At 36.4% G+C, this 72,089-nt stretch overlaps 2 protein-coding genes and 1 long non-coding RNA gene across 5 annotated transcripts; 1 reads left to right on the top strand and 2 right to left on the bottom strand.

Annotated features, from left to right (window-relative positions):
- Nucleotides 1-13,123: 13,123 nt before the first annotated feature.
- LOC110780663 (uncharacterized) lies at nt 13,124-13,763 on the bottom strand. Its single transcript, XR_002531525.2, has 3 exons — nt 13,641-13,763; nt 13,490-13,553; nt 13,124-13,393 (listed from the first exon to the last, which is right to left on the bottom strand). It is a non-coding gene; the product is annotated as an uncharacterized lncRNA (long non-coding RNA).
- Nucleotides 13,764-26,800: 13,037 nt separating this feature from the next.
- Nucleotides 26,801-62,804, top strand: LOC110804224 (uncharacterized). 3 transcript variants are annotated; one of them, XM_022009782.2, is made up of 18 exons: nt 26,801-27,020; nt 29,568-30,054; nt 30,767-30,858; nt 38,537-38,698; nt 38,801-39,194; nt 44,254-44,372; nt 44,477-44,549; nt 44,628-44,848; nt 44,957-45,001; nt 45,589-45,685; nt 45,919-46,110; nt 52,887-52,972; nt 53,105-53,186; nt 57,442-57,594; nt 58,743-58,847; nt 61,003-61,173; nt 61,968-62,027; nt 62,131-62,804. In XM_022009782.2, the coding sequence occupies exons 1-18, from the start codon at nt 27,001-27,003 to the stop codon at nt 62,242-62,244; spliced, it is 2,673 nt and encodes an 890-aa protein (XP_021865474.1). In that variant the 5' UTR covers nt 26,801-27,000; the 3' UTR covers nt 62,245-62,804. The 3 variants fall into 3 exon arrangements, with proteins under 3 accessions (XP_021865474.1, XP_021865475.1, XP_021865473.1); XM_022009781.2 differs by having other exon boundaries at nt 26,802-27,020; nt 53,102-53,186; XM_022009783.2 differs by lacking the exons at nt 52,887-52,972; nt 53,105-53,186.
- On the bottom strand, nt 62,289-64,090 carry LOC110804225 (protein trichome birefringence-like 9). The gene is made up of 4 exons (XM_056836171.1): nt 63,735-64,090; nt 63,266-63,655; nt 62,722-62,907; nt 62,289-62,691 (listed from the first exon to the last, which is right to left on the bottom strand). The coding sequence occupies exons 1-4, from the start codon at nt 64,073-64,075 to the stop codon at nt 62,313-62,315; spliced, it is 1,296 nt and encodes a 431-aa protein (XP_056692149.1). The 5' UTR covers nt 64,076-64,090; the 3' UTR covers nt 62,289-62,312.
- Nucleotides 64,091-72,089: the final 7,999 nt, after the last annotated feature.

The raw sequence follows: 72,089 nt of genomic DNA, 5'->3' as shown, positions 1-72,089 counted from the left end.
GCTCATATAAATTTATAATTGAATCCAAAAAGTTTAATTTAATTTCAGTCGTATTTAAATTAATTCATGATTTTAATTTTAGTAAAATAATTAGAATAAATAAAATTTATTATAATTACAATATTCAAAATTAAAATCCAAGAAAATAATTTAAATTATTAATTTTAAAATTAATTAAAATTACGTAAACTGAAAAATTTCAAATTAAACATTCAAAACGATCTAATCGCAACGCAAACACCCTACGCATTGCACGGCCGCACGCACACAGCCATTGCTGGCCATGTGCGCGCAGCCCATGCGCTCGTCGCATAGCTGCTGCAGCTTCCATCGCAAGCCATCGCACGCTGTGGTGCTCGCTGCGCGCGCGCCAGCGCTCGACGCACGCGAGCCATCGCTCGCTGTGCGCGCTCGCCAGCGCTCGCTGCGCGCGCTCCATCGCTCGCTGTGCGCGCGAGCCATCGCTCGCTGTGCGCGAGCAATTCCGCGCGATCAACGCTGGGCGCAGAGCTCGTGGCACGCGAGCTTGCGCTCGCTGCGCACGAGGCTGCGCGCCCTTGCGCGAGGCAGTGCGCGTTGTGGCGCAGCTCGCTTGCTGCCCACACGCGACTGCCATGGCTTGCCTTTCGCCCATGCCCATTCGTCCATAGCTCGTGGCCCACGACACAAGGCAGGGCTGCTGCCTTGTGCTCGTGCACCATGCCTTGCTCATTGCATTCGTGCCGCACGGGCGACGAGCTCCCTTGCTCGTCGTCGCATGCCCGCACTATACAACACCCCTTAAGGGTAACACGAAGCGTCCATTGCTTTGTGCGTGCAAGTTATATGAACGAATCGCATAAAAATTTAAAATTTATATTTAAAATTAATGACAAATTAATAAAAATATTAATTTCATAATTTTAGGGCGAAAAATCGAAAATTTATTATTCAATTGATTTCCGATTATCATGGATTCAAGCCTAGGTCATAAAAATTTAAAATTTATCATAAATTTACAATTTTTATGGTGGTTTTTAATCATAGGTTTCTAATTAAATTATAATTAATTATGAAAATCAAATTAATTCTAAATTATTCTAATTTTCAACAAATTAATCATAATTACAAATTAGATTGCATAATTAACAAGGCTAGGCATTCAAACTTGTTAAACATATACAGTAGGTCAATCAAAAATTCAAGATTTATCAACAAGAATCGCAAATATTTAATTTAACATCTTAAATTTACGAAATTTTGCATTCGAAAAACTAAAACCTTCGAAAAGTCATAGTTAGGCTTCGAATTTGAGAATTCTGGGTTCGGCAGAAAAATACTGTTTTTGTCAAAATTTTAGAATGCCTTTTACATGCGGAATTGACACAAAAATCACTCGATTTGGATGAGTAACGAAGAAACTGCCGAAAAACTGCGTACGTATAATTAAATAAACGCAATTTGCAATTAATTAACAATTACGAAAATTAATCACCCCTTTTAATTCTTGCAAATTTGTAATATTTAACCATGTTCATGCAATTTAGATTATGAAAATAATAAGGGGCTCGTGATACCACTGTTAGGTTATGATACATATGACAATACATAAATCATGCGGAAACAACCATTAAGCCAGGAATACATATTATTTACACATAATCATATAGCATAATTTAGATGCATACTCTTTGTTGCGTGCCTTCCCTAGCTGCGCCCGAACCGAACAAGAACAAGTCTTTAGGACTCCAAGTGTCGTCCCTCCGTAGATAGTCCACAGCACGTCCGGATCCGCCTTAAGATTGACCAACTAGAATCGCCCTTAAGGTACTAGAATTTTCGGCACTCTTAGGTAAGAAATATGGCTGAATTTTTCTCTCAAAACTCACTTTGAATACTTGAATTAATCTCTAAAAATATGTGACCCTAGGCACGTATTTATAGAGTTATGGAAAGGGAATTGGAATCCTAGTAGGATACGAATTAATTAAACTTAGAATCCTACAAGAACTCTAATTAATTAATTTATCCTTTTAGGAATAGGAATTTAATCATATACTAATTCTAATAGTTTTAGGAATCATGCATGAACACAAACTCACACACACACGGCAGCCACGAGGGCCGCCCATGCGTGTGCGTGCGAGCAGCAGCCCACGCAGCGAGGCCATGGCCTTGGCGCACGCTGGGCCTGCCTTGCGGTGGGCCTGGGCGCTGCCTTGGCTGGGCGCGCGTTTGGCTTGCTGGGCGATGGCCCGACTTCGTGCTGGGCCTTCGTCCGGCAGCCCTCGTCCGATGCTAATTCGTACGATACGCTTCTGATTAAATTCCCGGTTCCGGAATTCATTTCCGATACGAATAATATTTAATATTTCCGATTCCGGAATCAATTTCCGTTTCGAACAAATATTTAATATTTCCGTTTCCGGAATTATTTTCCGATTCCGATAATATTTCCGATTCTGACAATATTTCCGTTTCCGGCAATGTTTCCGATTCTGGCAATATTTCCATTTCCGATAATATTTTCCGATACGTACCATGTTTCCGTTTCCGGCAACATCTACGACTTGGATAATATTTATATTTCCGATACGATCCATATTTCCGTTTCCGGCAATATCATCGTTTCCGGAGTATTCATTTCTTGCCTGTGACGATCTCAGCTCCCACTGAAACCAAGATCCGTCGATTCCGAATATCCATAGATGGAGTATCTAATGCCATTAAATACTTGATCCGTTTACGTACTATTTGTGTGACCCTACGGGTTCAGTCAAGAGTAAGCTGTGGATTAATATCATTAATTCCACTTGAACTGAAGCGGCCTCTAGCTAGGCATTCAGTTCACTTGATCTCACTGAATTATTAACTTGTTAATTAATACTGAACCGCATTTATTAGACTTAACATAGAATGCATACTTGGACCAAGGGCATTATTTCCTTCAGTTCTTATGCAGGAAGAAAAGGAGTATGTCCTAGAAGAGGCGACAGGGTCACTCAGGCAGCCCTCAATCGTTGGATTGATGCCAACAAGGATGTGAAATGTCTAATGCTCGCCACCATGAGTGCGGATCTGCAGAAAACGCTTATCAACTCAGATGCTTTCACAATCATCAGTGAGTTGAAGAACATGTTCCAAGATCTGGCTCGAGTCGAAAGATTCGAGACTCATAGGCAAATTCTTGAGACCAAGCTTAAGAAAGGCGAGCCCGTAAGTCCACATGTTCTCAAAATGATTGGACTCATTGAGAATATGAGTCGGCTGGATCAGCAATTTTCTCAGGAAATGGCTATAGACACCATCCTCCATTCTCTTCATAGCGGGTATGATCAGTTCAAACTGAACTACAGTATGAATAGTCTGGACAAAACGCTCACTGAGCTTCACGGTATGCTGAAGACCGCTGAAAAGACGCTCAAAAGTGATAAGCAGGATGTGCTTATGGTGCGTGGGGGCAAGTTCAAGAAATCTGGAAAGAAGAGGAATGCTAAGAAAGGTGGCAACAAGGCCATCCCAACTAAGCAAACTGGCGCCAAATCTATAAAGAGGAAGGTCAGTCAACCCACTTCTGAATCCGAATGCTTCTACTGCAAGAAGAAGGGGAATTGGAAGAGAGATTGCTTGAAGCTAAAGGAAGATCAGAAGAACGGAACAGTCGTTCCATCTTCAGGTATTTTCGTTATAGACTGTATACTTGCTAATTCAACTTCTTGGGTATTAGATACAGGTTGTGGCTCACACTTATGTTCCAATCCACAGGGACTAAGAAGAAGTAGAAAGTTAAGCAAGGGTGAAGTCGACCTACGAGTGGGAAATGGAGCACGGATTGCTGCATTAGCTGTAGGAACTTACTATTTGTCGTTGCCCTCCGGGCTAGTTTTGGAACTGGAAGAATGTTTCCATGTTCCAAGTCTTACTAAAAACATCATTTCAGTTTCTTGCTTAGATGCTAAGGGATTTTCCTTTTTAATAAAAGACAATAGTTGTTCGTTTTATTTTAAAGAGATGTTTTATGGATCTGCTAGATTAGTCAATGGACTTTATTTATTAGATCACGACAAACAAGTATATAACATAAATACCAAAAGGGCCAAAAAGGATGATTCAGATCTCACCTATCTGTGGCATTGTCGATTAGGCCATATAAACTTGAAACGCTTAGAAAGACTTCAAAAGGAAGGAATTCTAGAACCATTTGACTTAGAGGATTATGGTAAATGCGAATCATGTTTACTTGGCAAAATGACAAAGCAACCTTTCTCTAAAGTTGGAGAAAGAGCAAATGAACTATTGGGTTTAATCCATACAGATGTATGTGGACCAATGAGTACAAATGCTAGAGGTGGTTTCAGCTACTTTATCACTTTCACTGATGACTTCAGTAGATATGGTTATGTCTACCTAATGAAGCATAAGTCTGAATCCTTTGACAAATTCAAGGAATTTCAGAGTGAAGTAGAGAATCAATTAGGCAAGAAGATTAAGGCACTGCGGTCTGATAGAGGCAGTGAATATCTGAGCTATGAATTTGATGACCATCTGAAAGAATGTGGAATCCTATCAGAATTGACTCCTCCTGGAACACCACAATGGAACGGTGTGTCGGAACGGAGGAACAGAACCTTGCTAGACATGGTCAGGTCAATGATGGGTCAGGCCAAACTTCCATTAGAATTTTGGGGACATGCACTAAATACAGCTGCACTCACTATAAATAGAGCTCCGTCTAAAGCTGTCGAAAAGACTCCATATGAATTATGGTTTGGAAAGCCTCCAAATGTGTCTTTTCTGAAGATTTGGGGATGTGAAGTATACGTCAAACGATTGATTTCAGACAAACTTCATCCAAAATCTGACAAATGTATCCTTGTGGGCTATCCAAAGGAAACAAAGGGGTATTACTTCTACAATACATCTGAGAACAAGGTGTTTGTTGCTCGAGATGGTGTCTTTTTGGAGAAAGATCACATTTCCAAAATGACAAGTGGGAGAAAAGTAGACCTCGAAGAAATTCGAGTCGAACAACAAACTCTAGAGAATGCTCAAGATGACATTCAGGATGAAACTCGGAGATCTTTAGAAGAATCTGGTGAGAATCATGGTCAAACTAGAAATGTTACCCCGCGTAGATCGCAAAGATATAGATCTCAACCGGAAAGGTACTTAGGTATTTTGACGAACGAGAGCTATGACGTTCTATTACTTGAAAGTGATGAACCTGCGACTTACAAACAAGCTATGACGAGCCCTAGTTCCAAGCAATGGCAAGAAGCCATGCAATCTGAATTAGACTCCATGTCTGAAAACCAAGTATGGGATTTGGTCGATTTGCCAGATGGCTACCAAGCCATTGGAAGCAAATGGGTTTTCAAACTGAAAAAGGACAAAGATGGGAAACTTGAAGTTTTCAAAGCTAGATTGGTTGCAAAAGGTTACAGGCAAGTCCACGGTGCGGATTACGATGAAACCTTTTCACCAGTTGCAATGCTAAAGTCTATTCGGATAATGTTAGCAATCGCTGCATATTACGATTACGAAATATGGCAGATGGATGTCAAAACTGCTTTCTTAAACGGCGTTTTAACAGAAACTGTGTTTATGACACAGCCTGAAGGTTTTGAGGATCCAAAGAATGCTAAAAAGGTATGCAAGCTAAAGAAGTCAATCTACGGATTGAAGCAGGCATCCAGGAGCTGGAATATACGTTTTGATGAAGCAGTCAATGACTTTGGTTTCATCAAGAACGCAGACGAATCTTGTGTATACAAGAAGGTCAGTGGGAGCAAAATTGCTTTCCTAGTATTATATGTCGACAACATATTACTTATCGGAAATGACATTCCTATGTTGAACTCTGTCAAGATTTGGCTTGGGAAATGTTTTTCGATGAAAGATCTAGGAGAAGCACAGTACATATTGGGCATCAAGATTTACAGAGATAGATCTAAAAGGATGATTGGACTTAGTCAAAGCACTTATGTCAATAAGGTGCTTGATAGGTTCAAGATGGCGGACTCCAAGCGAGGCTACCTACCCATGTCTCATGGAATGACTCTAAGCAAGAATCAGTGCCCAAAAACACTTGATGAGCGTAGACGAATGAATGGGATTCCATATGCATCATTGATTGGTTCAATAATGTATGCTATGATATGTACACGCCCGGATGTTGCGTACGCACTCAGTGCTACGAGAAGATACCAGTCAGACCCAGGAGAGGCGCATTGGACTGCTGCCAAGAATATTCTGAAGTACCTGAAAAGGCACAAAGATGACTTCCTGGTCTATGGTGGAGATGATGAATTAATTGTTAAAGGCTATACGGACGCAAGTTTCCAAACCGACAAAGATGATTTCAGATCACAGTCTGGGTTTGTCTTCTGCCTCAACGGAGGAGCAGTAAGCTGGAAAAGTGCTAAGCAAAGCACCATTGCGGATTCTACAACTGAAGCGGAGTACATTGCTGCACATGAAGCAGCAAAGGAAGCTATATGGCTAAGGAAGTTCATAGGTGAACTTGGTGTAGTCCCCTCCACTAAAGGACCAATAGCCCTGTATTGTGATAATAACGGAGCTATTGCACAGGCAAAGGAGCCTAGACACCACCAGAGAGTCAAGCATGTACTTCGTAGATTTCACCTTCTACGAGAGTTCGTTGAAAGAAAAGAAGTCGAGATAAACAAGATTGGAACTGATGACAACATATCAGATCCATTGACTAAACCTCTGCCGCAGGCGAAGCACAACTCGCACACTGCAGCTATGGGAATCAAGCATATTGGAGAATGGCTTTGATGACCCTGTTTAATGTTTTAAAGTTTTAGAGTTTAAATCTTTGTAAAACATTATTGGTTAATCATTCACAATAAATGAAAAGAATTCATTTTTCCATTTAATTTGTGGTTTATTAAATGATGAGTCCCTTCAATTTGACGATATATTCGAGATAGACTGTCAGGACCAGTCCTGTGACTAAGAAATGTCTATCAAGTGAACTTGAATGTCAAAGGTTGAAAATGGTCCCTAGTCGGAGTTTCCTATAAAATTGGACGCATAGAAAACGTTAGACGACTAGAATGCAAGATGACTAGTAGTTATGTTTCTTGAACTATGTGGACATGGCAATGTCATAATCATTTAAATAGATACTTACTTTGGGAAGACTAGTATCGGACAAGACCTATGAAACTTTACTGTAAGAGATGAAAATCTGTCATAAGTAAATTTCATTAAAATTATTAGACATTAAATCCTCAATACCTGAGTGATTTGAGATTACTTGTTTGACAACTGGTTGCTTTGACGTTGACCAACCGTCGCACCGTAAAAGGAGGCTATAAAGGCAACGCTCAGGTAATCACCTATCAAACGAAGTCTAATCTCAAGATCGCAAGATTGGGATTGTCCTCCCATAAATCGGGATGAGATGCTTAAAATTTGTACAAGGCCACTCGGAGAGCTAGAAACTGTGAAATGCATGGCCGTGCTCGGATGAATCATAGGCTATGATTATCTGTTTATTTGATCAGTTGAACTCTGAAACCGAGAAACACCTCTGGACATAATAAGGATGACAACTCTTACCTTATGTTCAAGAGAAAGCATCGAGCGACAAAGGAATTAGGAAATGCACACTTGTCCCCTAAGGACAAGTGGGAGACTGAAGGAAATAATGCCCTTGGTCCAAGTATGCATTCAATGTTAAGTCTAATAAATGCGGTTCAGTATTAATTAACAAGTTAATAATTCAGTGAGATCAAGTGAGCTGAATGCCTAGCTAGAGGCCGCTTCAGTTCAAGTGGAATTAATGATATTAATCCACAGCTTACTCTTGACTGAACCCGTAGGGTCACACAAATAGTACGTAAACGGATCAAGTATTTAATGGCATTAAATACTCCATCTATGGATATTCGGAATCGACGGATCTTGGTTTCAGTGGGAGCTGAGATCGTCACATGCAAGAAATGAATACTCCGGAAACGATGATATTGCCGGAAACGGAAATATGGATCGTATCGGAAATATAAATATTATCCAAGTCGTAGATGTTGCCGGAAACGAAAACATGGTACGTATCGGAAAATATTATCGGAAATGAAAATATTGCCGGAATCGGAAATATTGCCGGAAACGGAAATATTGTCAGAATCGGAAATATTATCGGAATCGGAAAATAATTCCGGAAACGGAAATATTAAATATTTGTTCGAAACGGAAATTGATTCCGGAATCGGAAATATTGAATATTGTTCGTATCGGAAATGAATTCCGGAATCGGGAAATTAATCGGAAGCGTATCGTACGAATTAGCATCGGACGAGGCCTGCCAGACGAAGGCCCAGCACGAAGCCGGGCCATCGCCCAGCAAGCCAGCGCGCCACAAACGCACCAGCCAAGGCTGCGCCAGGCCCACCGCAAGGCAGGCCCAGCGCGCGCCAAGGCTACGGCAGCGTGTGGGCTTGCGGCAGTGGGCTGCGAGCTCGCGGGCTGCGCGCGCGCGCATGGCGCCCCTCGTGGGCTGCTGTGCGTGCGTGTGTGTTTGTGTGCTACTCGAATCCTAAAGCTACCGGGATTTGTCATATGATTAAATCTAATCCTAAAAGATTTAGTTTATTTAATTAGAGTCCTAGTAAGATTATAATTAAATAAATTAGTATCCTAATAGGATTCCAAATCCTTTTCCATAACTCTATAAATAGGTGCCTAGGGTCACATATTTACATCGAGCATTCAAGTATTCAAAGTGAGTTTTTGAGAGCAAAATTCAGTCACACAATTGCCTATAAAGTGCCGAAAATTCTAAGTACCTTAAGGGCGATTCTAGTTGGTCAATCTTAAGGCGGATCCGGACGTGTTGTGGACTATCTACGGAGGGACGACACTTGGAGTCCTAAAGACTTGTTCTTGTTCGGTTCGGGCGCAGCTAGGGAGGGCACGCAACAAAGAGTATGCATCTAAACTATGCTAAATGATTATGTGTAAATAATATGTTTTCCTGGCTTTATGGTTTTTCCGCATGATTTATGAATTGTCATATGTATCATAACCTAACATTAAGCCTAGCAAGTCTTTCAAACATTTCCCCTGCAGAATTGGGGCGCTCAGTTCTTTCCTGAGTCAGCTTTTCCGCCAAGAGGCGAATAGCAACGGCTAGATCATTGTTGTTGGCCATTCTAGAACGCGACCTGCAATTAGTATATTCTACTTTAGGTTTGAAACATCACTTATACGTTATCCCACACAATTTAATACTTGAATTGACCATAAAGATCGCCTCAACCAACAATGTTCACATTAATACACATCATTTACGAAGGCACGACAATCGTTTACGAAGGTGCAACGATCGTCTACAAGATGCAATAATCATTGAAAAATAATCATCCTCAATAATTCACGAAAGACATTTACACACTGCACATAAGGCATAACATTTTGAATCATATTGGTCATGATGGTCTAGATTGGCCCTCACTTCCTTTATGTACTCAAATCATTTAATATTTTTGTGGCAATTAAATTGATCCACAATTCACACTGAGTATGCAACCAATAGGAAGATTAATCCACGATGTACTACCTAGAGGTTGGGTATTATGGAATCCTCAAAATAGAATAAAGAACAATTCCTTGAAAACTTTAACTTTTATTGCTAACTCCATAGAGGTTTATTACGTCCTTGAAAATAATAAAGAATATTTCAAACTTCAATAAACTTAAACCTTAAACAGTTGTAGCTTTGCTACTTATTCTTTAAAACAAAAAAAAGAGCTAATTAATTATTTATGACTTCAAAATATCTGTGGCCTCTTGCCTATCCATTACTCCTGAAACTCGCGGAGTGAAATTTAGATCTCAAGATCATCGAACTCTTCTTCAGGGTCTTCATCGGGGTCTTCCTCAGGGTTTGCATCTTCACCCATGTCTTCATCTTGATTAGGCTCACTTGCCATCTCATGTTCACTTTCGAGCTCTGCATCTGAATCACTAGAGATCTCAATGGTTGGCTCATGAGCCGCTGGGTTAGGATTCTCTGCCTCAACACCTACATTCTCATTCTCCACAGCTACATCATTTTCCTTTAGGTCATTATTTACACTTATTCCCATAGGTTCTTCTGTAACTGAATCCCCAACATGACTCCCTACGATTTTACCGTCTCTAAACCCATTTTCTGCCGCTTCAATAATGGTGGTCAGAATTTCTGAATCATATTTCCATCTACCATCCCAAGTTCCATACTTAGCCAAGTTTGGAGTTCCATTATCAGAATGCATGTCTTTAAACTTTTCCTTGAGTTCTAGGTATGGAAATTTGTTGGGTAAGCAATTAATGATAGTGGCTGCTATGGTATCCTTTCTCATTAAGATAGGTTTCCCTTGAACTTTAGCATGATATTCACACCCAAACACAATTTTCTTCACGTAAATGTCAGGGGTTTCTATATCAAGTTTCTCGAAAGATCCTATGTTGGTATACTTGGAAAGAAACATTTTATTCCTGAAATAAACAATTCCATGTCTCACTAACGATTTTCCAGCCAAATCATAAACAAAGTTCAATAATGCAATAAGTTTGGTGGAAGCAAACAATTCTTTATGCACATTTAAATGTAACATTAAACAATTAGCACACGCACGTACATAACAATCAATTTCTTATGCTAGCATTGACTAGCTACTAATGCACATATAATTCTATCTTATATGCCCTTCTTATACTACCCATCTCTCATAAACTAAAGCATTGAAATAGTTAAATAACAAAGTAAAAGGACGATAATATAATAAAATTATAACATAGAATAAAAATATAAAATAAATAAAGTAAAATAAATTAAGGAAATGCGTAGCGAATAAATTCGAAAATAAGGTTATTAATTCGAAGAAGATTTATATATTTCTTTTTTTTTTTTTTTTAAATAACGAATTCTAACCCTTGAAACCATTTTAAAAAAAATTGAACTTCTAAAAAAAATTGTACTCATTTTTTAATAATAAATAATAAGAAAAAGAATAAAAATTTCGAAAGTCACTTTAATTCGAATAAATAATTTGATTTCGAACTTAAATAAGAAATATTATATACTTTCAAACAAGATAAAAGGAAATCTGCCCCCCCAAAAAAAAGTACCAATTTTTTAACACTATAATACGTAGAAGCTCGATTTTTAAGAAATTTATTTTAAATAACTAGATAGTTAGGCGCCTAAAAATTTATTAAAGTAAAACCTTAGCTTCTAGATACCACTTTGTAACACCCTGACAATTCCCATTTTCTAAAATAACCCTTTTTAAATATAACTGTAGGGAATTATCAAAGTATTATCGCCCGTGTGAAAACGTAACGGCTTATTCAGAATTTTGCAGCGGAAAACATAAAACTAACTTTAGGTTCATAAATAATCTTATTACATATTAGGTCCAAAACCAATTAACTGGAATAAGGAAATACGAATAGTACGACAAATTTCAAATTAAGTTGACAACCCAAATCATTTAAATAAGCAAATATAACTACAAGCTCTCTAATCCCGATCCCAATGATGCATCATCTTCAAACCTGTAGATGGGCAACGCTTATTGATCCTTAGAGACTGCTCACCAAAGATGGGTCATCACAGGATCAATAAGGCATAACCATGATCAACACACACAAACAAAGCACGTAATCAGCAAAGCTGAGTACTACATACTAAAACAATAATATTCCTAACATGATACTATTAAAGGAACCCTAACATGATACTAGTGAACATAAGTAAGGGCAGACAAAACATGATAATTTGACGACCATACTTGACTAGACTAGGCTAGACTTATGACAATAATATTATTTTGGTTGAAATAGACAATGGACCGAGTTGTCCATCCAGAAGTCTTCACTAAGGAAGACGAGGTACGGGCGCGACTCCGTAACCTCAGTGACCTGCGATATCGAGGAACGTTTAAATAAAAATAGGACACGGTGATCAATCCGGTCCCAGAAAAGGCCATGGGCTACCACCATGAACCCCAACTCCTGTTTGTCCGTCACTTTAGACGTGCACAGTCTAAAGCTATTGCTACTCAGTTTCACTTTACATGATTTACAAATTGATACTCTGTTATGACTCAACAATCACATAAGGCATATAATCCACATTCGTTCACAACTGTTTTTATCTTGGAATTAAGTACGTGATCATAAAGGCATCAATCAAGACTCATTCCAATTTACCCAACCTTTCCTTTAACCATGATCAACCCTGTATATGGGTATAAAGTTTCAACTTACTAAACAAGGTCCTCGGCCCTCATAAAGTAGTGAAAAGCTAAAAAGGGGAACAACAACCAATCGATCCAAACCAATCATATAGAATAATCTAGTGTTCCCAACCAACATGTTTGTACCAATAATCCATACCAACATGTTACAGTTCTCTTAGTGCAAAACAAGTTCAATAAGTTTGTCCAACAGTATTAAACATGCACATTCCATATAACCAAGTTTGTCTATAATATCAACATCACCAAGTTCAACAATAATATCAACATGATTTCAACAATTAGCACACATTCCAAGCACGCAGGTATGTACGTACCTTGTATAAACAAATTGATAGGCCACTTTAACACTTTCAAAAGTCGCCTAAAGAGAATTCTCCGCCTAAAACAACCAACAAATATTCCCAATCAATTCCTAATCATTGATAACCATAAGAGAGCATTCTAAATGCATCCTAAACATATTTAGAACTTTCCCCAATATCAAAACTTAAACATTTGATTTCCTAGAATCATAATTATTGAATTAGTGATTGAAATTCGTTGAAAACTTTTGCAAACATCGTACTTTAAATTTTCAGCAATATAAATTCATTTAAAAGCTTCACCATGGTCAATCTACGTTCCTAGTATCTCAAAACAACCAATTCAATAATCCACACTCAACTCATCATGATTAATAATCATAAAACCTTGAATTTCATACTTTAAACCATCAAAACCAATATTTCACTGTAATTACATAATCTGAAAATTAATAACTTTATTATAAAATTCATATAATCTTAAATTCATACTTTAAATCATAAAAAACATAACTTTAATTCAAGGAAGCATAATTCGAATTAACAAAGCATGACTAAGCCCTAACTTAATTTTTAATTAATCAAAACTGAAAATAATTGGTTTATAATAACAACACCCAAATCTGAAAACCATATTTAACAATAAAAATTATAAATTTAATTCAAGAACATCATTTAAGTTAACAAACTTTAATTAAAATAATTAGTTACTTAGGGTTTAAGAAATAACCAAGAATTAAGGAGGAGAGAGGAGAGCTGGCCGGCGGATATGCGGTGGTTCGCGGCGAGGCTGAGCAAGGGGTTGCGTGCGGTGGCGTCACGCGGTGGTGGTGGCTGCGCGGATGAACAGAAGTCAGCCACTAAAAGGAGGAGGACAAGTAATGAAAAAGAACGAAAATAAGAGAAACAGGAGGGAGAAAGGGTGACTACCGGGACGGTGGACAGGGCTGTACTCGCGGCGGCGGAGTATCGACGGCGGCGAGCTCACGGTGGGCTGGTTCGCACAGACACACGAGTAAGGGGTTTGCAAGAACCGAAAAAAAAAACAAAGAACAATATGAAGGAGGAACGAAGGAGTTACCACGAGGGTCGACGGTGGTCGTCGGTGAAGGTGGTGGTCCGGCAGTGGGCGTGGTGCGGCGGCTGGACAGTGGCAAGGGAAGCAGTGACGTGAAGAGTGAGGGAGGAGGGTTGAGGGTTCCTGGTTTACGTGAATAGTGAAGGAGAGGAAAGGGGTTTGTGTTGGGTTTTAATACATTGGGCTTCACCCAATTGGGCTAGAAATATGATTGAAGTTGTTTGGATCCACAAATGTTTAGGATTGTTTTTCCGAATTCAACGAGTTTTCCTAATTTAAATTCTTTTCAATATAAAATTCTAAAATTATTTTTGATTGCCCAAACCGTTAAAATATTTGGAATATATTTAAATAGAATTAAATATGCATTAAATATATAAATATAATAACGTTCAAAAATCGTTTAATATTTAGAACGTACTTAAAATAAAATAAATATACGTTAATTATATATTTATTACTAAAATTCATAAATTCTATTTAATTATAGATAATATACGTTAAAATATATTAATAAAATTTATAAATTTACGGGGGATTACAGAACCGGTGATCAATCCGGCCCCAGAAAAAGACATAGGCTACCCATGACCCCAACTCCTGATTGTCCGTCACTTTAGACGTGCACAGTCTAAAGCTATTGCTACTCATCTTCACTTTACATGACTTAACTTTTAATACTTGGTTATGACTCATCAAACATAAATATTATATTCAACAAGTAAACACAACTTCTTTTATCTTTGAATTAAACCAGTGATCACAACATTCAACCAAGAGCCAATTCCAACTATTTTAATCCTTCCTTTATCCATATTTAAAAACCTTTATTAGATATAAGTTTCAACTACCAAACAAGGTCCTCGGCCCTTATAAAGTAGTGAAAATCTAAAGAGGAACAACGATCAATAAAGATCTAAACCAATATTAAATAATATAAAGTTCCACAAAACCAACATGCTTGCATCAATATTCCATGCTAACATGATTCAATTCTTATAAATAAAGTTCTATGCTCAACGCATTAATTCAACGACATTGAACATGAAATTCCAACATAAACAAGTTCATAAATATATTCATCATATTTTCAATACAACACACATCCAAGCACACAGGCATGTACGTACCTTGTGTAAACAAACTGATAGGCCACTTTAACGAATTCAAAAGTCGCCCACAAAGAATTCTCCGCCTAAAAACAACCAATAAAATTCCCCTATCAATTTCCAACAATTTACAGCAATACTAAAGTATTCCAAATACATCCTAAACATATTTTGAACCATCCCCAATATCGAAACTTAACTAAATAACCTCCAAGCATAATAACTATTAAACTAATGATCCCAAATCGTTCTAAACTCCAATAAAACATCCCTTTTAAAATTTCCAGCAATATAAAATTATTTCAAACGTCCACAAAACATAATCAACGTTCTTAAAATCATAAAAATAATAGCTTTAATAATATATAATCATTCTATTATGATTTTAGAATATTAAAACCTTAAAAATCCATGCTTTAATAATTAAATTCCTTATTTCAATTCAATTACATAATCTGAAAATTAAATTTATTATTTAAACATAATATATAATATGAAAATATAATTTAATCATGATAACTTATAATTTACATTCAAGGAGCATGAATTAAATTAATAAACTTCATTAAGACCCTAAATTAAACGTAGTTAATAAATCTGAAAATAATTAAATTAATTTCAACAACATATAATCTGAAATTTCATAACTTAATCATAAAAATCATAAATTTAATTCAAGAGACATAAATTAAATTAATAAACTTAATTAAACATTTAAATAACTTAGGGTTTAAGAAAAACAACCAAACTAAAGAGAAGAGAGTGGGCGGCCGGCGGTCCGGGGCACGGCGGCGCGGCAGCTGCTGGGTTGGTGGTTGCGACTGGTGGGCGGCGGTTGCTGTCGGCATAAACAGGGCACGGATGAGTGCCACGAACGAAATAGAAAAAGAAAGAGAACGAAAGACAAAAAGAGAAGGGAGGATGGGCGAACTACCGTGCAACGACGACGACCTTTCGCGGCGAAGACGGCTGGCGGCGAGGGAGGCTCACGACTTGGCTGCGCGAAACTTAAACAAGAGGGAAGCAATGGTGAGGGAGGACGAAAAATCCAGAAAAAAGAAAAGAAGGAGAACGAAGAGAGAGAGAAGGAGAAGGGGGATTACCGGCGGCTGGCGAGGGACGACGGTGGTCCGGCGTGACTGGCTGGACGGCGGCGACAAGGAGAGGGCAGGGTTTGTGCGTCGTGGATGTTGAAGCAAGGAGAGAGAGAAACGGTTGAGGGCTTGCTTGTGGTTTGTTTGTACGTGAAACAGAGAGGAGGAAGGGCTTTGGTGTTTTACGTGAAAATAGTTTGGGTGGGGTTTTGAGGTTTGGGTTTTAATGTTGGGCTTTCCCAAGTGGGCTTGAATTAGGATTTAGCTTTTATGATTCGAATCCAAAACTGAATAGGATATTTCTAAATTCAATCAATTTTCGTAATTCAAATTCTTTTCAACTTAAAATTCTAAAATTATTCTTGATTGCACAAATCCTTAAAATATTTATAATATATTTACATAAAATTAAATATACATTAAATATATAATAAAATTCAAAAATCGTTAAATATTTAGAACGTACTTAAAATAAAATAAATATACGTTAATTATATATTTATTACTTAAAATTCATAAATTCTATTTAAATATAAATAATATACGTTAAAATATATTAATAAAATTTATAAATTTATGGGGGATTACAATCTACCCCTCTTAAAAGAAGTTTCGTCCCGAAACTTGACACGAAATTTCCCACATTTTCCCCAAAAGTTTTTAACTTATTCTTACTAGAGAAGTACTTGTGCCACCTATGTGCACTCTTTTGCCAACTCAAAGCTATTTGTGTTACTCATGAACACCTTTTCTTATCCGGAGAGTCTATTTGCTTTGCCTAAACTTGTAAAATTTGCTAAAATAAGCATAAAAATGCATAAAAATGCAATAAAATAGGTAAAAAAAACGTGAATTTCTATCGCATTCTACCCCCCTTAAAGAAAACGAGTTATGCCCTCGTAACTCACCTCAGGGAATAACTAACCAAAATTTCTTTCGACGAATTCTATCCTCAAAATTCTTGTTTCACTAAAACTACTAATTTTAGACTTTTCACAACAGATGACGAAACAAAAGAACAAGTCACCACGAATTAAATAATGCTTAACTTGCGCGAAGTTAATAGAAAAGTACCAGAATCTATATCGGCAGATCGTTCATTTTCATTCTGATTCATCATGTACAACTTTCCTGGAGCCTTATTCGCGTTGTTGTGATCATTTGCAGACTTATTATAGTTCTCTTGATTGTTTTGTGCCCCTCCAAGCTTTGAATTTTGACCAATTACCAAAGTTTTCTTGTCCCTTCTAGACTGCAGACCATAAATATGAGCAGCTCTCCCATACACTATGTCTAAGGATGTAAAAGTTTCCCCACCTAATCCTAGTTGAATTTCATCAGTCAGCCCTTGCTCGAACCTTTGACCTTTCAGCTCCTCAGTAGCTACAACCTCAGGTGCAAACCTCGATAAAGCTATAAACTTGCTATAGTATTCAGCAATAGTCATATTCCCCATCCTAAGGTTGATGAACTCCTGCGCTTTCTGCTTTCTCATAAAAGGAGGATAAAACTTCCCCCTCAAGGCAACTATGAATGAATCCCAATTGAATCCCGCAACAGCACTTAGTCTATTTCCATTTTCCTTCCACCAAAGGTCGGCCTCATCTTTCAGATAAAGGACAGTTTGACTTACTCTCATACTCCCAGGGCAACTCACAGCCTCAAATAGTTTCTCAAACTCCCTAATCCAGTTTTCCAGGAAGGTTGGGTCGGCTTGCCCCTTGAAATACGGTGGCTTAACCTTAGAAAGTCTTTCAAACATTTCCCCTGCAGAGTCGGGGCGCTCAGTTCTCTCTTGGGTTAGCTTTTCCGCCAAGAGGCGAATCGCAGCAGCTAGATCATTGTTGTTGGCCATTCTAGAACGCGACCTGCAATTAGTATATTCTACTTTAGGTTTGAAACATCACTTATACGTTATCCCATACAATTTAATACTTGAATTGACCATAAAGATCGCCTCAACCAACAATGTTCACATTAATACACATCATTTACGAAGGCGCGACAATCGTTTACGAAGGTGCAACGATCGTCTACAAGATGCAATAATCATTGAAAAATAATCATCCTCAATAATTCACGAAAGACATTTACACACTACACATAAGGCATAACATTTTGAATCATATTGGTCATGAGGGTCTAGATTGGCCCTCACTTCCTTTATGTACTCAAATCATTTAATATTTTTGTGGCAATTGAATTGATCCACAATTCACACTGATTATGCAACCAATAGGAAGATTAATCCATAATACCCCAACCTCTAGGTAGTACGTCGTGGATTAATCTTCCTATTGGTTGCATACTCAGTGTGAATTGTGGATCAATTCAATTGCCACAAAAATATTAAATGATTTGAGTACATAAAGGAAGTGAAGGCCAATCTAGACCCTCATGACCAATATGATTCAAAATGTTATGCCTTATGTGTAGTGTGTAAATGTCTTTCGTGAATTATTGAGGATGATTATTTTTCAATGATTATTGCATCTTGTAGACGATCGTTGCACCTTCGTAAACGATTGTCGCGCCTTCGTAAATGATGTGTATTAATGTGAACATTGTTGGTTGAGGCGATCTTTATGGTCAATTCAAGTATTAAATTGTATGGGATAACGTATAAGTGATGTTTCAAACCTAAAGTAGAATATACTAATTGCAGGTCGCGTTCTAGAATGGCCAACAACAATGATCTAGCTGCTGCGATTCGCCTCTTGGCGGAAAAGCTAACCCAAGAGAGAACTGAGCGCCCCGACTCTGCAGGGGAAATGTTTGAAAGACTTTCTAAGGTTAAGCCATCGTATTTCAAGGGGCAAGTCGACCCAACCTTCCTGGAAAACTGGATTAGGGAGTTTGAGAAACTATTTGAGGCTGTGAGTTGCCCTGGGAGTATGAGAGTAAGTCAAGCTGTCCTTTATCTGAAAGATGAGGCCGACCTTTGGTGGAAGGAAAATGGAAATAGACTAAGTGCTGTTGAGGGATTCAATTGGGATTCATTCATAGTTGCCTTGAGGGGGAAGTTTTATCCTCCTTTTATGAGAAAGCAGAAAGCGCAGGAGTTCATCAACCTTAGGATGGGGAATATGACTATTGTTGAATACTATAGCAAGTTTATAGCTTTATCGAGGTTTGCACCTGAGGTGGTAGCTACTGAGGAGCTAAAGGCTCAAAGGTTTGAGCAAGGGCTGACTGATAAAATTCAACTGGGGTTAGGTGGAGAAACTTTTACTTCCTTAGACATAGTGTATGGGAGAGCTGCTCATATTTATGGGCTACAGTCTAGAAGGGACAAGAAAACTTTGGTAATTGCGGAAAAGAGGAAAGATTTTAATACTGGGGGTAACCAAGAAAACTTTAAAAGGAATAGAAACGGAAATGGGAATGGACATCCCCAAGGAGGAAACAATCAGGGGCACCACAACAACTCGAACCCATCTGAGAGAGTGCATCATTGCAAGATGTGCAGTAACAATCACCCTGGTAAGAACTGCAAAGGAGAATTAGTGACCTGCAACTATTGTCAGAAAAGGGGCCATAGGGAATATGAGTGCTTCACTAAGCACAGAAAGGAACAAAATAGTAATGGAGGTGGAAACCAAGTGAAGTTTAACCAGTCTGGAGGTCAAAATTCAAAGCCTGGAGGGGCACAAAACAATCAAGGGAACCATAATAAGCCTGCAAATGATAACAACCCGAATAAGGCTCCAGGAAAGTTGTACATGATGAATCAGAATGAGGATGAACGATCTGCCGATATAGATTCTGGTACTTTTCTATTAACTCCGCGCAAGTTAAGCATTATTAATTCGTGGTGACTTGTTCTTTTGTTTCGTCATCTGTTGTGAAAAGTCTAAAATTAGTAGTTTTAGTGAAACAAGAATTTCGAGGATAGAATTCGTCGAAAGAAATTTTGGTTAGTTATTCCCTGAGGTGAGTTACGAGGGCGTAACTCGTTTTCTTTAAGGGGGGTAGAATGCGATAGAAATTCGCGTTTTTTTTTACCTATTTTATGGCATTTTTATGCATTTTTATGCTTATTTTAGCAAATTTTACAAGTTTAGGCAAAGCAAATAGACTCTCCGCATAAGAAAAGGTGTTCATGAGTAACACAAACAGCTTTGAGTTGGCAAAAGAGTGCACATAGGTGGCACAAGTACTTCTCTAGTGAGAATAAGTTAAAATCTTTTGGGGAAAATGTGGGAAATTTCGTGTCAAGTTTCGGGACGAAACTTCTTTTAAGAGGGGTAGATTGTAATCCCCCGTGAATTTATAAATTTTATTAATATAATTTAACGTATATTATTTATATTTAAATAGAATTTATGAATTTTAAGTAATAAACATATAATTAACGTATATTTATTTTATTTTAAGTACGTTCTAAATATTTAGCGATTTTTGGAACTTTATTATATTTATATATTTAATGTATATTTAATTTCATTTAAATATATTCTAAAGATTTTAACGGTTTGTGCAATCAAAAATAATTTTAGAATTTATGTTGAAATGAATTTGAATTAGGAAAACTCGTTGAATTCGAAAAAAAAAAAAAAAAACAATCCTATTCGGTTTGACTCAAACACTAAAACCCAAATCCTAATCCTAGCCCACATGGAAAAAGCCCAAAGAAAATTGCCAAAACTCTCACCCTTTCACTTCACGTGAAATAGAAGAAAGAAAAAAAAAAAAAAAAACCAAACTCTCAAACTCTCTCTCCCTTTCACATGAATTACTCAACCCTCAACCTCCATTGCTTGCTTGTTGCCCAGCCGCCGCCACCGGCCACCGGACCACCATCATCCTCCCTGCTGCCGGTAACCCTCTCGCTCTCCCCTCGTGTTCCTTGTCTCTTTCGTAGTCTTGTTTCCCTCACTCACTGCTCTCTGTTTTGTTTCTTGCGACGCACCGCCGGCACGCAGCAGCACGACCACCGTGCTTGCCGCCAGCACAGCCGCCACGAGAAGCTTTCCGTCGCCTGACTTCCCTTGCACGGTAGTCCTCTCTCCTTCTCCTCCGTCGTTCTTTTCCTTCTCTTTTCGTCCTTCCCTAACTGCTTTCCTCCCCTTGTGGCGTCGGTTTTGCGCGCAGCCACAACAGCAGCCTCGAGCTCCGTCGCCGCCGCTGCGCCCAGCCACGTGTACAACCTCCGCAAGCCGCCGCTGTCCCCGCCGTGCTCTGTCCGCCGGCCAACACTCCTTGTTCTCTCTTTTGGTTATTTCTTAAACCCTAAGTAATTAAATGTTTTAATTATACTTTATCAATTTAATTTATGTTTTGATTGAATAAATTTATGATTTTTATGATTTAATTACTAATTTTCAGATTATATGTTGTCGAAATTAATTTAATTATTTTCAGATTTGTTAATTACGTTTAAATTAGGGTTTTAATGAAGTTTTATTAATTTAATTCATGTTTCGTGAATATAAATTATAAGTTTTTATGATTAAGTTGAATTTCCAGATTATACATTATGCTTAATTGATAATTTAATTTTCAGATTACATAGTTGAATTGAAATAAGGAATTTAATTATTAAAGCATGGATTTTTAAGGTTTTAATATTCTAAAATCATAATAGAATGATTATACATTATTAAAGCTATTATTTTTATGATTTTAAGAATGTTAATTATGTTTTGGAGTAGTTTGAAATTAGTTATATTTCTGAAAATTTAAAGTACGATGTTTGCAAAGAGTTTTCAACGAATTTCAATCACTAATTCAATAATTATGATGCTAGGAAATCAAAGGTTTAAGTTTTGATATTGGGGAATGTTCTAAATATGTTTAGGATGCATTTAGAACGCTTTGTTATGGTTGCCAATGATTAGGAATTGATTTGGGTACGTTTCTTGATTGTTTTAGGCGGATAATTCTTTGTGGGCGACTTTTGAATTCGTTAAAGTGGCCTATCAGTTTGTTTACACAAGGTACGTACATACCATGTGCTTGGATGTGTGTTGTATTGAGAATATGATGAATATATTTATGAACTTGTCTATGTTGGAATTTCATGTTCAATGTCGTTGAATTAATGCGTTGAGCATAGAACTTTATTTATAAGAATTGAATCATGTTAGCATGGAATATTGATGCAAGCATGTTGGTTTTGTGGAACTTTATATTATTTAATATTGGTTTAGATCTTTATTGATCGTTGTTCCTCTTTAGATTTTCACTACTTTATAAGGGCCGAGGACCTTCTTTGGTAGTTGAACCTTATACCTAATAAAGGTTTTTAAATATGGATAAAGGAAGGATTAAAATAGTTGGAATTGACTTTTGGTTGAATGTTGTGATCACTGGTTTAATTCAAAGATAAAAGAAGTTGTGTTTACTTGTTGAATATAATATTTATGTTTGATGAGTCATAACCAAGTATTAAAAGTTAAGTCATGTAAAGTGAAAATGAGTAGCAATATCTTTAGACTGTGCACGTCTAAAGTGACGGACAATCAGAAGTTGGGGCCATGGGTAGCCTATGGCTTTTTCTGGGGCCGGATTGATCACCGGTTCTATTTTTATTTAAAAGTCCCTCGATATCGCAGGTCATTGGGGTTTACGGAGTCGCGCCCGTACCTCGTCTTCCTTAGTGAAGAAGAAGAAGTTTCTAGTAGACAACTCAGTCCATTGTCTATTTCAACTAAAATAATATTATTGTTGTAAGTCTAGCCTAGTCTAGTCAAGTATGGTCGTCAAATTATCATGTTTTGTCTGCCCTTGTTTATGTTCATTAGTATCATGTTAGGGTTGTTCGTTAATAGTATCATGTTAGGATTATTATTGTTTTAGTATGTAGTACTCAGCTTTGCTGATTACGTGCTTTTGCTTGTGCATGTTGATCATGTCTATGCCTTATTGATCCTGTGATGACCCAATCTTTGGTGAGCAGTCTCTAAGGATCAATAAACATTGTCCATCTGCAGGTTTGAAGATGTTGCATCATTGGGATCGGGAATAGAGAGCTTGTATTTATTTTTGATTTGCTAAGTTGACTTGGGTTTGTTTAATTGGACTTTAAACTTGTCGTACTATTTATATTTCCTTATTTTCGTTGGTTGATTTTTGGGACTAAACCTGTAATCTATTATTTATAAACCTAAAGTTAGTTTTATGTTTTCCGCTGCAAAATTCTGAATAAGCCGTTACGTTTTCACACGGGCGATAATGCCTTGATAATTCTCTATGTTTTATATTAAAAGAGTACTTTAGAAAAGGGAGAATTGTCGGGGTGTTACATAGGTGTTTGATTATTCCTAGAATTCTAATAAATAAAATTAACTAGAATCCTAATGGGTTTAGTTATTTGATTCCTAGTAGGATTATATTTCTCTATTTCCACCCTATAAATATGTGGTTCATGATCACAATTTATAAGACACACAATACATTAAATTCAAGGGATAGTTTAATATTTTCCTATCACCTTTGTGAGTTTTTCGAGTGCACAAAACCTTAGAGAATATTCTAGTTGGTTGAATCTAAGGTGGAGCCGGACGTACTATGGACTTTCTACGGAGGGGCGACATTTGAAGTCATTTACTTGTTTTTGTTCGGTTCGGGAGCAGCTAGGGTAGGCACACATCACATAGTATGTATACTAAATTATGCTAATTGACTATGTGGTAGTTGATTTGGATTTCTGCCTTTATGGTATTTCCGCATGAATATATTGTTCACAACCTAATATAGGAAACATTGAAAATTAAGAATACCGTGTAATCCTTATATAGCACTATATTATACCCGTAATAACAAAGAGAGGCAAGAACATCATTGTATGGCTTATTTACATTTGGAGCCAGGCTAGTGATTTGGTTTCTAGAGCACTTGTTCAGTGATAAAATAAAATAAAAATTAAAAAACGTATTATGCAGCTTCTAGCAACTTAACATTATAAACTTCTCTGTTAGTTTTGACTGAATATTAGTGGTAAATGAGTTAACTTAAGCATCTTGGACCACTAATGTAATACCTCGTATTTTTCTAAATTTATAAATATATTTTAATGTATTTATAAAGTATGTTTATGAATTTTAGAATTTAAATTGCATTTAATATGCATTTAAGTGTGGTTTTAATTAAATAAAATATTTATTGTTTTTATTTAATTCCGAAATAAAATTAAACAAACTTATTATTTTATTATTTAAGTTGGGAATTTATTGGGTCGTATTTCAAAACTATTTAAATTCAATTCCGAGCCCAATCCAATTCAGTTGGTGAACCCAACAAAGCTTTTAAGTATTTAATTTTAACTTAAACCCAATTGCAAAGCCCAATTCAAAACCCTAACCTAAGCCCACTAGGACTAGAAACCTGTAAATATGATCCTCCCTTCACTTGATCCCCTCACAATTTCATAACCCTCTCTCTCTCCTCATTTGCTCTCCCTCGTCCGGCTCTCCCTTTTCTCGCCCCTCACCCGCGCACGAGCAGCCGAGCACATGTCTAGGGTGACTACTAATTACATGAGGGCTATGTGATGATTTTTATTTGTGAATCATGTGACTTGAAGTATTATTGAATTCATGTTTGATGTTGTGAATAAGCATGTTATGGTTTATTGATGAATTATGAAGCCTATGTGAACAGTCATGTTGTGACCATTTATAATCGGTGAATTATGTCAAGAATGTTGTTCAAGTTTATATGTATGTATGAGTATTTCACATGCAAGGATTATGTTTATGCTATTGTACGGGATATCTAGCATACTTTAAGCCAAGTAGTAGTGCCGCTGTGCAGTAGGTATTCTACCGCCGAGTAGAATATGTTTGAGAAGTCTATGTGAATTGAACTAAGGACTATTCGTGCCTTGTGCACACCCCGCTTGTTAACTGGAAATGTCGGGTTATCTCAATAGCATATTGAGAAGGAACAATGGGAGTAATATCACTTGAGTCCTATGTTTGATCACAAGTCCTAAAGGATTAAAATGAAGTGTTATTGTTTGCTTGCTTGTATTTTATGGCTTGTTGATGTGTCTTGAGTTCACCTTGTGCATAAAATATTAATTAACGTAAAGTGCAACCCGAATGAGCTTCAAACTCTTGGAATGTATATACCTTGAGTATGAACAGTGGGGGGAATCTTGGCGGAAAACTTGTGCACCTTGAATAATACAAGACGTTGTTTCATTCTTTCTTTTAAGCGCGGGAATTCCGTCGGAATGGTCCGACAGTCGGTATGGCCCGACATTTACTTATTTTAGTGTGTGGTTGGCTTCCAACACCTTTTTCTTTCCTTTTACGGATATTTTCTTTTACCAGCTCGAAGCTAATTCTTATTAATATGTGAGTCAAGAGTCGAGTCTTGTCTCCATGATTACTTGTTATTAAATGGCTTTTGCATGTGGATTATTATATTGTTGAGTGAAGCATGTTAGACTATGATTTCATTCTAGCTTGTTCGTACTCAGCTTTCGCTGACTTCGTGCTTCATGTCTTTCGGTCATGACCTTTGCCTTAATGACCCTATGATGATCCATCATTGCATTTGCGTTGTTGGAGAGTAGATTTTAATAAACAGGTTTGTAGAGGTAACTTGCGGGATAAGTTATCATAGGATTGTGTTTGAAAGACTATTTTCTCTTCCATATTTATAAACTCTACATTTATTTTCCAGTCATGACTACAGTATTTACTTAAACTTTAGTTAATGGATTTCTAAACTATTTAATGTTTGGTTTTTGGGCCTTAATGGTTCCAAGTTGTTAAACGACCATTAACTATTTATTACATTTTGAAGTTAGTAAAATTCCGCTGTGTAATTCTGGTAAATAGCCTTAGCCGTTATCACGGTGGCGGTAATATCTTGGTAATTCCTTTGTTTTAAGTTGGAAAATGTTTTGTAAAAATCAAGGATTTATTAGGGTGTTACAACTAACTTCCATGTTCTCAGCTTGTGCTTACTATAATCATCACTGTTTTGTCTAGTTTTGGGTATCAATGAATTTCTTGCTCAAACTAATAAACTAGAACTGCATATACAAACAGGTAATATCGTATAAATGCTCTGGTTGTTTGTTTGTCTAATTCAGATGAAACATATGAAGTTACCTAACCTATTTCGGATACATCATATGTACGTAGTACTATTTTGTCCCAACTACACAAAACATACTACTCTATTACACCCCAACTATACAAAATTTGTAATTTATTCCACCCCAACAACAAGAAGCAACTCCATCTCTTTTGACCCGAATATATGAAACAATATAATACCATAAACAAGAAGAACAAAAAAAAAACAACCCATACTATCAAGAAAATACCCAAAATAATGAAATAAATTTGTAATCTATCAACAACTATCAAATTCAACTTTTTTTGAGGAATTCACAAAGATTTTTGGAACAATATGTATATAATTCGAATTCCCAATTCAACATATATAATTCGAATTCCCAATTCAACATATATAATTCGAATTTCTAATTCAACCTATGCTTTGAAACCTAATTTCCAATTCGAATTCCTAATTCAAATTCCCAATTTCCTAGTTCAAATTCTGAAATATATTAGGCTAATTAAAGAATATGAAAACCTAATTCCAAATTTTGAGCATGAAAACGCAAAGCAACAACGCGCACAGTTATACGAAATTGATTGGTGTTCGAAGACGCACCTTGTTGATGAGATTGATTTTGTGACTGAAACCTTGATGAGATTGATTGGTGTTGGAGACGCCTCTTTACCGTTCTTCAATTTTCTTGTGCTTTAATCCACGAACCCAGTAAACCAAAACTATAGGGAGTTTGAGAGTGTTTCAGTTTCAGAGAGAGTCAGGTTGCGGGAGAAAGGAAAAAAAAAACGACTAAAGGGTATTTTTGAATTTTCACGGGATGCGTTGAAGTAAGTAAAGATTGTTTATATCGATCGTGTTTTCGACTTTTCCTAATAACTTTCGCTACTTGAAGCCCACTTAGTTTTTGGTGCCCCAAATGAAGCAATGTAAAAAAATCCGGTTGAATTGACTCAACCAATTTTGCTGTTTTGAATACATGTCAATCGCTTCGCCACTCACTCAATTCACCTGCTTTTAAAGATTCTGCTCTCGCCTTTGCTCATCTTCTCGAACACGCCATCTTTTTTCTTATTTGCAGCCTCATTTTCTTCTCTACGACTGTCACTGCGCCACAGTTCCATGTCTCTGCTTCTCCCAAGGTCAGTTTGCTCAATCCTTCGTTTTTCAGTTTGATCCTTCAAATTTGATAATTCCATGATTTTGTGGTTTTTGGATTGATTTTTGAGGTTGGATGATGCCGAATTGTCGGCTAATTTGGTTAAATTGGAGTGGATTTTGCTGATTATTGTTTCAGTTTTTTGTCGACGATTATGTCATTTGTAGAGTAGATTAGCTTTGAGGAATTTGAATTCGGTTTTCTCGTACGATTTTGTCCGAATTTGGATATAATTTATGGATTTTCTTTCATTTTTAATTGTTTATGTTCGTATTTAGTCAATTTGTTTGTTGTGAGATTTCTTGAGGTTGTTAATGTAAAAAACGAAATCAGTCGAGCTCGAGCTTAATTGTTTTTGCTCAACTGTTGAAAATCCGGGTTCAATGAGCTCGACTATGACTATAATGCGCAGTGAAGGGAGATGATTGTGGGAGCAGAAAAATTAAAGCATTTCTGGATTATTTATTTAGGTTTCTATGTTAGTTACTAAGAGCATCAATTCTTTATGATCATTATGGGGTGACATGGGGCATGTATTTAGTTAGCTTTTTTAACAGTTACTCCCTTTATCCCTTTTTAATCTTTACGTTTTTTTTTTATGGTGTACGAGATTTAATGGCTAACTAGTATGTAACCCGGGCGGCCGGGTTTTGACTTTTATTCGGTTTTTTTTTTTTAAAAATGTGCACGTAGAAATGGTATCATCGTCAAATTACGGTAGTGACATAAGATTAGTGGCCGATCAACAACCTCCCCGATTAAACCCCATCCAAAAATCTAAACAAAGTCAGATCCTTTCTTCAAAGTAATAATTGTACATTTATGAATTAAGTAATCATTTATTTTTTTGCATTCACTTTTATTCAATGTATTGTTTATTGTAAAAAGAATATATAGGCTTATATGGAAAGATATTACATAAGTTGTAGTTGGTTAAGATGGTAAGAAATGTAACTCTTAACAAAGAGGTTTGGTGTTTGATCCTTGTTAGATGTTTTTTGGTTGTAATGACGTGTCATGATGCTAATTTAGTGGTGACGTGGCGTAATAAGGAGAGGTCTACGTGACACGTATACGTTCTTCAAAACGCCTTTTAATATATTAGTATAGATTAATGTTGATAAAACTCCTTTATTTTTTTATTTAAACAATACAAGTTATGTTTAATTGTTTATTAATAATGTTTTATCTTTTATCCAACATCTGACATTGAGAAAGTACGAGGGAGCTAGTGCCAAATTGAAAAGTGTCCCAATGAATTTAATAGATTAAATAATCATTTAGCACAATTTTTGACAGAATATTAGGGACATTTATGTTACAATGTTACCAAATTTAAAGATTAAAAAAGGACGCCAAAAACGGAATACATACAAAAGAAAAAGGGACCGAGGGTTTACTATATACTTCGTAGTACTAGTTTTATATGCACGTAATGCCTACAAAAGTAAAATAGTAGCAAAATTATATACGTTCTTATATTTAATAAACTCAAAAATATGCATGAAAATTTGTTCACAACGTACTTTTTAAGAAAAAATTGACATCATCTCTATTTAACAAATATCTAAATAGTGCAACAATAATGAAATACGAAATACCTAAGAAAAGAAATATATAAAGTTGTGTGTATCACTTGTTTATTTTGGTGGCAATATGTTTGTATAACACATGCACTCTATGCGCAATCAATTTGCTACATGTAACCAACATTATAATAATGTTCTGGATTAAATTCTACAAAAGGTAAGTAAGAACACCACCACCGAGATTATACAAATTAATCCAAATTAAAATGGGAAAGCTAAAACTGAATCCTAATAGGTTTAGGAAAACAACTCCCAATCCTACTTGAAATAATAAAGCTAACATACATCATACTAAAATTTAAACTACGCCCAAAATGAGAAAACCGTCCTAAGTAAGACCAATAACTCATGAGCATATCTAACAAAGCAATAAAGATATGAAGAGTCTTGAAACGTCCCGTACATACACATCAATTTCGTTCTGTATCCTATGCCATAAAGTATACTATTGTCCTTGCTTCTTTCTTTACAAAAGAAAAAAAAGGGAATTTGTACTTGCTACCCTGATCCCTCCCTCCTTAAAAATAACAGCTGGGAAGTTTTCTGAAAACAACCTCTCCAATATTCTTTGATCAGCTAGGGATAAATGGCTAATGTTGCGTACATCTGAGCCTTTCCAGATCTTGCTTCACCAGAAAGGACACTTAGTGGTTTGTGCATTTGGAAATCCTGTTAATACTATTGGACAGAGTTGGGCCTTTCTCATTCTCTTTTATGATTCGAACATGTTTTTATGAGCAATAATTTGTACCAGTGATGCTGTTTCCCTGAATTAACTTGTTGGCTAACTGTTAACAGTTTTGTGTGTGTGTGTGTGGGGGGGGGGGGGGGGGGGGAGTATGTAATCTTTCTTACCTTAAAGTTAAATAAAAAAATTCTTTATTTATTTTCAAATTTGACTTGGGAACTCATGCTTTCTTTTTTCCTCTCATAATTTGCAGCACTTCAGCTCAATGGGCTTCTAATAAATCTTGTAAAGTCCAATGTTTGTACAGAGTGGTAGACACAGATCATACAACATCTGAATCAGCTGTTTTCCGGAAAACTTTTCTGCAATGTACAGAGTTGGAAAATAGAAAGATTAGTCATAGTTGTAGGTATTTAGGGGTTCGGAAACATAATTTATTTTCTCATAAATCAAAAAGGGCTCGAAACATCTTCCAGTTAGCATCTGCTGATGATGGTGTTACAGTTAATGGGAGTCCTGAAGCTAGCTCAAGTAAAGATGTTGAGGCGATGAGAATTAGTCTAGATCAAGCTCTAAAGAATGAGGACTACAAAGACGGGCTTGTCCAATCTTTATACGACGCAGCAAGATTTTTTGAGCTATCAATCAAAGAGCAAAGTTCATTGTCAAACATGTCCTGGTTTTCAGCAGCATGGCTTGGTGTTGACAAAAACGCATGGGCAAAGACACTATCATATCAGGTTGCGACTTGCGACGAAATGCTCTTAGATGCTGATTCATTTTTCTTGTTTGCTCCTGAATTCCTAGGTTCTTCTGCATCCTGAGCTTTTTTAAGGTTTTAATAGATAAAAAAGCACATTTTGGTCTTGAGTCGTATGCTGTGTTTGATAGACATTGCACTACTGTTATCATAAGTGTTGCTGAGGTCATATAACAAATGACCCCCTTTATTGTTATGTGCCAAACTAGGCATCAGAATGCTTCTTTCGCAGCTTTTTGTTATGATTCTACTGAAGTAAAATTTGAAGGTGACATCTGTTGATCAGCATTATAATTTCCACAGCAATTGCTTCAGCTTTATCTCTGACAAGAAATGACCAACCTTTCTTTCTTTGATTATGAAACTTGGTGAACTCGTGTTCTGTTTGTCTATGGCTATAGTTTGCCAAATCAATTATATTTTTTTGCTCCAAGGTTGTCGTTTCTCTGCACTTTCTCATGCTCTAACCATCCCAAACAATATATGAAAAGAGAAAAAGAGTAGCTGAAATTGTCTCTTAACAAGGTCACTTTTGCTAGCATGCCTAGTAATAAAGATTGGTGACTTACATGTGAAATTTATGCTATGTAGTTTGAAAATAGCTAATATTTTTTTTTTTTTTACATTTTGATGTCAAGTATCCATTCATAAAACTAATAACAATAGTTTGTCTTTTTCTGTATTTTTCCCAGGCTTCTGTATATGCTTTGCTGCAAGCTGCTAATGAGATCTCAACGCAAGGGGATGGGAGAGACAGGGACATAAATGCTGTTGTTCAAAGAAGGTAAATGTCTTTCTGGCTCAAAATTCTTGATCAGGGTGTAACTGTGTTTGGGTCTAAGTTGCAAGTCCTTTGGATTTCTGCAAATCCCTAAATGAGTAACCATGCGATAATTCTAACAGTTGTCTTTTCTGCGCTATTTGAGCGTATTTGGTTTAATTTCCCTAGTATCACTTACTGTTGTCATTTTGTTTTTGTTTTGTCGTAGTCCATTGAGTCTGTACAAAGTTACCTGATTCATGGTTCGCTTCAGTACGGAGTACGGGTTTTATTTTGCGATTCGCGGGTCGGTTCGCGACAGGGGTTTGGAACTTTTCTTTTAGTTTTTAAAAAAGGTTGTTTAAAGCATCAAATGTTATAAAGAGCATCTACAATGGTAAGCTAATTTCTAAATTAGCTTGTCATGCCACATAATATTTCAAGCTATTTCCCTTTATAGCTAGTTAGTACCCTAGTGCTTAGCTACTAGCTTGATATTTAATGTAGTCATATTTGTCAATTAATATTTTAATTTAATTTAATTTAATATTATTTCATTGGCCAAGTTTTTTCAAGCAAATTAGCTTAAATAAGCTAATTTGCTTGGCCAAGCTAATTTATTATATCAACTCCAATGGTCAAGCTAGTAGCTTGGAATTTCTAAAAATTGCAAGCAAATCCCTAGCTACAACCATTGGAGATGCTCTAAAGATTTTCTTTTAATACTCATAGTCAAATAACTCGACCAAACTTTATAACATCAACTAAATCAAATACAATAAAAGAAAAGATTAATAAAACAAGTAACAGGAAAAAATAAAATTCAAATGTTTCAAAATTAAAAAATGAAACAAAAATACTAAGAAGTGCCACTACTCTTTATTAAGTGGACTTGAAATTCTTTTTCTCCCCCTTTGCCAAAAAAATAACAAAATAACAAAATAAATGATAGACAATAGAACCCACGTGCAATCTTGCATTAAGTCATTAACCTTTCACTCCATCATAAAAATTAAAAAATGAAACAAAAAGTACAACCCACCACCCTCTTCAACGCCGAGTTGCAGAGTTGCAACTTATGGCGTTTAGATTTAAGAAGACGAAAGAAGAACAAAAACAACAATTGACGACCGCAATCAACATGACTTCCTTCTCAAACAAAAGCCCCAACATATTTTTTCTTCTCTTGCCTTTCATGACCTTTAATCGGTAAAACCTATGGTTTTGGTTCGACACAACAATATCAGTGTTTGGTTCGCGAACCACCGCGAATTGGCTCGCCGGAGAACCACGATTCGGTACGGGCGAACCATTTCGAGATTCGCGGGGGTAAACTGATAACGCTGAGTCTGAATAAGTGTTGCATTTTTTTGAGTAATTTTTCTTCAATGTTTCTAGGAAGTATTCCCGATATTCTACCTGTTTCTATTTTTTTGCTAGAACTAATAATTGAATTAAACAAATAAGCGCAAAACTAGATTATGTCTACGAGGCCAAGCCCAAATAGACACAATCTGAGAAACGTTTTACAACCAAGCAGGAAACGCCAAAGCACTAGAAGACTCTTAAAAGGTTACAAAGCTTCAAACTATATTACATGAGTACTGCTCATATACTTGGGAAAAATAGAGCGAATTCTCCCTTTAACATCAGCTTAAATCTTCAAAATTGAGCTGCTCACTGTTTGCACTCGCTTGTCCGAAAAAGCTTCATTCCGTACCGTCCATACTTGATATAAACAAGCACAAAGACCAGCATACGTTGTTGCTTTCTTGAATTTAGAGTTTCTGGTTCGAGCAATCCACATGCAAAGATGATTACAAACTAGAACAAGTTATACTCAACTAAGTCTTAATCAAACCAATAATGTTCCTGCTATATGAACACTCAAAAAAGAGATGAGTGTGGGTCTCAGGAAGTTGAGCACAGATGGTGCACTTATCATCATCACTGACCCCAATGGTGAACAGGTTCACACCTGGTATGTAGTCTTCCTAGAACACCTAACCAGCATATGAAGCTATGACGAGGCACATTCGACCTATTCCAAACCCACCCATGCCTTAGAATAGGGACCTTGTAGCCATTTGTAACCAGAGCTAATAGGGTGTTGAACCCAAGTGTTACCTCCATACCCTGTAGCCATAATATTTCTGACAGAGCAAATGAATCTCCAATACCAACTTGCTGATTTCGGTGGGGAATCAATCATCACCTTTCATATAAACATGATCCACCCACTTGACTAACAAACAATCTGATTTTGAGGTAACATTCCACACATATTTAGCAACAGAGGCAGTGTTCTGACTAAAAATGTTGTGAACGAGACCACCAACAGTCTTAGGTCTGCAAACCAAATCCCAGGCAACAAGGGGAACCCTTACCCCAGCAGCTTTACCTTCCCACAGAAATTGTCTACACACAACCACTACTTTCCTCAAAATGGTTTTAGGCAAGATAAAGATACTAGCCCAATAAGAATGCATTGAAAGAAGCACATAATTTACAAGTTGAACTCTGCCAGCATATGAGAGAGTTTTGGGACCCCAAGATCTCACTCTTAAGGTGATTTTATCAACCAAAATTTCACAATCCTTCACATTAGCTTTTTAGAAGAAATAGGGACTCCAAGGTAATTGAAAGGCAATTTACCAAGTTTGAATCTGGACAGATAAACCAAATCATCTAACACAACATGTTTCACATTGGCAGCATAAGCATAAATAGAAGACATGGCCTCATTAGCCTGTAAACCTGAAGAGGCAGAGAAAGTAGAGAAAGCACTGAGCAACAACCTAACTGACTGGACATCCCCTTTGCAAAATAGAAGCAAATCATCAGCAAAACAAAGATGATTCAATCTCATTTTCTTGCAGCTTTGGTGAAAGGAAAACTCAGGTTTTCCACCACAAACATAAGTAATCTGGACAAATACTCCATACAGATAACAAACAACAAGGGAGAGAGAGGTTCCCCTTTCCTAAGACCTCATTTGTCAGGAAAAAACCGTTTAAGGAACCATTAATAGAAATGGAAAACATGGGGGATGAGACAATGGACATGATCCAAAGAATCATTTGCTTAGGGAAATTAAGAGCAAGCAGCATTTCCTCAAAAAAAAGGCCAGAATATTGAGTCATAAGCTTTCCTAAGATCGATTTTCATCGTACACTTAGGGGACCCAATCTTCCTAGTGTACCTTTTAACAATATCTTGGCATACTAAAATATTGTAAACAATCTGCGAGCAACAAAGGCCCCTTGAGTAGGAGCAAGAACATCAGACAAAACCAACTTTAATCTAGAACACAAAAGCTTTGAAATACACTTGAGCCACACAGAGCAACAAGAAATAGGCCTAAAATCCATCACAAAAGAAGGGTGAGAACTTTTAGGAACCAACGTTATGCTAGTGGGATTGATCTCTCTCAAAAGTTTCCCACTGAAAAAGACATCAGGACCAATAACAAACCAAGAATCCTTGAAAAATTGACTTGTAAAACCATCAGGACCAGGATCTTTATTCCCATCATTGGAGAACATAGCTTTCCGGATCTCCACATCAGAGAAAGGAGCACAAAGAACAACATGCACAGAATCAGGAACAATAGAGCCTAACTGAACCACATAAACCCTCACAGGCTCTCTATGATCAAGGGTGGCCCCCAACAAAGATTTGTAATACATGACAAAAGCATTGGTAACATCATCAGGGGACTGAATACATACTCCACTTTCATCCTGGATAGAATGGACGCTATTAAACCGCCTTCTCATCCTAATACTTTGATGAAAAAAACTAGTGTTCGCATCACCATCTTTTAACCAGGGAAGTTTATTCTTTTGCCTCAAGAAACTAAGGAATACATTATGGGCAACTCTATAGCTCTGAGCAGCAGATTCAAGAGAAGCAGATTCAAGAGATGGCATAGAAGGATCCCCAGGTGAAGCTTCTCTTCAGCCCATATCACCGAAGCTGTCCCTATTTAACAATTTCATAACAGGTTTTAACCGTTTGAGCCTACAAACCAACTGATAGGTGTGGACACCAAACAAGGGAATATACCAACTTTCCTTGACTCTTTCCAAGAAAGAAGGTTCAAGGCCCCATATGTTGAAGTACTTAAAAGGTTTCTTACCCGAGGGGATAAGCTTCTGAGTACAAACAATAGCAGGACAATGATAAAAAGACCCTCGGGAAGAAAGTGAGCAAGAGAATCAGGAAAAGCAAAAGCAGACACCCATTCATCATTTCCCAAAACTCTATCAATTTTACTAAAAACCCTATCACCACCACTTTGCTCATTATTCCAAGTGAAAAAACAGCCATCAGATTTGATATCAAAAAGATCACAAAGGGCAGCACAATTCTTAAAACCCTCAATCTCAGCAGCAGAGATGGGATCCCCCAATCTATCTCCAAAATTCAAAGGATTATTGAAATCCCTACACACAAGCCAAAGTGAAGAGATCCTATCCCCAATTCTAATCAAATCATCCCACAATTTGCATCTATCATTCAGATCATTAGAAGCATAAATGAAGGTACAAAAGAAGCTGACAGAAAGAAGAGAGACAAGAGACCAAGCAATGAATAAACTGACTGGAACTTTCAACAACGTTGACATAAAACTGAACAGGATTTCATCCCACAATGATTCTGGGCAGTAGAGCTATGTTGAATATTAGTTGAGATACCCTAACCCTCACAAATGGACTGGGGAACCCCCCTAGTTTTACCTTGGTTTCCAAGAGACCAAACAGACCTACTTGATTGGAAAATAGAAGATTCCTAACCTCACCTTGCTTGGTCTTATTGTTGATCCCTCAGACATTCCAACAAAAAATACTATCCATTAGCCATAGGAGGAATCACCCTCCTGGCTACGTGGTCACCATTCCGAGGACTGATAATAGAGCTCCTCCTCGTCACCCTCATGAATGATTGGGTCATTGAAAGGGGTGAAGGAATTAAGGATGGGGACATCCCCAACAAGAGTGGCCTGAACAGACTGAGCAGGAGCAGTTCTAGTTGGAATATTTTCCCTATTTCTCAATATAAGGCAGTCACATTTTTTGTGTTTGAAGTTGTTGAACTTTGATTGTTAATTGCTTTTAGTATATAATGATACAAATTATATGAAAACAACATTATGGAAGTACTTGAGGCTAATTTGATGTTATTGTTTTCTTAATTTTTATTAATGGAGTTTTAAAAGAAATTAGTGGTCAAAGTAAAGTTTTGAACTACGCCGTAGCAATTGGAACAATGCAAGTATTTCAGATAGTGCAGCCAGTGTATATTAAGCACGCGTAGGCGACAGGGGTCAAGCCATTTATTTAGATTTTAAAATGATTTAGATTTAGGCCAATGTACATTAAGCATGATTTAGGCGATAGTTCAGCCAGTGTACATTAAGCACGCCTAGGCGTTTCATCTTTAGATTTCAAAATGAGTACTGGTTGGATCCCAGATGGGCGTGATGGCAGTGTCATAACCAAATCCCTGTAGGAAATGTCATAAATCAACTTCTTTCCTGGCGGGACTTTGTGGTGGTAATGCTTTCACTGCTAGCAAAAGATATCCATTTCACAACACGTGGAACACTCACCGGGCTGAGCTTGTTGTAAAAGTTGAGTTAGCAAGAAAAATTAGAAATTGCAAATTAGAAGCGCTATCCTTGGGGAAGATGGCTCTACTTGATTGTGATCTACAAAAAAGGTTGTTCTTTGAGGTACATATTAGAAGACAATATGCAGGACAGTAGAGAGTAGTTGTGCGGAAGGGGTGGGTGATGCAGATTCTTGGAATATTTACTTCTTTCATAGCTTGCTTGTGGTTGTACACTTGTCCCCCCTGTTGACTTATTGTGATTTGATTTACGTCTAAACATTCAACAACTTTTCTTTTTTAGGGGCATTATAAGGGAGACTAAGTCTCCAAGACTTGTGTGCTTTGTTTCTTTGGTTTGAGTCCGGTTTATTTTTGGAGGGTAGGGGTGGGGGTTGAGGAGGGGAGGGTTTGATGCATAGTGATTTACCCTTATGATTGTGGAGAAGCTGGTTCAATTTGACTCGCCATCTCGGATGAGATTGATGGATCAACTTCTTCACAATGTCTTCTCCTCCTAATCTCAAACTTTTATTTTTTCACTTGGGCATTTCCGTAACTTAGATATGGATGCCCATAATTCATATGAAAGACAACTGTTTCGCTAATTTATCTACACACACACACACACACACACACATAAACAAACACAACATTTTTTTTTGTTCTTCCCACTTACTGTCTTAGTTTTAAAAGGTGCGAGGTGCACAAAGGCACGAAAATTGCGCGCGCCTTTCATAGTATTCATTTTCTGTATAAAAAGTTCAAATATTACAAGGGGTAAAATAGTAATTACAACGATCTTAAAAGCTTTTTTGAGGAAAATAAAAGCAGAAAAGTGGGGTGGGTGATCGGGGATGGTTCTCTTTTTAGTCACTCACTCTTTATTTGAGATTTACAGAAGAAAGGGCCACACCTTTCATAAAATGGAGAGTCATTAAAGTCACGTGATTTGGGCTTTTTTTTCATTACATGTCAACAATTGAAGCCTTATGCCATAAGGCGCTGAAGGCACCGTACCTCGAGCCTGGGAAGAGGTGCATAAGGCGCGCACCTTTTGCAGGTATCTCCCTCTTTCACGACTAAGGTGCCGGGACCATGCGTCGCCTCACTACGCCTTGCGAGGGCGTGCTTTTTAAAACTAAGCTTAAAGTAGTTTCTTGTTTCTAGAAACTTTTAATAAAGTTGGGTGGGTGTAAAAGAAAAGTGGATAAAGTATGAGAGTGAGTGGAAAGGTACACATATTGTGGGGTAAGGAGGTAACATGTGTGTGACAAAATTAGAAGTGAGGAGAACAAATACAAAAATGGCATGAAAAAACAGATGGACTATATATATATATAAGTTTCTTAAAATGAGAAGGATGATCAGAATGATGTACAACTTTTTGAAAAAGCATATTTTGTTCATAAATAATTGATCTGTGTTAAACACGTCAGTCGAGTTGGTTATAATAATTACCTTCGGGTTCGGGTTAATTCGGGTTGGTCACTTTCGGGTTCGGGTTGACAAATGCTTATTCATTACTCAGAGATTTCGAGTTCAGGTTGAACCAACGCGTTGAGAGATTTTAATACGTGTATTATATTTTCATTAACTAGTATAACAACTATAACGGTATAACCATATCTCAATAAAATGTACAAAATATGCGCACAAATAACAATATCATACACAAGTTTATATGTAGTCAAATTCAACCACGAAACAACGTTAAGTCAAACAAAAATCACATTACACCCAACAAATATTAATAATAATGTGTTTATTATGCTTAAAACTTCTTATAATCTCATTTATCACTATAAATACAACAATTTTCAATCGGTCCAGTCAAAACCATGTTCGGTCGGGTTTTGACCTATTCTTTTTGGATTTTTTTGGGTTTGGATAAAATTGGGTTTCTGGTCATAAAATTTTGTTCCAAACCCAGTGTTAAGTTTTGTAACGGGTTTCGGGTTGTCTTTTTTGACAGGTTTACATATCATATTGAAGTAAAAAAAGTTGCACATTTGGTTAGAAAATTCTCTTAATATTTTCTTGCTCGTCTGCTTCTGGTAACGTTGACTGTTTGCTTCTGGTGATGCAGCTTGTTACGGCTTTCTGCCCCTTTGGAGAGTATAATCAGGGAGAAGTTATCTGGCAAGCAGTCTGTACTTTTTGAATGGTTTTGGTCTCAAAAAATTCCAGTGGTGATAGCAACTTTTGTCAATCATTTTGAGAGGGACCCACGCTTTAGGGCTGCTACCTTGTATGTATTTGTGATCCCTTGGATGACCAATGGATTTTGTCAATAACCGCTTGTGAATCCTAACCATCGTTCTAAAATAATGGGTTCTATTTTTATTTTCAGGTCTAGCAATAGAACAACACTGGGGTCAGGTAGTGGCAGTGATATATCACGCATTGTGCTAGCTTTGGTATGTACTGCTACAATAATAAAGCTTGGACCAGCAAAGGTTTCTTGCTCACAGTTCTACTCCATGATCCCTGATATAACTGGTAGTTTGATGGACGTACTAGTTGGTAATATTTCTATACATGAAGCTTACCATGCAGTAAAGGAAATTGGTCTACGCAGAGAATTCTTGGTGCATTTTGGACCACGAGCCGCATTCTGTGGAGTAACAGATGATTGTGAAATAGATGAAATGGTGTTTTGGGTAGATCGTGTGCAGAAGCAGCTACAAAGGGCTATAAGTAGAGAGAGATTGTGGTCAAAGCTCACCACATCTGAAAGCATTGAGGTAAGAACTTCCATTATCTATATTAACTCTGACCTCTCTTAGCTTAAGATTTATTCAATTGCTGCTCCTGGTGAAACAGTTAGGTTCTGTTTTAGAGGACATTTTTTCCTCTTTTGATTGTACTCCTTTTTCTGAGTTGTTAATATAATCCTTTATTCTTATAAAAAAACAATTGCGCAAGAAGAAAGGATGTCTATATGATGATTTTTATTATAGTATGTGAAATACTTAATTTACGCTTCTGATTTCACTAATTGGGTACATTTTTAGTCGGGGAATGATACTCGTTATCTAGATTAAACAGAAGAAATTTTGTTTTGTTCAACGATTCAAAATTAGTTTTCCATTTCTTATAGCGTCATTATTGCATGAGTTTAAGAAGTATATTCATTTGGCATGTTGGCATGTCTCATTCTTCAAGCTAACGTCGGCGCTGGCTGGGGGATTCTCTCACTCATATTGATTGTTAGACTTTCTTCTTTTCTTCGCTGTCCTTGAATCAAACCTTGTGATTATGATTTTATGTTGCCCCCCTTCAACATATCGGACATAGAGCCTTATTTTGTGCAACTTTTTTATATTGAAAATTATTTCCACCCTGTTCACACAATTTTCACTTGTATACTTCCTTGTGTGATTACAGATTCATGGAAGCACTACCTTTTCAACTTTTTTTAAACTTAGGACTTTCTCTTCTCACCTTATATTTATGCATTTTTGAAAAATTCGTTAAGATTTAGATTAGTTGAGGTCACTTAGGGAACATAATCTTACACATTTCAGAAATTCATGTGCAGACTATTTCAGTAATAATTGGGTGAAAAGGACTACCACAAAGTTGGCCGCTTCTATGTACCAATAAAAAAAATTTAGTTTTCAGCATGTAAAATTTATATCTTTGTGTTGTGACTGTTGTCATTTGCTAAGGGTGGAAATAAGTTCTCTTTGTGAGAATAGAGGATTGGGGAAGATGGAGCTTTCAAGCTAGGAATGTTGATCTGTCAGCTGAAATTTGTTTATCTTACCTTATTGGACCTTATCTGTCTTCTATAGACCTAGTTTCTGTTGTGAATTGAAGTTGGGTGGCTGGCTAGCCTTTCTTTAGAATTAGCTGAACTTATAGGAACTAATCTGAAGTCTGAACTTACCATAACATTTATTTCTTTGAAACATATTTTTATGATGTGAAGAATAAACCTGGGTTTACTTCAGTGTCCGTGTCTATGCTCCATGCTTCCATTCAAATTCCATGTGCATGCAAATTTTGGAAGGAGACATGACTTTTTGTAAGGGTGTTTTAGTTTGAGAGTGAGATGTCATTTATTTCCATGGCTTCCAGAGGCATATGTTAGGTACAGCTCCCTGATTATAGTAGCGGCAAATTTCATTTACTTGCATGGCTTCCAGAGGCAGCAGTTAGGTACAGGTCTCTGATTATAGTAGGGGCAGATGTCATTTATTTGCATGGCATCACTAGAGGGAGGATTCTGATTGTATAGGTCAATGGTACATGAATGTTTGATTGCTCAAGTGTTCAGAGCTTAGGCTGGGTGTGGAGAAGAAGCAGTTATTCGTGGAGAATTGAGTCATCGTGAAAATTTTAATTTAATGTAGAAAACTTGTGTGATTTAAGCAGAAATGAGAAGTACTTCCTCCTTTTTTTATCAATTGAGCCATATGGGTTGTGCACAAATAGTCAAATATTAAGAAATGAAGAAAATATCTAGAATACCCATATGATAACAAAAAAAAAGAGATGTTAGGTAGAAAGAGTAAATATAAAATATGTATAAGGGAAAAATAGGTACTCCCTCTGTCCCTGATTAGTTTTTACGCATTCTATTTTCCCATATTAGTTTTTACACGTTCCATTTTTATCTGCCCCATACTCCCATATTAGTTTTTCCACTTCTAAGTGGGAAAAGACCCACAATTATTTTATACGTCTCTCTTTCCGATACCAAAAAGTTAGGTCTCACACTCTCTCACATTCCATTAAAAAATTTACTCCACTATCTACTTTTCAATAAAATAATACCCCACTATCTATTTTCCCATCTATTTGCCTAATAAAATAATACTCCGTACTCCCTTCGTCCCTTTTTGTTCTTTACGTATTCTATTTCGGGTGTCCCATTTTGTTCTTTACATTGATTATCTTTCCTTTAATATTATCACATAAATGCCTTAATATTCTATCAAAATTTGTGCCCAAGGACTATTTTAACCAATAAAATTCATCGGACATTTAATCTCTCTCTTTTCCATTGGGGCATTAAATCTTTCCCTAAGTTCCCAATGTCAGATTTTTGATAAAAGTGAAAACATTATAAATAAACGTAATTTTGCCTTGTTTGATAAAAAAAAAAAAAATCTCAATGCACATTAATTAGTCGTTAAATCGCGTGCATAATACCAAAACTAAAGAACAAAAAGGGACAGAGAGAGTATTTGATAATCAAACAACTTATCTCCTAAAACTACGTGCCCTGATAAGCGTCAAAACTAATTTGGGACGGAGGGAGTAATTGGTGTGTAAACACGCCAAAAAGCATGTGAACTCATATCATAAAAGGAAATGATGTAATACATATGCAACGTCTAAATAAGACAAATGGTGTAATTAATATGTAACTTCTAAATAAGACAAATGGTGCAATTAATAAAAAACAAAGGAAGTATAAATTTTTTTTGTTACATTTGGGGAAAGCTTAGTTGATAATTTGTCAACTATCTTCTTTCTTAATTTGAGGTAGCTAAGAGGGCGTTTGGTATACAAGAAAAGGAAAGAGAATGGCCATGTTTAATTCCCTTTGTTGTTGCTTGTAGCTGCATTTCAATCATTCCCTTTACCTTTTACTCTGATTCTCCACTATCAAGGGGATTTCCATTCCTTTTTCCACACATGTCCTTGTCCTTGTCCTTGTCCTTGTCCATGTCCATGTCCATTTCCATTTCCATTTCCATGTCCATGTCTACTAACATGTCCCACCAAAGTTGCAGCTACCACACCTCCACCTTCTTCAGAACCACCCCTCCACCTCCACCTCCACCTCCACCCTAAATAGAATCGTCGTTTTTGTTACTTTGACACGCGTCTTTTTGGGCTCATACCCATGTCAATCCGACGCGACACGGATCCGTACCGGATCCATGACTGGTTAATCATACAAGGCTGCCCCAACTTTAAGAAAATTTTTGATATAGTTTTAATCAACCCTGGATTACTTCACCTTCTTTTTTGTTTTGAGTGAGAATCGGAATCCGAACTCAGGGATGTGATTTTTTCCGATAGTCATAGCATCGACGATTATTTTCCGGCGAGGTACAATGGGGTGGTGCGTACTTCTTGCAATTTTTCTCCAAAGCTTTGTCCTTTTACTTTTTTTTTTTTCCTTTTATTCTGGTGTTGAAAACTCATGTGACCTACTCCCTCCGTCTCACATTACTCGTTACACTTACCTTTGCACAAAGTTTTAGGTGATAAGTGGTTGTTTGATTTTCAATTGTTATTTTATTGAAAAAGTAGATGTAATAGGAGTTAGTGGGGTATTTTTTTTAATTGAATGAGAGAGGGTGTGGGGACCAAACTTTAATTAATTGGGAAGAGAGAGACAATATAATTAATTGTGGGTCATTCCTAATTTAGAAGTGTGACAAGTAATGTGGGACGTACGAAAAAGGAAAGTGTAACAAGCAATGTGGGAAGGAGGAAGTACTTTACAGTTGTACTCTTGTACATGTACTCACCTTTCTTTGTTTATTATTAGGTTTTTTAATCTCTTTGTTTCTCTTTGACTTTTCCAATTCTGTTTTTTTAGAGAACTTTAATGTTAATTTCCTTTTTCTTCGATTAATTTTTTTTGCATAATTTTTTCCGTGTCCCGTGTCTTGAAATTTCAACTTTACCGGGTCTGACACTCTGATCCATATCCGAATCAGACACCCGTACTCGAGTCCTGGTAACATAGCTCGTCGTCCCTACCTTACCACCACACGTTACAAATCACACAACAACTTAAAAAACTACCTCCGCCCACACAACCCGGCGAGAAAATTTCAAGATTAAAATATTAAAAGTAGCTTTCATATCATTAAATAGCTTTAGATGTTAAAATTCGACCATGAAAACTCCAGATCCGAAGTTTTCATGTGCGAATATGGCCTTTAAAGCCTCAAATTTACCCCATCCATGGTGGTGGTGACTGGTGAACCAATAAGGGAAGGAAGAGAGAGAAAGGGGCGGTGGCGCTCCGGCGTGGCAAAGAGACTGATCGGGCGACGAAGGTCGGCGTCGGCGTTGAAAATGGGAAGGGCAGGGGCGTGTGTCACATGAGAGTGAGGGAGATGTGGTGGAGCAACGATGAGAGAAGGAAGTGAATTTGAGTGGCCAAATCCCCAAACAACATCTTATAGCAAAGGCAATAACTTTTCATTCCCTATCTATCCCTTTTTTGATTCATTCCATTTATTTCGTTCAACCAAACGTCCCCTACTTGTCTTAGTTTTTGTTTTTTGTTTTTGTGTGGTATTGTTGCTAGAGGCCATAATTGACCCTTTTTTACATTTGCGCTTGTCATTAGTTTGAAGATTGCACTCTATAAAGGTGCTCTTAAGAAGGAACAAATTAGGGTATTGATTCTTTTGAGATTCCAGTCAACTCAAGCGTAACATTGGTCATGTCTTTGGCATAAATATCTTTTTTGCAATTCTTATTCCCAACGGCGATATCTGAGAAAAGAAAGAAAAAGAGGAGAAGCAAAGAGTTATGCATTATCAAGTTAGAGGAAATGGTCTTCAATGGTGTCTAGAATGGTATTATGTTATGAGTGGAAAGAAGAAATGGAGACAATAAGTAGTTTTGACCAAGTAAAAGAGAACTTAGAAGTAGATTTAGGAATGTAGTCCATGAACTTGCGTGTTGAAGTTTTAGCAAATTTTCTTATTGACTTTAACTCTAATTCTTGATATTATATACTTGATGGAACATGGATGCTGATAACCTGAAGTAGTTAGGTATATTAATTGGTTATTTCTTTTCTTTGTTCCAACATTACAGGTATTGGAGAGGGACCTAGCAATATTTGGGTTCTTTGTTGCGCTTGGTAGAAGTACAAAATCTTTCCTGGCTGCAAATGGTTTTGATAAAACTCCTGAACCGATGGAAGGCTTCATCAGGTATCTCATATGTATGGAGTAATATGGTCCATGTATCTTTACTAATTTGTCTTTTGTGGCTAACTTTTCCTTTGTACTTGTTCATTTCTTGCTCACTCTTTTAGATACCTTGTTGGGGGATGTGTGTTGTATTATCCACAGTTCTCTTCAATAAGTTCTTACGAACTGTATGTTGAGGTAACCATGTATTTTGATGATGTTGTGAAATCTATATCTGTAGAGTGAAAAAAGTATATAACGATAATGATTTGACAGGTCGTCTGTGAAGAGTTGGATTGGCTTCCTTTCTATCCTGGCTACAGTAACACTATCAAACATTCCCCCGCGCATAAAAAAAAATCTGAATCTCCTCCAAATTCAGAAGCTATACTACAAGCACTAGATGTTTGCTCACGTTGGATCCGTGTCTTTATTAAACACAGTAAGTGGGTGGAGAACCCTTCAAATGTGAAAGCAGCATGGTTTCTTTCAAAAGGGTAATCTCTGCATATAATTTTTTTCCCTCTATTGGGGTCTTTCTTTGTGTATTGCTAAACATCTACGTTTCTGCTCGTTAGCGTTGACATGTCAGTTTTCTAACACAGACTTCACCAGCTTGAGAGTTGCATGGAGGAACAGGGGGTGCTAAAGTAAGTTCTTTCTATTGTTCACTTATACCAAAGGGTGTGGGTGTTCAAGTAGGAAATAATTGATAGAGAGAAGGCTTACCTTTGCATGGTCTGAAAATTTTCAATTCCATGATGAGTCTCTTAGTGCTGAAGCATCTTTTAGTTCCATAATTATTTGTGGACTAGATAAGAAATATTGCAAGAGTTGTTGCTGAATTTATCTCTCGCTACTTAATTTAGATTAGTATTGGTGTCTTAAGACTCATAAGACAAGCTTCCTCGCCTAGAATATTCAAAAAACATAATCTGGAGGGGAGGGAGGGGTGAAAATACTGTGTGGCATGCCTGGTTTGATATGAGATAGGAAAGTCTAGGATGTTCATGTCAGAGATATCAATCAAGCTCTAGAAATCTTGTGCTTCTGTTTTAGTTAAAACCGGTGTGGAGTTGATTAACCAAAAACAAAAGCATGCATTTGTATTTACTAGGTTATTTATCAATGTACACTCAGTGAAGTAATTTGATATGAATGGTTCAATTTCCTGAAACTATGATGTCTCCCCCCTCTACTGACTAACTATACCAATCTGTTTCACACTTCGACTCAGGGATGACTTAGCAAGGAGCAAGATTAAGAAATCTGTTGAGAAAGCTGAAACTAATTCTAGATTCAGTTCGAGGGAAGATCCGTATTCTTTTGACAAGGTATAATTCAATTACTTTATGTGTCATGCGCAAAGAAATCTTGTTTTGCAAATTCTTTTAGCAATGAAGTTGTTGCTAGGCTGCTAGAAATTCTCAACTCTAGATCTGTGTCTTTCCTTCAAGGAAAGGAAAATAAATTCTCCTTATGTCTTTTTGATAATTTATTAAATAATTTTTGTATATGAAAGAAATCAATCGCTTTCAACTGATTGATGATATTGGGTCTGTTTCAGGCACTAGAAAATGTTGAAGAGGCTTTGGTCAAATTGGAAACATTGATCCAGGAGATGCATGTATCCAGTACTGGTTCAGGAAAAGAGCACCTAAAAGCTGCTTGCTCTGATCTTGAAAAAATAAGGAAACTTAAGAAAGAAGCAGAATTTCTTGAGGCATCTTTTAGAGCTAAGGCAGCTTCTCTCCAGGAGGTATCTTTCTTTACTCTCTTTTTTCCTTTTTTTGTTTATTGCATTGTCTTTAAATGATCAATGTGATGAAGGACTTCTATCTCAGACTCGTTCAATGGGAGGCAAAGTATTTCTGTTGTATTCTTGCTGAAAAGCATGAATGTCCTTTTGTGCAACACCTGTTGGTAATGACAACTTAACATGACGTGGAATATTGCCTCTATTCTGCTATATAGACTGCAAAGAGGGTTTTTCATATTTAATGTTCATTCAATTAATTTTGGAAGCTGGCATGATGCTCATATTGGCCCTTCCAAGTTTCAAACCAACGAGTTTAATTTCTTCATGAAGTGACTTAATGCTTAGATTTTTTACCTTCATACTGATTGATGATATTTGATAAATTTTGAAGTAAACAGGGGAATCAATTCTTAAGTCCAAGAATGATCTACCATGCATGAGTGATGAGTGGCTTTTTTTTTTGGCAAATCAATCGTTTCTTTCAGAGGAAGTTGTGGTTTCTTGTCATTGATTCAAAAGAAACAGAGAATACTTCTTATTGCTAGATTCCCACCAGAGTTACCTGGTTCTTGGTTCGTTTCGGTACGGGGTACGGGTTCGCGGTTCGTAGGTAGTTGATTTTAGGTTCGCGAGAGAAGTATGGAATTTTTTTTTGTGTAGTTACATTTTAAAGTACGGAGCGTAATATGCGATAAAAATAATAATAGTATTAAAGTTGATAAGGAAAATACATTCTGGCTAATTACACAATCCTTAGCAAAGTCACGTGAAAACTAAAAAGGCAGAAGTTAATTGGCAAAAAGAAACTTAATAAAATAACGGATATTTCATGAAATACCCCCGAGGTTTAAGTTAATTCACCAGGTACCCTCGTTGTTTCAGTAATCTACCAGGTACCCCTCAGGTTTCATTTTCTCGCATGACTTAACCCTGCCGTTAAGTGGCCGTTAGAAACTTTTTTTCACCACGTACCCTCGTAATTTATTTCACCAGGTACCCCTGAGGTTTTTAGATTTTCACCAGGTGCCCTTGTGCTTTATGGTAACTTCACCAGATACCCCTGCTCACCAACGGCTAGTTTTTTTAAAAAAACTAGCCGTTGGTGAGCCTTCTCTATTTAAAGGGGGAGCCGCTGCAACTCTTCACTACAAATTTCTGTTCTTCCCCTTAACCAACTCATATTTTCCCTAATTCCCAACTCACCTTCAAATGAGCTCATATTCTCACTCCCAATCTTCTTCTACAACGTATGAATCCTCATACGTTGTAGTTCCAAACAAAACATGCAACATATGTGGGAAAAAATTTGCAATAAGAAGTTCAGAAACAATGAAAAATCCTCAAAGACTATATTACAAGTGTGACTTATGTGACAACTTCAAGTGGTGCAAGGGAAGCATTGAGCAACCACTGCCAATCAGAAACAACAGAGGTAGCACAAAGGAAGGAGAAATTGAAGAAAACAGAAGCTTGAATGAAGAAATTCACCAAATGAAGAAGAAACTCAAGCAACAAAAGAAATTAATGCATGGAACTATCAAAATTGGCATTGTAATGTTTTTTATTCTAGTATTTGTAATGAGAAAGTGAATGATGACATTTCATCAATAATATGATATTTCATTTCCGAATTAAGTAGCTTTACAAAAGTGTGCCCCCGACACGCAAAAACTTTAAGTGTAGCTCTACAAAAACTTGCTCCCATTGGCAAAAGATATACATGATAAGTTTAGCAAAAAGTTATGCATAAATCACAAAATCAAGTACGCTTCCTTTTTCCCTTACTTGATGCATTACGTTGTTGCTGTGAACTGGAAGCACCTTGATCTCCCCCTTGCTGTGAACCAGCTGCACCAGAACCAACTGCACCAGCAGAACCAGAAGCACCAGCAGCAGCTGCACCAGCAAAACCAGAAGCACCAGCAGCAGCTGCACCAGCAGAACCAGAAGCAGCAGCAGCAGCAGCAGCCTTCTTTTGCTTTGCAGTGGCCCCACCTCTGCATGTCCTTGCATTGTGTCCCACCTCCTTGCACTTACCACACCTCACAGTGCTATTTCTCTTTCCCCTTTTTGGATCATGTTTACCTCTTTTTCTCAGTTTAGGGGGTCTACCAGATGCTCTCTTCATGGGTGGTGGGAGGATAATAGGAAGGTCAAAAGAAGGCCATTGGGTTGGGTCAGGCATGGGGTGTATGTGCTCTGAGTAAGTTAACTTGTATGCTTGCCCTTTGAAGTAGTGAGACACAAAATCAGTAGCCTCAAGTCTTTGGTGGTAAATAACCCTAAGGCCATGTCTGCAAGGTATGCCAGATATTTGCCATACTCCACAACCACAAGTCCTTGCATCAAACTTAATAGGGTATTTGACAGCCCCCTCTTTCACTTCATATTCCCCTCCCCCAGCAACTGTTACAGAACAAAACCTAGACTGTTGACTCCTCTCTTCTAATACCCCAGCAGCATATTCAGTCAATTGGTTTGGTCCCATTTCTACAGCCTTGTCAAATCTAGACCCAATCTTCTTCATACACCAACTCCTAGCCTCTATTAGATCCAAGCATCCAAGCACAAACAAAATAAAGCAGCAAAACAGAAAATGTATTAAAAAAAAGGACATGGGTGGTGTAAAACATATGCAGCCAAAGACAAAACATTTACCTTCCATCAGAGTGTACACTGGCATGTCTCTAAAAGGCTTGGTACAAGCGTTGAAAGATTCAACAAAATTGGTGGTGTTGTGATCACAAACCACATGTGGTTCAAACTTGTGCCTTGACCACTGCTCTGGCACTTGGGACAGATAATCCACAGCCTTTGGATCAATTTTGGCAATCTTCTCCATTGCCTTGTTGTACACATATGGGTTGTATGCATTTGCAGCAACCCAGAAGGACTTATGGAAGGCAGTTCCATGCCAGCCAGCTTGTTTACAGTTGGAGTACAAGTGTTGGGCACACACTCTCCTTGTTGCTTGGGGGAACACTTCATAAACAGCACCATCCACACCCTATATCAGACATATAAACACCACATCAGACACATAAACACTACATTAGACACATAAACAATTCATTGGTAATTCATAAACTTTATTTCACCGGATACCCCTGAGGTATCTTATATTTTCACCAGATACCCCTGTGGTATCTTATATTTTCACCAGATACCCCTGAGGTATCTTAGATTTTCACCAGATACCCCTATGAAAAAGCAATAAATCTTACCCTCATTCTGTCACTTATGAAAGTCCAGTCCTCTCTGTGCACACCAAAGTTTCTGAACATTTGTCTCAAGCATCTGAAGAAGTATGCCCAAGTGTCTCCAGTTTCTCCATCAACAATCCCATAAGCAATTGGGAATATCTCATTGTTCCCATCTATGGCAATTGCAGTGAGCATTTGTCCCTTGTAGGTTCCACTGAGGTGAGCACCATCAATGCCAATAATTGGCCTACAACCTTCAAAAAACCCCTTGATCATGCAAGCAAAGGAAAAGAAACATGACTTAAAGTGAGGGGTTGCACCAACAATCTCCTTAGTCCATGTCACAAGAGCATAGCTTCCGGGATTTGTCCTCTTGATCATCTCTGCATAAGCTGGCAGCAGACCATAGGACTCACTAAACCCCCCATGAATCAACTCCTTAGCCATATTTCTAACCTTATACAACAACCTCAACTTCACTTCAATCCTAAACATCACCCTGCATCTTTCTTGTAGGCCCTCAACAGGATAGTCAGGATTAGATTTAATATCCTCCATGAGTTTCTTACACAACCACTCAGAACTAACCATGGGGTTAGAATCTAATCTGCCACACAGTTTGTGCTCCCCTGTCACACTCTTAATTGCCCAACTAACCCCATCCATGAGCATAGATGCATGAATCCTCCAGTTGCATTGTTCTTGATAACACCTTGCTGTGAACCTCTTGGAATCATGCTTATCCGGAGTCAAAGCAAACCCTTCTTGGATACAGAAATCCCTTAACACCTCTAGGAAATGTTCTTTGCTTGAGAAAATCATCCAAGGTTCCAGTTTAATCTCCCCATAAAGCATCTCCCCCACAAGTTTTCCATTTTTGTACACCTTATCCAAATGTGATTCCCTGTCTAATGAATCCTCAAAGGTCTTTTCACCCACATCCACTTCCAAAAGGTCTTCCTCCTCCACATCAGAATCCACAAACTGTGTCACATCATCATCTTCCCCCTCATCAGATACAGAAAAGTCCTCATCCTCACTCTCCTCATCATCATCTTCTGACATAGGACCATCACCCTCCCTGACTGGAATCTCCTCAGATTGCCCACCCCTTCTAAACCTGCCACTGCTTCTGTTAGAACTCCTCTCCTTTGCTACAAATATGCCAAGCCTCTTAGCACTACTTCTAGGAACCCTAAACCCTGCTTGTCTAGGTGGATGAGTTTTATGCTTCTTAGCAGTTGATTGTGGTTGAGGTTGAGGAGCAGGGTCAGTTTGAGGCTCTGTTTGTGGCTCTGTTTGTGGGGGTGAAAGGGGGGACTGAACAGGAGATCTTTGTGGAGATGAGGGATGGGTAGGTGATGTATGTGGTGGAGAAGAGGGATGGGTAGGTGATGTGTGTGGTGGAGAGGGGTGGGAATGATCAGTTTGTGGTGGAGATGAGGGATGGGTAGGTGGTTGTGATTCAGGTGGTGGTTGTGACATCCCACTTACCATCTCCTCAGGTTGACTATACACCCTATAATACTCAACACTCATGTCATCGCACGATATTATCGGGACCTCAACAGCCACAGTGTACCTCAACAACTCCTCTTGTTCTTGTTTTCTCAATAACTCTTCCTGCTCTCTCCTCAACTCCTCCTGCTCTCTCCTCAACTCCTCCTCCCTAGCCCTCTGAGTTTCCTCCTGCCTACATCTAAGAGATTCTTCTTCGGCTCGCTTCTCATCCTCCATTATTTTGACAAGTTTCCTGAACATAACCCTTTGGTCTAATGTTGATTCCTCACAGAATACCTCTATAGTATCTGTTCCCCTAAACTCATCAAACATCAACTGAACATGACCATCTTCATATAACTCGATTGACTTGCCTGATTTAGGATCCTTATAATACAATCTAAAATTCCTAGACAAGAACACACCTTGCTTAACTGAATCCAAAAAAATACTCCTAAGCATCCCCATGAAACCAGTGGCACGAACATCCTCTATCCTAACATCAAAATCTGACCCATTATAGTGACACAACAACCACAATGCTCTCCTCATTCCTAAACAAACAATCGAAAAATTACAGAATATTAACACAAGAATTAAAGCACAAATAAACAACCCATAAATCATACCAGTTAACAACCCATTAATCAACTGAACAACATCAAATTTATCAACCCATAATCAACTGAACAACATCAATTTTATCAATATAAACCCAATCACAAAAAATAAACCCTAACCCTAGAATTTTCGCAGATAAATCAACCAAAACATGCAAGTAAACAAAACGAACTAAAGAGAGTACCTTTTGAAGAAGAGAAACACTCAGATCACCCTTCCTTTGATTGATTACTTCGAAACGACCTTTTTGCTGATGAACTTGAAAAACTCGAAATTCTTGGACTTTCGGCTTCCGAGAGTGTGAATTGAAGTATGAAGACCCCAATTTATCGACTCCACACAATTTCCCCCAAAATCTCCTCCATAATCGTGAAATTATTTTTAGGGTTTGCGTGGTTTTTCGAGAGAAGAACAGAGGAAGAAGGAAGAAGAGAGGTGGGGGTTTTGAATTTTTGGAGACCTGGGTGTCTATGTCAGTTACTTAGAATTGCGCCAGAATAAGGGCAAAAGAGTCAAAGCACAGTAACGCCTACTTAACGCCGTTAGTCAGTTAGTGTCATTAAGGGTATCTAATGCGAGAAAATGAAACCTGAGAGGTACCTGGTAGATTACTGAAACAACGAGGGTACCTGGTGAATTAACTTAAACCTCGGGGGTATTTCATGAAATATCCGATAAAATAATGGGACATCACACCCATGACCTATGTGCAATGCACAACAATAGTACAGACAAAAGGTATAATAATAAGACAAAAAGTATTATAATAAAACAAAAAGTGCAAAACAACGTAAAAAAATTAAAACAAAAAGTACAATTCATCATCTTCATTCTTCACCATCGACATCCAGAGTTCCAGTCTCTCCCATGGTGCTTAGATTCAGCAAGAAGAAAGAACAACAAAAACAACAATTGACGATCGCGATCAACGTGTATGTCCTTCTCAAACAAATGCCCCAACATATTTTATCATTCTATCGCCTTCCCAGATCTTCAATCGTTAAAACTAGGGTTTTGGTTTGGTTCGTGAAAAATAGCGAATTGGATCGCCGTCGAACCGCGAATCGCTACAGGCAAACCGGTTCGCGGTTCGCGGGGGTTAGGGGCGAACCAGGTAACACTGATTCCCACTCTACCCCTTGTCTCATGAGATCGTCTCTTTTTTTTCCCCTCTGATTCCTTGGAAGAAGAAGACTTCTTTTAAGTTATTTGGATATGACTGCTTAGTCAAATGTTCCTGATGGATGATGTTGGATCTTTTAGTGATTCGGTTGCCTTAAGTCACTCCTTGACTCTTTGTTGTGTACCCAGTAATTTACATAGGAAGGACGTTTTGAGTCCATGATACAGTACCAACCTAGGATTAAACTCTCTGAGAGACTGGGAATATTTTGTGTCCTCTTGAATGATTCATATCTTTCTTTACACTAAAATGACTTATTCATCAACCAGGAAAATGATGATGTTGCATCAATTTCTACTGCCAAGGGAAGCAGATTGGGCAAAGAAGGTGCTCTTGTGCAGGACAAGAACAACAGGTAACCATATAAGCAGTTGGAAAAGCTTTCTGATACCAAATGTCTCGTTATCATGACTTGTTGTCATCAAACATCCACAATACTATGATGTGAGACTAATCTTCAAAACTACATTTTTGGAGCTTTCAGTAGTCCTCGTGGCTTATGGTCCTTCCTGTTCCGCCCTACAGTGAAGAAGCCTGGCGTTGAATCTTCCAAGACTTCTGATATGACTGTATGCATCATCTTTATATATGTATTTATTTAGCATTGGTTATGTTATTCCTTTAGTATTCTGTCTACCATGTTATATCTGTTTGTGAATGAGTTGGTACCAATGCTGAGAGATCACCTGTTTATTGGTATTTGGTACAACTTTGGTATACAAATCATGAATATGTTTGACCAATGTTGTTTTTCCTATTAGCTTTTAGTTATATACGGGGATCATTCATCATAAACTGAGAGTTTTTGAGGTGCTTGATTAAAGGTCCTCTCTACAAATGCAAAATAGAATTAGTCATACCCTAAGCCCTAAGGAAGGCAAGTTGCTGGGCTGTTGAATATTTTTAATTGGCAAGACTGAAAGTGTAGGTTGTTGCCATTTCTTCTGAGCTTTGGCATCTTAAACATGTCTGGCACATGATCAGAAGTAAAGTTGGGGAAATGCTAAACCAGCATCCATCTTTACATTTCGAATTTGGGCCATGGTTTAAAAGGTCTTTGTTTTTTCTTGTGGCTTTAAGTGCTTTGCAACTGCAACATTGATCGTCATTCAGGAGGCAAGGCTATTTGTGTATAAATCAGTCTTTATGTAGCTTAAAGAGGAAGCCGAGAAGGCTGCATGTTCTTATTCTGAGCTTGAAATTTGAGAAGCTTTCTTCCATTTTCCAAAGCTTATGATTAAGATCATGAATTCCACTTGCATGGTTCAGAATAATTGTTCCGAACATCTCCGATACTTTATATGAAAGTTTACTTAAGGTGGCGTTAGCAACAAGATTTTGTTTATTGTTGGGTATAAGTTTCTCTCTCCTTGGAATTTCAATTTTGCAAAAATATTTTCTGGATAGAAGATGGCTGAATTTAGAAAAACGTTTAGGAGGGTTAGAGCTTCTTGTTCTAGAATGACCCTGATAAAAGGGTTTGAGTACAAGGTTTTTAAAGTTGATCTTGATCATATTGCAAATTCTTTCATACTCCCTCCATCCCTTAAAGATTTCCCAGTTTCCTTTCTGGTTTGTCCCCTTAAGTTTGCCCCATAAATAGCCATAAGGGACCACACCTTTACTTTCACAAAAACTACTTTTTGTGGCACGAATTCTCTCTCTCATTAACTCAACCCAACCAAAAAATAAAAAAAGTGTTAAAAAAGAATTACTTTTAAAAGCAACATTTCTCCTATGGGGCAATCTTTAAGGAACGGAGGAAGTACTGAACCTAGTTCTCCAGTGTGTGTGTGTGTTTTGCACTGCCATGTGGAAGAAAGGTCAGAATAGATTAATTTTGCACGTGTTGTGAAGGAAAAAATGTTAAGTGTAATAGATTGCGGATGTTTCAATGGGGAGTTTATTTGTTGGAACAGTTCTGAAGCGTCCCCAAAACTCTAAATCAGTATGCTTTGTTTTGAAGACAGGCCCATCAAAGTTGGTGCAAGTACCTTAGTTAAAAAAAAGCGTGCTCAGCGCAAGGCTCACCTAGGCTCAGCCTTCGGTGCCTTCAACTCTCCAGGCTCACTGATGTCAACCAGGCGCGCGTATTCGTGCGCCTTGGGTAAGGCGCAAGGCGCAGCGCCTTGTGCGCCTTTGGTCTTGAGGCGCAACAGGCTGATGTGGATCTGTAATTTACTTTTTTTTTTCTTTTTTAATGATATAAGCACACCCTATGTGACCTATCAACTGTCTTATCTCTACAACCTAAGCTTTTTGGGTAGTTGTAGTAGCATAATATGAGTTAATTTTCATATTTCCAGCTTGTAATTACCTTGAAAGGTTCTAATTCTGGCACTCCAGAGCCGGGATCACGCGATGCTTATGAATCGACAAGAAAATATGGCACTCCAATAGTATTATGTTGTCTTGAGTAATAATTGTGTTAATTTTGTTCTTTACCAAATTTTAAGGCTTATTAGGAAATTATGTGTGCCTTGTATCCAAAAGGCGCGCGCCAGAGCCTTGTGCCTTGCGCCTAGGCTCCATGACCCTTGTGCGCCTTAGTGCGCCTTGCGCCTTTTTAAACAAAGGGTGCAACATAAGCATACTGTCTTTTTTTTGGGATTTTCAGACCTCATATATCATGTATGAAGATAAAATATCAGGAACGCTGCTTTTGTGATCAAAAAGAATTTCTCGACTTTGATGTTTTTTTGGGCCCATAAGCTATGTAGAAGAAGGTAATTTTGTTTGTGACACTGTTTTAGGGCAAGGGGGAAATGATGGAGGATGTTGCACTGTGTTTATGGGTGTCTGAAATTTAAAAGCACCACATGGTATTGTGTGAGCTTAAGCATTCTACTTTAACTGAAGGAAAATAAGTCTAACTGTTCTCTACTTTGTGGTGCAAAATAGTGGCCACGTATTCATAAGTTGGTTGAATATGGCAATGGTGATTATGGGAAATGTAGCAACACTAACGATTACGTGCATCTAGGAATTAAAATCAATCACAGAAACAGGAAAAGCTCTTTACCAAGCTACAAGTCAGTCTGCCTAGAACGAGTATAGTATTTGAGAGAAATGGTCCAGGTAAGTTTGAGGTCAAAACATGAGAGAATCAGAGTTAGATTGTTTGAGCATATTAAGAGGAACTTAAGCATTGTTTTGACTGTTAAAGGATTGGAACAGAAGAAGAGGATGACCAAAACAGATTATAGACCTTACAGGAGGGGGGGATGTTTTCTAGTAGAATTTAGCCATCTAGAGCTTCTGGAGGATATGAACCTTATTAGGATATTTTGCCGCCGTAGACCGTGTGTGTTGACTCAAAGTAGACTCCATGTCCCATAGCTTGTCAAGCTCCAACTGTTTGTGTATGGCTCTCCTTTGATTGACCCTCCTGTTTGCATGTTTATATGTTGGCAATACATATTTTTATCATCTTGTTCTGGCCATCCCTGCCAGTGACATGTATGTAGGTGGGGTGGGGCGGAAGGGGGGGTGGGCGGGGCGGTGGAGGAGGAGAGTGGATAACGTTTTCACGTGAAATTTAGCCATCTACAACTTCTGGAGGACATCACCTTTATTAGGAAATTTCCCGCCCTAGAACCTGTGTTGACTCAAAGTAGAGTCTATGTCCTATAGACGCTTGTAAGTTCCAACTGTTCGTGTGTGGCTCTGCTTTGGTTGATCCGCCTGTGCAGGTTTATGTGTTGTCAATATTTACTTTTATCATCATATTCTGGCCTTCTCTGTCAGTGATATGTATGTTCGGGAATAACACAAATAAAAGGGCCAAAACAATTGAAAAACCACAAAGCCTAGCCATGTTTGAACACCAAAGGTTCAGAAGCCACACCTGTGATAACGACCTATTGCCTCTCTATCATTATTATTTACGGAGTAATTTTTTTATCCTATAAAAATTATTAGTACATATATTACTATTAACTGCAAGGATTGGACATTATAGTACACAGACCTTCACAAATTATGTAGAAAATTCAACTTAGGGTGTTGTTTGAAGGTCATGAAAAATTTGCAATTACCTGTCTTGATACAACACATTATCTGAGTCTAGCATGTTATGGACTTTGTTACTTGGACACGAAAAATTCTTGAACTACTTGTCTTGATAGAATACAATATGACAACAATACGAAGTGAAATTCATGTTAGACTCGGTAATTAGTAGCAGTCAGATCTCATTACACCAAAAAAGAGTTTCGATCAAGTTGCTCTAGTGTCCCTCGTTTGGAGTTCCGCTAATTAGTAGCAGTCAGATCTAATTAGTAGCAGTCAAGCTGCTGTAAGGGTATGCTGGAGAAATAGCATAACGAACAATTGAAAGAGCGGAAAGTAAAAAGGAGTTTCGATCAAGTTGCTCTAGTGTCCCTCGTTTGGAGTTCCGCTACTCTTTCTCAGTGGATTCAAACTAGAGACCCTCGTTCTTGTAAACGAACTAGTAGATGGTCTTTCCGAAAATGTTTGGGAAAAGTTTTCCCCTTGCATCTTTGTCGCTCTTACTTACTTTGCTCGAGGGAGGAATTTGTATAAAGACTGAAAAACTAGAAATAGACTTATAGTTGTGAAGCAGTGGGTCTTAAGAAGCTTTTTCCTAGTAGGGTTTGATTTCTTGGGTTGTCCATTGTTGTCAATCATGTGGACATGCTGTCGGCTGATTGTTCCCTTCTTTCAACTTCTATGGTTAAATTTTTTCGTCGTCTGAAAAACCCAAAGTGGCCATTAAATGAATTATCTTGCTGTTTTCTGCTATCTGCAGCCTCAGGGTGTCCTTTTGGGTGTGTTACTTTTTATTTCCCCTTGAAAATGCAGGGTAACAGGTCCTTGGGATTATCTGGCCTATCAAGTGCAGACACTGGAAAGTCAGATGCTAGTGAAATTCACCGTTTTGAACTCTTGAGGAGTGAGCTCATGGAACTAGAAAAACGAGTTCAAAGCAGTACTACAGACTCTGAAAATGAAGAGGTAAATATTAAACATAGTTTTTTTTTTGGTGCAAAATAATTTCACTTGACATGATATTTCAGATCCGTTTTTCTCCTAATTGAGGTTCAAACATAGCTTAGATTGTTTTCGTTACCTCAGTAATAATTTTTTGGAATGCAGATCTTTCTAGGATGTCTATTTACAATAGGCGTTCAGGTTTCTATTAGTGTAGTCTTTCAGGAATTTGCAGGAGGAGACCATTCTTTGAGCAACCAAAAGAAGAAACGCTATCCATCCCTGAATCCGAATCCACCCAATGGACTTCCTTTGTCAGAGTTATCACAAAATTTTCTGGAAGAGAGAATAAAGCTAGCTCCCACATTCAAAATTCTTGCCTGTTCAGCATACATCTTTCCATTAAAACAATAGTTTCACTTCTTTTCCACTAAGTATCCCTTTTAGTTTCTACTACAATACTTCCAGGTACAGGACCTAGAATCAGTATCAACATTAGCTTATTTGATGGGTAAGTCGCAAATATGGAGAAATTCCAAATGATTTGCTGTTATCTGAAACACCATATTCTTTCAAGCTGTCCTTCCTAGTCTATGATGTTGTAAATCCAATGTAATAAGGGCTTCAGATAAGGACAGTTTCTGACTTCTTGGAAGTGATGAGGGGAAATTCTTCGTGGAGCTTCCGATTTAGGAGTCATGATGAATGCAAGCTGGTGGTGGGGTTAATAACCTGCCTTGTACCCTTTAATCTACTTCCTTGACGGGTTTACAAGACTAGATTTTGTATGGCTTATTCCTAATCCTTTTTTTTGTGTGCCAGCCCTAGTCATTCTTTCTACACATAGCATTTTTGTAAAAAGCATGTTTCTAAACCTCTCTACAGTATACGACAAGGATCAAAAATTATTTTACTGTCCGTTGAGTTTCTTTCTACACATATCTGCAATCCTGAAAGTTCATAAAATGAAAAGCTATGACCTGCTTATGTAGAAACATAGAGCGAGACGGAGAAGGGACGGCACCTTGAAGTTGTATGCCTACAGCGACAAAATCTGTTTTCATAATAAATTTACTTTCTAAAGAAGTTAATTCACTAACTTCTTTGTGCATCTCTATAGGTAAGAGTCACATTGTAGCACTGATGACTTTGTTTCAATTATCTCTATTCAGGAAATTGAGTTTCCCCTTGCAGTTAGAGGTACTGAACTAGTACCTGTCCAGAAGAATGAGAGCTTAATTGGAAAGTCAATTGAAAAGCTGAAAGAGACGAGCACGGTATGCATATTTAACATATTAATATATACCATTTTAGTATGAATAGAATACTCCTGCATTGTAGTAATTGATGGTCTCAAAGAAGATGTGAAGATGAAGTAATTAGTTCTTCAAGGACTTGTGGCCAGATGTGAGTGAGATGAGTCAGGATCCTCTGTCTTCGTGCCACATTTACTGTCTCAACTCAACAAAACGTTGCCGAATAGCAATGAATACAACCGACAGCATTATGTTTGGCAAAGTCAATCATGTTTCAAAAGGTCTAGTTTGTAACCAAGATTACAACTTTAACCTAGTTTTGATTAACTTTTATATTAGTTAAAAAAAGTTGATAGATAAACATTTTAAAGGGTTAAATGATTAATTGTGATTTTGAAGAAATAAGTTTTACTAAAATAAAAAAATTTATCACTAAAAAATAGATAACTTTTACATACTAAACTTAACTTTTAAGAATTTTGAGTTAACTTTACTCCGGTGTACAATATTTATTGTACACCCCTTTTAAATAAGAATTTGTGTTCATGTTTTGACTCATACACACTCACTACCACCTTAATAAATGTTATTTTTATTTTATTTTGAAAAATAAGGTTTATTAACCTATTGAGAATTTGAGAATGATTTTTTTATGAATCTCAATCAAAAAGTTTGTTTTCGATGAGAAATCATCTACTACTCATTGGAATTCCCCCATCGTAACCAGCAAGTCACCAATTTCATCACAACAAATGGAATTGATCCATTTTGTTGAGTTGGGACAATAGATGGGACACGAATTTGGAACAGAGGATCCGGACTTAAATAATAGATGTAATAAAGTTTTACGTTCTTCAATATGTAATTTTGACCATATATTGATTGCATTGTACTCCCTCCATTCCTTTTTGATGTTCCTGTTTCCATAAATAGCGTTCCTATTTGATCTTCCCGTTTCTATTTTTTGACATGACTTTTTATTATAAATTTCCCCACCATCCCTTATTTAATTCATTCACATTTCCCCATTCACCCACCCAGCCCCACTTTTATGATTTTTTATTACTTTAATAAAATATCTTTTATCTCTTTCATTTCTTTATTATTTTCCTTCATTTCTTTATTACTTTCTCTTACACCCAATCATCACTCTTACACACTATCATTACAAGATTCTATTTTCTTATTTTCCACCCAAAACTCCAAATAGGAACATCAAAAAGGAATGGAGGGAGTACTTCGTTTATCTTTTTACAGAACTTAGTGAAAATACTTTCTACAATAATTTTAGTAATATGTTTTCCAAGGTGCAAATCAATACTTATATCTTAAATTTAACTGATTGCTAAATTTTGCAAAGCTCAACCCCAAAAGCCAGCTTGAATAATTTTGTGGACGAGAGTTTGTCCATTTATAATTGTTCCAATCAAAGATCTGATGACAACTAACTCATTTGCAATAGTGGAGCTAGTTATTTTCATTTGACCTCTCAGACCCCATCATAATCAGGCTTTGGGTTAGTAGTGTGTTATGAAATTCATACAAAGTAGTAAAATCAGTGCTGTCTATATGAAAACAGAGGATATAGTCCACCAAATGCATGGATATTTATGATTCTGTAGTAGACTAGATTTTTGAGGTTGAAAGTTCAAAGTTCAGAGAAGAGACGGAAATTCTCATTATTAAACTGGGAAATGATAGTTGATTGTACTTCGTATGTTGATGCAACATATTCATCAACACTTGCATTACGATTCCAGACTTTCTAGTGCCTGGACAGTGGACGCTCCCAACTACCATCTAACCAAAGTAAATTATACTTTCACAATTTTCTTCATGATTTCACTCCTTTTATGTCCTGTTTTTGCAGAACAACTGATTCCCTCTTGGCCTCCTCTAACTAATTTCTATCTTCTTGTCGCTCAAGCTACCTCTTATTAAATTTTAATGGCATTTCCTATTTCCTAATGTACCCTTCTCCTGTGCCCGGTGCATTACAAATTCTTGGACAAAATCTAGGAATAGGCGATGATATTACTTTTCTTTTTTCTATAAATCTCTTGTGTTAATACGTCTGTCTTGATTAAGTATTTACACCTACTTTTTTTCTGTAGGAATTTGACTTACAAATGCATTATGTTATTACTCCGAATAATTTATAATTACTGTTTTGTAGGATGTTTGGCAAGGCACTCAACTTCTAGCTATTGATGTTGCTGCTGCAATGGGACTCCTTAGAAGAACAATAATAGGTGATGAACTAACCGAAAAGGAGAAGAAGTATCTTCGTAGAACCTGTACAGACATGGCGTCAGTGGTTCCTATTGGAGTTCTCATGCTTCTTCCTGTGAGTATCTTGGCCCAATAAATATGAACTAGTTTTTCTTATTATTTTTGAGCTATTTGTGTACTATTAGGATCTAGATATTTGACTCTCTGGATTCATTAAGTTAAAATTTCAACTAAAACTATGAAGGTTGCTTTCTTTCTCCTAGTATTCAGCTGTTCCGCTACAGAACGACCGTTTTGTAACGGTATTGTATTTTCCATTCTGCAAAACGCCGTTGCGTAAACTGCAACAAAAACCATATCCTTCTCCCTGCGCCGCCCCATTACTTAATGGTGACACGTTTATTAGCCCATTTTTTCCCGATCTGTGCTTCTGTTAAATTGGCCAAAATATTTTAGTAATTCATCATGCAGTTTATAAAATATGATATTTTAAGTAATTATTTGTTCACCAAATATGTCACTCACATTATGATAGTTTGGTTATAATATGTTAAAAGAATACTTCATAAACTACAATAAATGATTTGCCAAAAAAAAGAAAAAACTATAATAAATGTGAACGAAGCTGAAATCCGTTTCTAAAAAGAAATTCACACCAAGTTAGCCGCCATTTGTTTTGTTCATCTTTTACAAGCTGTTCCGTCATCATAGCAATCACGACCTCATCGGCAAAAAAATTCTATGCTCCTAACAAAACTTTTGCTAAATGTTATATGATAACATTAAATGTTTATGGTTGTTATTTTTGTTTTGGTTGGCAAATTGCAATGACGATGTTCCATGTTTTTGGCACTTATAGTTTATAAGTCTAAAGAGTAAATCATTTCATCTACTTCCTGTAAATGACAGGTAACTGCAGTTGGACATGCGGCAATGTTGGCAGCAATCCAAAGATATGTGCCAGCCTTGGTGTGTTTTTCTGGATTCTTAGTTCCTTACTCCCAACTTTGCATTTTCTATATTGTGCAAAGCCTTTCTTATCTGGATCGACTAAACTATATATATCTTGCAGATACCATCTCCATATGGGTCAGAGCGTCTGGATCTGCTGAGGCAGCTTGAAAAAATGAAGCAGATAGATCCTGAAGATTCAAAGCTTGAGGAGAATGTAGAAGAATCAACCTGAAGCTGAACCGAATCAAGGAAATCTTTATGACCATTGATATAAAAGCCAAATGCATGATGTGATCAACCTTATCTCTTAATTCTAAAATCTTTAGCCAGTAATTCAGAGTAAAGAAGTTCATTCCATATGTCTGGAACTCCTGGAAGACACCAATGGCTGCAGTCTTCTATAGAGTGTTGTTGAGAAAGTGGCTCACGATGGATTGATGGGTGGCCATCCGCTCTTAACTCAGACAGATATGTAATGTTTGAAAAATTGACCTTCATCTTGTCAGCTTCCATTTCGTTGACAACGTCTAGTATATATTGGTTGAACGGCGGGTCTTCCTGCAGCTTCTTTTTGCTTGTCTCAGGTGCCTGCCTATCTCTACAAGTACCTCCTGTATCCCATGTTCCATTCCTGAAATATTCACAATCTTGTAAATTTTGAAACATATTCCTCAATTTTTTTCATGATAATGGTGCCCAAAGTTATAACAATGTAAAAAAGCATAAAGTGCAGTGCCTGTAATGAACTGGAGCATAGCTTCGAAAGATTATGTGGCTTCTTTGTGGATTTAACTTCTCTTCTGCCCATGACTTCAACGTCTTCATTGACCGTTGAAATGCTTCTGTATAATCCATTGTCATATTTACAACCCCTCTTTCCTGAAAATAGATGCCTCTGAAAATAAAGAAATAAAGTATCAATTTTGTAACTTTTGCATATACTCTGTTCTAGTGTTCCTTAAATGAACACCCAGGATGATGAAAAGAAATGTGAAACTGGAACCATCTCTTTATGCTGGTTTTTGATATTGGGGGAAAGCTAGACATGACAAAAACTGACTTGTTTACAAGTCCGAATTTGAACTATATATACAAAAGATGGACTCGAATATGATCCAAAGTCGAGCTAAATGATTCATCACCCTAATATCATCTGAATTAAAATAAATTGAATTGAACACGAGCATCGGAGCATGAAACAATGGAGCATGTTCAGAAGATAAAAGAGAGTCCGAACAAAAATGAGTACATACGACGAGATGGTTTTTGCCTGATTCCACCAGTGACCGCTATTGAAAACATAGACATCTGCTCCTAGCCATTTTTCCGACCACCAGTGGAGCTTATCAACCTTAATGGTTCCACGTACTTGTTCCGGCGAATTTGGAGGTGGACGGCTTACACGCACAAGGAAGGGGACGCGGTAATACTCAACACTGAGGTTGAATTCTTGAAAAATGATGGAGAAATAGCCTTTATGTCTAGTTATGGGAACTCCATTTGCTTCATACATTGATGATTGGTTTGAAACTACTATTGATAGCATGCACAATAGTGACTCCCATTGGTTTCTCCCTATTGAATCTCCGACAAATACAATCCTTCCATTTCTGCTCCTCTCTAGAAAATCACTTGCATTGAATCTGAGACGTATAAACACATTCCCAAAATACATAAATTTGTACCAAATTTAATAAAAATAAATTGATAAAAAACAAGTACCTAGGAAAATCACACCCATGAGGTTTCCATCGCCAATGACGGAAGCTTTGATTAGTACGTCCATTCTCACGGCAACGAAAACCAGGATCGAGGAACTTGCAAGTCTCATTGTAGCTATGAAAAGGGTAGTTCTCATCCCAAACCCATTGTCCATTAGAATAGTCACAACTTTGTTGTTTATGTTGGTAAACAGAATATTGGAGATCAAAAGGCTTTACAATACTTGAGATTGCAATCAAAATGGTGGCAATTAAAAGGAACAAGGAACATACATAAATATAGGCATGTTTTTTAATGAAATAAAGGCTTATGATTCTCTGTGTTTGAGTTTGGAGATCCATATGAGAAGCCTAGGAGGTAGGAGGGAGGAAATTTTTTTAAACCGTTTTTTTTAAGATATATCTTGTCGGTTAGCTAGGTTAAAAATTTAAGGAAAAGGGGAAAAAAAAGGGTAGAACTTTGATTTTATTTCTTTATTTATTTTTAGACAAACTTTTAATTGTTTTATTTTAGATGATTTAATTTAATTTAATTATATGTACATAAAATATATTCCTTATATAATTAGTGCCCTAGCAGGCAGATTTGCACGTCTATCTTTTGCCACTGGTTAATTGTTTTCTTTAAAGAAGGTTTATACTCCTAATTTACTATGCATTTTTATTGACCCCGTCCATTTTTTTTGGTTGCTACTCCCTCCGTCCCTTAATACTCGCACCGTTTTGACTGGACACGCATGCCAATGTACAACTTTGACCACCAATATCTTTAACTACATATTATAAAAACTTATAAAATGTTAATATTTTGAAAATATATATTAAGATGAATCCAACAATATATTATACACTAACATTTATTTTCATATACTAGAAATAAAATAGGGTCAAAGTGAATTATGTGAATAGTGCAAAAAGTCAAAACGGTGCGAGTATTAAGGGACAGAGGGAGTATTATTTAGGCGTTGTTTTGTTCGACTTATTGTGACTTATTACGGATAAAATAAGTTCAAATAAATTTTTCTTTTTAAAAAAAAGTTTAGACAAATTCACTTCAGGAAAAAAAAATATATGTTTTTTTCATACATTTTCACACACAAATAAGTTTATTTCAGATAAAATAAGTTCAGATATAAAATAAGTTTAGATAACTTCAAATAAATTCAGATTAGTTAGGATAAGTTCAAATAAGTTCAGATATTATAAATTCACACCAAATAAGTCGATAGAACGGAGTCTTAGTTGACTAAGTTTTGTGTACCATTGTCTTACTTTCATAAGACCGCTAATGCCAAAATACATAACTCAACTATTAACAAGAAAATCATAACTTTTAGCACAAATATCATACGTAGCAAGTGTTAACACGATACATATAACTATTAAACCAAAATCATAACTATTATCCCAAAACTATAATTATTTAATCGAGAATTTTTATATTAACATAAAGTATTTGATCATAGAATGTAAGAGCAACTCCAATGGTGAGCTACGAGATGTTGTGGCTAAGTTTGTCACGTTAATTTTTAGCTACAATTGATTAAAACTACAAGTTATCGTATTGGTGGGCTACAACACTTTGTAGCTCCATATAATATTTATTTTAAATAATTTATTTATTTGAGCTATATTTTTTTTGAGCTATTAAAATGGCTACAAGAATTTAACAGCTGCTTATGTCATTGTTGTACCAATGGTGGATTACCTGCTCACATGTTCATTTTTTTTGTAAGCAGGTCCATTTTATAACCATTGGAGTTGCTCTAACTATGATCTTATACTCATAAGTAGTTTTAGTTAAAAATTGTATACTACTACGTATGAAAAATCTTCGATAATACTTTTATATAAGAAAAAACATATTCACATGTTTCATGTGGGTTCTTATTAGATTCCCCTCTAATTTTGAAATTAATTAATTTTCAATAAAACAAATTATAAGATCTAGTTGAAGATATCGAGGCTAAAATGCGCTTATTGGAGATTGTATTTGTTAATATTAAATCCAATATGGCAATGGGTTCCGATTTTGGTATATTATTAGATATCTATTTAGGATATTATTGTATTCTTATTTTACGAGTTGTATTTTAAGGATAAATTTGTTAGTATGTTGGTTTCTTCTAAATAGTAATATTATAGTAATATTGTGTTTCCTAATACTAGGACTAGGGTTAGGCAGTTGGGGTATATAAATAGGAATTTATATACCATTATGATTGACATGCTTGAGATCCTGAGCTTGAGCATAGTTTGAGAGAAATACATGTGAGGTTGATTGATTGTATTGTTAATAACAATTTTGATTATTAATACAAGTTGGAACGTGGGTATACCACATTATTTATATAATGTGTGTTGTATCTAGATTGGTGTCTCGAACTATTCCTATCAATATTAAAAGGCAAATGCACTTAAACGTATATGAATGGAGACTAGAGGATAATCCCATGATTTTATCTTCATTAATTAAAGGGAGAAAAGGCTTTTAATGACTCACAAGCTGCAATTAAGATGAAAACAAGTCTGATTTATTTTATAATTTGCATGAGGTAACTTTTAAGCTAAAGTGTCCTTCAAGGGATCCAATAATTGACTGATTAATTTTTAAGTTAGGGAACAGTTTGTTTATCACACCTAGTTTTTGGAGCCCGTTCTAAAGAACGGTAGTATATTGGGAAAATGTTTGGTTGACCCTAAGGGTTAGCAATCCTTAAGATACATATAACATAAAATAGTATATAATTGTAATTAATTGGAGAGAGAAAGTGTTGTAAGGTGAGTTTCAATGCATTTGTAACCAATCACAATTCAATATTTAAAGGGTTACCAACCCTTAGGGTTACTCTATCATTGTCCAGTATATTGTTTGTTTAGTTGTCTTTTGAATTTAATTACGGCAAATGCTATGGGCTGCATATAAGCATTTATTAGATACAAGATTTATTTACACTAATATAAATCTGGTCGTGGACCAGGGCAACAGAGTAATTTGTATGGGCAACATGTGTAACTGTCATGTGACAGTTATTTTGTGATTTAAATAGTAACTATATGCGCATTACAGTAACTATGTGTTTTAAAGAGTTACTATGTGTTTTGTAGAGTTTCAATGCGATTTGTGTCTAACCCACTTTATATACGCTTTAAACTTTTTTATTTTTCAAAATTTTAGATTTACTTTCTGTTCATTTCTCTTTCATTTTTCTCTCTTCATTTTCTCTCTTTGCTTTTCAAAATTTAGCCCAACTTTCTAGGTTTTGTTCGATTTTCTTTGCAATTATCTTATAATTCATCTAATTGGATCTATTAGATGAGGAAAAATTGGAGGAAGTAGTAGATCAAGAAGGAGGTTCGTCGTTGCCAAAATCGAATCGAAAAATTTGCGCTCGTCTACAAATCTTCGCAAGAATTTTTAGAGATCACATATCGGTTTATTGTTTTTTAAAGAATTTTAAGTCTATTTTTATTTAAAATTGAAAATATTTGTTGTTTTGGAGAAATTAATGTTTGTGTTTTACCGAAATATCGTTTTCACTTCGCGAATCCGGTCAGTGACTTCACGATTTTAAATAGTAACTTTATGAGTAATACAGTAACTATATGGTTTAAAGAGGTACTATGTAATTTTATTGGTTACTATATGTGTACAATCGTTACTATGTTATTTTAATGGTTACTATGTGTGTACAATAGTTACTATATGTGTACAATGGTTATTATTTTGTTGAGTGATTTGAAATGTTTGTTGTTTTGTTGAAATTAGGGTTAGTGTTTCACATAGTTAGTATATAAATGATATAGTCACCTTTAATTTATGTTGCGAAATAGTGTTTTTAATAGTCACTAGAATGTTCGTTGTGTTTATGTTAGTAGTAGTTTTTAGAGTAACTATATTTTTTAAAAGTTACTATAACTTTAAAACAGTAACTATATATGTGTTTAAAATACTTATTATATTTTTTAGAAAGTTATTATAAGTTTAAAACAGTAACTATGTGTATAAAAAAGTTATTATGTTATGAACATTTTATAGTGACTTTTTGATAAATAATAGTTACTATACGATTACATTATGTACTATGTTATTTAGAGTATGTTTTTGTCCTCTTCTTATATAGTGACTATATGATTATAATGGTTACTATATGTGTACAATAGTTACTATATTATAATAATAGTCACTAAATATGTTTTACATAGTTACTATATATTTGAAATAGGTACTATATTTATTTTATCATAATTTGTTACCATATGTTTATTTTTTTCAATAGTTACTATATTATTTACATAGTTACTATATGTTTGAAATATGTATTATATTCATTTTATCATGATTTGTTACCATATGTTTATTTTCTTCAATAGTTATTGTATGTTTTATATAGTTATTATATGTTTGAAATAGGTACTATGTTAGTTTATTATGTTATGTGCATGTTTTTTATGTTTATTCTACATTTTTGGTGATGTAGTTACTATATTATGGATCGAGTTACTATATTATTATCACACCAACTGTGTCTGCTACTTTGTGACTAAATGACCATCAATAATATTTATAGGTACTATATCTTGTATTATAGTAACTATATGTTTGGTATAGTTTTTTATATATATTATAATGTTATTTTTATGTTGTTTGTTGTTCTCTATGTTATTAGTTTAAGAGTTACTATGTTATGATCACAATAACTATATGATCATAACAATAACTATATCCGCAACCCTGCTCGTATATGACTATCATTAATATTAAGAGATACTATATCATGTATAATAGTAACTATATGTTTTTAATAGTTACTATGTTATCATTATGTTCTTTTATGTTCTTTCTTTGTACTCTATGTTATTAGTAATAAAAGTGACTATATTATTATGACAGTAACTATATAACTATAACAATAACAATAACTATATCTGCAATCCTGCGAGTATCTTACCATCGCTAATTCTAAGAGTTACTATATGATGCATAATAGAAACTATATGTTTTACATAATTACTATGTTATTTTTTCATATTTAAATGTTAAATCATTAACTTAGTTTAAATATTATTGATTCAGAAATACAAAGATGATGCACCCAGAATTGAAGTCGTGCAAAGAATAAACTTTGCAAGGAAAACAAAAGCAAGAGAAGAAGAAAATCCTGACACCAAAGGAAACCAAGGACGTGGTAGAGGAAGGAGAGGACGTGTTGGTGGAAAAAAGACACATGGACGTGTCGATTAGTATTTTTTAGTTCAAAAAATATTTGATTTTAACCTGGTTTATTTCATAGATGCAAATAGTTAGAATGTCGTCGCTAAAACAACTAACCAAGTAGTTAATGTTTTCTTTATTACTGTCCAGGAGTTGTAATTACTGTTACTTTTGATATAGTTACTCTTTTTTATTTCAGTAATTATGTGATATACAATAGTAACTACTCCCTCCGTCCCTTAATACTCGCACCGGTTTGACCGGTGCGGAGTTTAAGACATTATAATTGACTTATTAATTTAATGGTTGTTAGTTGATAGTGGGGTATTTTTTTAATATAGTTAGTGGGAAATGTGTAAGGAGTGGGGAGTGGTGAGTGAGGGGTGTGGATTTTGAAATGATTTTTTGTAGGGAGTAGGGGTGTAGGTGAGGTAGTAGGTGTAACACCCCGACCTCTAAATCACTTATTAAAGCATAATTAGCAGCGGAATTAACCTAATTTGGTCGGGACATTACCTGCCGTAATTCCCTTTTGGAAATTACAAGGCAACATTATACATAAGCCATAAAAACCTCCAATTTAATATAATAATCCTTTATATTCCCAAAATACAAGTACATAAATTACTAAAAGTCTTTAATTAAACTATTAAAACATTAAACATGAACTAGGTAAATTTTATTAAAGTGAAATTCCTCGCCTCTACTCGTTTCCATCGATCCCCGCAGTACCTAAAATGGAAAACAAAACGGTGAGCCGAAGACTCAGTAACGACTACCCTAGCAACGTAAATTCATTTCAACTCATTTTATTTAATAACACAGGGAGAATAGAATGGGTAAAACATTTAATAAAACATCATATTTAATTCATTCATAAACTTTTAATGAAAAACGTCATTCATAAACTTTTAATTAACATGCTAGTTGTCGGCAAGTACGAACCGTGAAGGAATTCTCCACTGGGCCTGGGCCCTGAGCCGGGGCTCATCATCGTAACATGGGCCTGGGCCCTGAGCCTGGGCTCATAAACCATGGGAGCCTGGGCTCGTAATCCATGGGTGGACAGGTGTCCGTGGTGCATGCATGACCGATAGATAGGAAGATGGTTGAGGGGGTGGTCGGACGGTGGATGTTGGCGGTGGTGATTTGAGTCACAGAAGAACAAGGAAACTGATATTGGATTTTGTGGTTTGTTGGTTTATTGAAATTGGGTTGAGAAATTTGATTTTGTAAATAGGTAGAGTGTAGGAGAAGGAGAAGTCCTTGCTCCCCAAGGCATGAATTTAGACTCATTTTTAGGAAAGGGAGTGAAGAAATACGTGGAGAGATGCAAGAAGAAGAAAAATGGAACTTTTTGCTCTTTCAAGGGCATTTTAGTAATTTTCACTAGTTAGGCAAATTTCTGAATTTTAATTGCTATTTTAGGAAACTACTAAAAATAGAAATGTTTAGCTAAATTAATTCTTTATATAAAAAAAAATATATCGTTAACGAAAAATAAATTTAGTTTCCGAATAAAAATAAGAACGTTAAATAATTAATTTAGTTTCCGAATAAATAAATTTAGAAATCCGAAAATAATTAAAATTTAAAAAGGTCGTTAAGTTCGTAAATATGAAATTAAATTATAAAATCCGAAAAATATATCGTGTAATCGATATTAGAATTCAAGTGAAATAAAATTTCGTTAATTAAAATAAAGTTAAAAATTAGGATTTAAAACGGTTTTAGCTAAATAAAAATAATTAAGCATAACTAATCGAGTTTTAAAAATTCGGGGTATTACATTCTCACCCTCTTAGAAAAAGTTTCGTCCTCGAAACTTGAAAATTAGATTTATAAAATGATTGTTGAAAATTGAAAACGCTTGAATAAAGGCATGATGTTTTATTTTAAAACCAAGATCTCACAATTTTATTTCAATCCCGACAATGCCTAGCCTTCGTTCCGCCATCATCTTTTAGGACTCCGCTTCAACTCGAGACCTAGAATCGAAGAGTAAAGAATGCAAAAGGGGCAAAATTATATATTGATCCTTAATCGTCATTAAGGTCAATTACATTCCGCCATCGTCTTTCGTATCTCCACTTGATTTCATATAATAGGATCGAGGAGCAAAGAACGTAAAAGGGGCAAACTTGTTAGCATAGACTAGGCTCCTATTTTACTTTGCGAGACCCTGTTTGAAAATATTTTCCACCAAAAGTAGTAGTTTTTAATGCAAAATTATAATTCTGAAAATATATGTATATATAATGAAAATAAATATTTATCTATCAATTGCAGTACTCGAATCATTGTAAAAGTTATTTATTATCACAATCTCGTACTCTGAGCTCAGGAGAACTTCCATTGGAGACGGCTTCCATGTATAACGATTAGTTATTACCAATACAATCATGTCAGCATAAACATAATCCATAAAGCATATCATAGAGACATAATTCTTTAATTGAAAACCTCACATTCAACATAAGCATAACATTCATATCACAATCATTTGATCTAACACACGAGTATGGTTGATTCATACCATGTTTACATAAAACATCGTGATTCGTACACTATATCATTCTTAGGCGACTATTTGAAGATATTGCGTTTTCGTTTGCTCTTGAGCTTCTTTGCTGCAGGAATCTTGTCGTTGACTTTCTTTATTCGATTTGTTTTGATTTTGATATCCGTTCTTCTCTTCTACGTTGAACAACTTCATTGACTACGTTCGTTGCAGGGGTTCGAGTCCAATCACGTTACAGGAATTACATTGTTAGACATGCGACTTCGTTATTTATCCTTAATATTTTAAGTCAGTAAATTTCTTATTTTGCGGATAACGCTAAGCCATCAAGTGTGCCTTTAACAGAAACAATCTAGCTCCTAGTAAACTCAGTTCAGACTACCCGGTTCTATTGACATGTCATTTTGTCGATTTTCTATTCTCAATTCCATTGCATTCCTCACTCATTCATAATTCTTTTCGATAACATCCATTGATATCATCGACCTAATAGAAAGACTAATTCTCGATAACTTGCTTTATATGCAAACTCAATTTCATTTCCTCACCATAAATCATACTTTTCCTCACAACATTTTTGCAAAACCTTACATTCTCTAGTCCAACTTTTCTTTATGGAG

This window comes from Spinacia oleracea, chromosome 2 (genome assembly GCF_020520425.1).
Source record: "Spinacia oleracea cultivar Varoflay chromosome 2, BTI_SOV_V1, whole genome shotgun sequence".
Classification (NCBI taxonomy): Eukaryota; Viridiplantae; Streptophyta; class Magnoliopsida; order Caryophyllales; family Amaranthaceae; genus Spinacia; species Spinacia oleracea.
The sequence above is the reverse complement of the archived record's forward strand: the minus strand, read 5'-3'. Positions and strand labels throughout refer to the sequence as shown.

Coding starts and splice junctions, on each gene's coding strand:
- LOC110804225 (XM_056836171.1), bottom strand. CDS start 64,075: ATGGATCTCCAAACTCAAACACAGAGAATCATAAGCCTTTATTTCATT. Junction 63,656..63,734: donor CATGGGTGTGATTTTCCTAG/GTACTTGTTTTT, acceptor TATACGTCTCAG/ATTCAATGCAAGTGATTTTC. Junction 62,908..63,265: donor CAGGCAAAAACCATCTCGTC/GTATGTACTCAT, acceptor CTTTATTTTCAG/AGGCATCTATTTTCAGGAAA.
- LOC110804224 (XM_022009781.2), top strand. CDS start 27,001: ATGTCTCTGCTTCTCCCAAG. Junction 30,055..30,766: donor CAAAGACACTATCATATCAG/GTTGCGACTTGC, acceptor TATTTTTCCCAG/GCTTCTGTATATGCTTTGCT. Junction 53,187..57,441: donor CCAAGACTTCTGATATGACT/GTATGCATCATC, acceptor TTGAAAATGCAG/GGTAACAGGTCCTTGGGATT.